The 63,653-nt window shown below is 41.9% G+C and overlaps 1 protein-coding gene across 1 annotated transcript; it reads right to left on the bottom strand.

The window, feature by feature from the left end:
* Positions 1–3,516: 3,516 nt before the first annotated feature.
* PLEK (pleckstrin) lies at positions 3,517–27,423 on the bottom strand. Its single transcript, XM_046663305.1, has 9 exons — positions 27,288–27,423; positions 18,311–18,466; positions 17,880–18,061; positions 17,249–17,340; positions 14,104–14,288; positions 12,675–12,779; positions 7,557–7,640; positions 6,591–6,660; positions 3,517–5,243 (listed from the first exon to the last, which is right to left on the bottom strand). Exons 1-9 carry the CDS (start codon positions 27,327–27,329, stop codon positions 5,107–5,109), a joined length of 1,053 nt encoding a protein of 350 aa, XP_046519261.1. The 5' UTR covers positions 27,330–27,423; the 3' UTR covers positions 3,517–5,106.
* Between the last annotated feature and the right edge of the window lie 36,230 nt (positions 27,424–63,653).

Below are 63,653 nucleotides of genomic sequence, written 5' to 3' on the forward strand. Positions count from 1 at the left end.
GGCAACGAGAGAGATAGCCAGAAGGTGGAAAGAACCAAATACCTCCACGGCGGAGCAGAGCACTTAAGCACATGGATTCAGAAGCCAGGCAGACCTGGGTTTGAATCTCCTTAGATTACCAGCTCAGGGCTCTCGGGCAATTTGATTAACCTCGTTTTCTTCATCTGCAAAATGGGAATGAAGCTGCCTCACATGATTTTGTACAAATTAAGTGACAAATGTGTGTGGTATGTAGCAAAATTCCTGGCACTCGTAGTCAGCGCTAATTAAACTCCATCTCTTCTTATGAAATTTTAAGTGGGGGTCAAGAGCATGAACTCTGATTCCAGCCAGACTGGGCTAGAACCCTGACTCTAACCATTCCTAGGTATGTGGCTTTGGACAAGTCACTTCACCTCTCTGTGCCACAATCTCCTCCTCTGTAAAATGGGGAAAATGTGGTATAAATCTCCTAGGATTGTTCTGAACATTAACTGAGTTCATATCTGCAAAGTGCTTGGACTGGTGGAGCAGACTGGAAGGGTTTGCTATGACAGCTCCGGTGATCCCCTGAGCTCAAGTCAGATGTCAAGGAGCCTCCTGACGTGGCTGGTAGCTACTTCATTCACATTACCCAACCAACAGCTATTTAAAAAGCACCTACTACGCACAAGCACTGAGCTAGATGTTAGGAGGGATTGAAAAAATTGTAAAACACAGACGCTTTTCTGACCCCAAAGCACACAAACCCTGAAACAGGAAGCATAGTTGATAACATCAGCTGACATGGGATGTGAGTTTTGCTAAATGCCTGGTGCAAATAGACGTTAGAGAAATTCAGAGACACAGGGTCTGCCACGGAAGTGGAGGGAAGTACAGAGATGGGGGAACTAAGGCGTTAGGCTGAAACTTGAAGGGGGAATAAGAATGAGAAAGCCAAAGAGACACGGAGCAGAGACAGTTCTAGGCCTTGGGGTGCATGAGCAAGAGGAGGTTACAGAAGCGTGATGGTCTTCATAAGGACCAGTGAGAGGGCAGTGTGGGTGGAGGGGAAGGCGGCAAAGGAGAAATCCGTCAGGAGAGGTGGGGGCTAGTTTGTGAAGGGCCTTCACTGCTAGGCTATTGCTTCAGCATCTAAACCGCAGGCCATGGGGATGCAAGCAGTTTATTGGTAGTTTTTAACTTTAATGTTGATAAAAATTTCCCGAGCCAGCCCTGATGGTGGTGGTTAAAGTCTGGTGCACTCTGCTTTGGTAGCCAGGGTTCAGTTCCTGGGCGTGGAACCACAGCACTCATCTGTCAGTGGCCATGCTGTGGTGATGGCTCACAGAGAAGAACTAGAAGGACCTACACCCAGAATATGCAAATAAGTACTGGGGCTTTGGGGAGGGAAAAAAAGAGAGAGAGAGAGGAAGATTGGCAACAGATGTTAGCTCAGGGTGAATCTTTCCCAGGGGAAAAAAATACCCATCTATTTAAAAAAAAACAGGAATGCAAACTGTGGGCCCCACTGCACACTTGTGAGATCAGAGTCCCTGAAGCTGAGACTCAGGCATATGTTCAGAGAAGAATGCCACAGCCCATTTGCCATGTGTGTCAGAACAAAAGCTGAAACCCACTGCTACAGAACCTTTAAAACATGATTTCCACAGATGGCTTCTACGGCGGAGGGGTCAGAAGAAAGGAAGCTAGGATTTGTTGAGCGTCCACACATGCCAGGTGACTTACAGGCATTATTTCATTACGTCCTAACAAGGACCCTGTGAGGGGACATTGTTATTCTCATTGTAGGGATGAGGAAGCCAATATTCAGACGTGTTACAAATGCAGGAAGTCACAAACTGGGCCTTCAAACCAAGGTCCCAGGCTCCAGGACCTGCATTTCCCACATATCGCATAACCTCCCCATAAACACTCATATGCATTTTTCCCTTGAAACTTAACACAGTTTAAAAAGTCAAGTAGCACGTGTGGTGTCATACACACTCTCCTCCCACCCTCGTTTCTCTCCTCCAACGGTGTCTAAATTTCACCTTCCCTTTGTCCTGAATCTGAGCCAAAATCACTGAGGGCTATCGTTGCAAGCTAAGTTTATTTTTTCAGCAAGCTAAATTAACTTTCTCCTGACTTTCTTTCTCTTTCCCCCATTCTTTCCTCTCCAACATCTCCTAATCCACCCTAGGCAGTTTTGAAACTCCTTATTCAGAGAAGAACACAAAACGGAGCCTGAAGTCTTCAATAATGCCTTCTGGGGTTTTCTTTTGACCTTGAGGCTGACGTGGGGTGGCAGCAGGGAGCGTTTTGTCCATGGTGGGCTTCAGACAAAATCCAAAGGAAATGATGTCGACGCTCTGTTGAGCTTTCTTTAGTGTCTACCAACAAGCCCTGGGAAACTGGTCATTAATTTAACCTAAACAAGGTCCTCACTCTGCTTTTGAAAGCCATCCTCTGCTGGTAGAACTTCAGCCACTGCGTGTGTGTGTCTCTGCGGTCTACAAGAGACACTTCACATCTTTACTTAAATCGATACTGTCTTCTCCACCTGCGGGTAAGATTCTCACCTTACAATGCTCCCTTCTATTTTTTTCTCAAAAAGGTGTTAGATATTTCAGATTGAATGCTTTGTTTTTCTGACCTGCTGTCAGTCACATGATTCAAGACGACATTTTCCTTCATTCTATATACTTTCTTAATTCTTCCACAACTGATGATTCTACCATTTATTTCCCCCCACTCTACATTAGAATCCTGGGTAAATGCGAAGAAGCCTTTCCTTCTGGCCCTGAATGTTCTTCAGACAGGACTGACAATTTGTGCTTTCCTTCACCCACATCACTGAGGGAAATGTCTGTCCCTCTGGGCTCAGGCCCACGTGGATTTGCCTATTACTATGCCTGAAGGGGACTGACCATGATTTCTAAGCCGAAGAGGTTCGCACTTAACATCTGTATCTATACTCTAAATATCCACTTTGGCAAGTGACACCTTCATTACACCAGAAAGAATGGATTGCCCATGTTAGGAAGCCACAATGATGCTTTGCATTCTCTGCAGACCACCGTCTACAAATGTGCACATTGTATAATGCAAATCTTAAGGAGTAACAGTCACCTAGACTACAATGTGAATAGTGCCTCCTGGAGTTGAGCAGTGCACATCCTCCTCAACCATACCTTCCAGTCCTTCAGTAAGAAACTTATTTTCCCCTAATGTAAATAGTTTTCTGTATCCTTAATAGTTAAGGACCATTTACAGACTCTTTTGCTTGCCTGAACATTACAAACAAGACCTCGCAAATTAAAAATTAGAGATATAGACTTAGGGAATAGGGAATATATGCCGCCCATATATCTTTATTATCTTTATTTCCCCCATATTTTTATTATTCCCTGACTCACTTTGCTAAAAAGAAAATCATAAAGTCATGGGCATGATTTCAGAGATGAGAGATGGTATCATCCTCAGGAAGTGCAAGTAGGTTATAGAAAAGGAGAGTCATTAATGTGAGGCAAAACTTCAGAGTCATCACACCAAAAAGACACTAAACTTGGTCATGTTTATTTCAAAACATAAAGTCGACTCCACATTAATAAATACTTTTCACACGGAATGTAGAAAAACTACTGTGTGTGTTCTAAGAGACAGTTGATTAAAGAATCAGAGAAAAGACAGTCTTTTATCATTAGGCCATTGATAAAGCCATCGAGGAGTAGGAATAGTCTCATGGAAATTGTGTGGAATTAGGGGAGGGAAAGAAAGGAGTTGATAAAATCAGGAAGAATTTCCTACTCTTCTTTCCTCACGGGGGCCTTACAATTAAAAATCTGAAGTTGGAAAGTACTCCTTCACACACATGCAAGTTTGGATTAGAATCACTTATTAGTGGACAAGGTCAAAAACTGAAAACAGGTACCCAGTTTGAATCTAGGTCAGACCACCCTGGTTGGTGGGTTCATGAGGCCCCTCAAAGGCCAAGCAGGAGCTGCTACAGCTTGCGCTTAAAGCTCAGGCACAATCACAGTGTCATCAACTGGAGAACTGAAGGTGCTCACAATGTTCAGGGCCACCTCCGCGAGCTCTGAATGGACTGAAGTCCCTTCAGCGCTGTCTTCATATAAACCCATCATTCAATCTGCCAGCCTGTGGTCCAGCCCTGCCCCCTCTGCAGCTGCAGGGGACACACTAGCCAGCCAGGTGCCCAGGCCCACCACCCATGGAGAGAACCCATGGAGGGAAGCCATCTGCCCACTTTTTTCTGCAAACACCCAAATGAAACAGAATCTTGAAGATTTGGAGATCCTCCTAATTATAAGTGGTAGAGAAATGCTCCAGAAAGGGACAAAGATAGACTCTTCTCAGATCAGCCTCAAGTGAGAGTGGAATACCACTAGGCTGAGTGACTGCAAGGCATGGAAAGGACCCTCAGTTACTCTTGGCTTTTCCAGGTCTTTTTCTCAGAAGACAGAACTGTCCAGGGTGGAGTAAGTGATAGAAGGCTTCAACCCAAGTCACCACTGCAGCGCTGGCTCTCAGCAGCTTTCTGGGTGGAGTGAGGAAGGAAGAAGAGAGTTCTCCTTCATTCTGATACGTGATCTCGTGGCCAAGAACAAGGCAAGGTGGCGAAAGAGAACAGAAGAGGTTTCTGCCTAGTACTCTTAGGACAGATTGGGAACAGTTTTAAAGAGAAGAGTTGTCTCAGGTTCTGAGGGCTAAGACTTAGCCAAGGAGGGACATCAGCTGGACAAGTGGAAGCACTTTGACTTCCATGGGTATTAGAATCACAGGGCTTTGGGTCTTTAAGCTAGGGAGGCCCTCAGGGATCTTCTAATTCAATTCTTGTGTTTTCCAGAAAAGGCACCTGAGGCCTGGAGAGATTAAGCGGCACACCAGGCCACACAGCTTGTGTGTGGGGTGCGGAGAGTGGCAGAAAGACTTAAGGGAGCGATGTGGTCTGGGCAGGTGAACATCACGCGGCATGTGGTTAGTTACATTCGGAACCCCTGCAGATGAAAATTCCCCACCCCTGGGCCGGTTCTCGTTGACTTGTCACCAGAAGTGGACAGGCCCTGGACCGAGTTTATCCGTGGAGTTCCCTTGGGAGCGTGATGAGGAGCTGCAGGTGTGCCCTCATTTCCCAGTCCGAGAGGCCACCTGGATGGCTTTGATCCACTCGGTGCGCTCCTTGGGGGTGGCCGCTTGCAAGAAATAATGAACTTCATCCGCCGTGATGATCTCAAAGAGGTTCTCTTCTTCACTCTTCTTGCCTGGTGAAAGAGCAAGAGAATGATAGTGCACACGGGCACCAGAAAGGTTGCCTGGTTCACCCACCTTCTGTAAGGAGTGAAATCCCTGTTTTTTGAGTGTTTTAAGAAAATGAAATATGTGGTTTTCAAACTTGCCATCATTGTATGATCATATATATATTCATTGTATAATTATAAATATTGTATTTATATAGATAGGTGCATAGTATGATTGTGTGTGTGTGTGTGTACATTTAAGAAATAAGTAAAACACTGAACAAGACATTTTCTTTAATAATTTAGAAGCAAATTCCTCACTTTTGCACACCAATAGTGTTTAATGAGTAACCTCTAATAGTGTCTAATGAGCACCTTTCCTCTGCTCATAATATAAACCAAGGGCTGACCCTAATATATTAAAAAAAAAAAAAACCAAACACGAGACCCACTGCCAGTACCCCCGGTATAGCCTGAACTTATTTTCATCACAGCTAAGTTAGAATCTCTGCTGAAAAACGAGAAGGCAGTAAACTGCCTTAAAACATCCACCTCAAATCAAAAAGCAGCACGCTTCCTACCCCACAACTAAAGCATAGCTCTGCGTGCAGACGCGAGTGAGTCAACGCAGGGGCAGTAAAAATCTAGGCTTTCACAGCTGTAGTGTTTTCCTGTCAGCCTCTAAAATATCATAAACCCAAAGTGAGGAGTGAAACCGGGGTTGGATGTCTAAACCACACCTCCCCAATGAGACCACTCATTCCGCACCTGAGGAGCCAGTCTACACCAGCATGGGTATTCCATGCACCAAATCACAGGCTTGTGACCTAGGACCCAGAGGTCCTCTGGTGTGACCCCCTCATTCTCTGAGGATGAGTTAGACCCACATCAGTTAGGCGATCCAGCCAAGGTCCTGCCACTAAGCGACTGCACAGACTTCCCTACAACCCAGGCGCACTTTCCACTCCCCACACCGCCTCGCTGCACCCATGTTCCCTGTGTTGTGGGAGATTCCCTGATGTGCGTATGTAAAAGGCCCCCTTTAAGGAGTGTCGTGGCTCAGTTACAGGTATCAGGAGGTAACAATTCTCTCCATCTAAGCTGGTTCCGGTGTGAAGGATCTTTCTCCACATTGCTCAAGGATTTACTCTGGGCCTCCACAAAGCCACTCCAACTCCCCAGCACCCAGGGGAGAGCCAGGGCAGCAGCTGGGAGAGAACAGTTCTTGGTTTCTCCCAGGTTTTCAGATAGAAATGCTTTCATGCTTCTGCCTGATTGAGTGAACGACTGATTGCTGTTGGCCCTGGATGTCCAGGTGTGAGAAGGGAGCCTGAGTAGACACACCTCCCTCAAACAAAAATTCATTCTTACCATCTGGGTTGCCCTCCACTGAAGTCACCACGCAGCCTCTCAAGTGAATCGCTCCCAGGGGCTCTTCCCCCTAGGAGAGAGATGAATCCTTCGTTATCTTTCCAAAGTACGTACACTGTACCGTGGTGTGTGTACACAGTGTATGTACTTTGGAAACCAACCTTATCTTCTTGGTGCAAAAGCCACACAGAGTCACTCTGGTATAGATCAGGCCCCCAAAATAGATAAGAGCAGAAGGAGATTAAAGGAAACCCTTTCCAGATCCTCCGCCCCCCAGTTTACCCGGGAAAGCTGGATGAGGAGACACAAGTCACTCTGAGCTTCATATTCGGAAGGAAGTGGCAGGGGAGGTGGAGAGGCTGAATCTCCACGTCCCATGAGAGAAGAGCTGCGTGTTTCCAGAGCTTTTCAGCCCCATGCAGCTGACATAGTATTATAACCCTCACGGGAAAAAATCAGAGCCCTACACTGCCAGCAGAGCCTGAGGACCAGAACAGACGGAGTTGTCTTTACACTCAAGAGTGGGCCCATTTTATTGAGGAAAAAGCCCTGTTCTGAATAATCAACAGCCCAAACGGCTGGAGTTAATGCTCTCATCCAGGTCGGCCTGGAAGAGGAATCAACACTTTTTTGCATATTAAACCAAGAGCGAAGTGTTGGACTGGTTGAGCTCCTCTGAAAATATCAGATTGGGGCAAACAAAAAAAGATTATGTTGAGCTGACCAAATAAATGACAATCCAGTGATATTTTTTTTCATGCCTGAGCTTATGCTGACCTCAAAGCCTAAGATCTCAGACCTTTGCCATAAGAGGAGACAGGAAAAGGCAGAGGAGGGCAGGATAAAAAGCAGGAGGGCAAAGAGGAAAAGGGGACATCAACAGAGCAGAAAGGGGAATGGGAAGCCCAGTGAGAAGGTGCAGTGGGGGCTTCTAGTGGAATAGATTTATCAACCACGGAATCTTACCCCAGCAGGGTCGTAGTAGTGCACATATGCAGGGTCTTCTCTCAGAACGAACTTCCTCACCTTCCAATTTTTCCTCCTATGCCCCTGTATCCAGAATCAACATAAGACAAGGAATGATGAGTTCTTAGCATCACTCTGTACACACAGTACCAATGTAATAAATCCGTGCTGAATTGAAAAAAAGAGAAGAAAGATGAAATCCTAACTCTAGGAGAACCAGACCCCAAGCAAATCTTTGTCAGAGTAATAGTACCAGAGCCAGTGGTACAATTTGGATTGTTATTAAGTTATGGATTAAATTATTTCTAAGACTGTCTTCCAGCTTTAGCATTATATGAATAAAACAATACTATATGCAATGTACTACATTAGGTAATATAGGGGCTGTAAAGAGATTTCAGACACAGTCCTGCTCTTCAAAGAGTTTATAACCTATGTAGAAATATAAAATATCAAATGTCCAAATCCAATAATTGATATAGATAATAGGTTTCAAAAGAATTAAATGAAAGATAGGTAATTGTGGGTTGGGGGTGTCAAAGAAAGCTCATAAAGACCTATACTTATCCACCTGGGACATAGAGGAATTAGACGGGTGAGAAGGAGGTGGATGGGAAGACTACTGACAAGAAAAAAGCAGCAGTGGGAATGCACAAGGCATATTCAGACTTTGGTGAATAAGACCTTCCGGCTAGAGGGCAGGGTTCATGAGGAGCAGCAGAGGCAAGGTTGGAAAAGTAGAAAGAGACTTAGTAAAAATAAAAGGTGGGAGTTGTCACTGATGGCTTTTGAGGGAGAAGTGAAAAAATTACAATCACATTTTAGGAAGATTAATATGGTGAAAACATACAGGATGGACCAGCTGGCAAGGTTAAAGATAAGCCAAGGAAAGAAAACAAGGTAAAAAGGAGGTCATTAAGAAATGACTGCAACAACCCAGGCATAAAATTTTTAGGGACTAACATTAGGTAGCAGCAATGAAATGGGAAGGAATAGTTACTGTGACAGACATGATGAAAAGAATAGGACTTGGCCTTTTCCAACAGAATTAAACACTGCCATCATCTGGACTAGGGGTTTTGAGGGCAAGATTTGTGTCTTGTTTATCTTTGTTCCTCCACTGCCCAGCACTGTGCCTTGATATCTGTTTGTAATTACCTTGAATTACTCAGTTATTTCAATTAGCTTATAGCGGTTTCTTTTAATGTCATGGTAAACCTGATTCTATGATTTCCCACAAGAAACTCAAATTACTTAAACTCTAAAAGCCAAAAAAAATTAGATTAGAAGATGTATAGTTTCTATCTTTCCAATACAAAGAATATAATTTGTTAATTATAACAAATTGACACATATTGACAAGCACATACATATGCAAATTTTCCAATATTTTTCATTGTGCTTGTACAGAAAGCAATGAAACATATGTGATCTTAGCAAACAGTGCCTCCTTCATAACACCAAGTCAGAGGAGTTTAAAGAGAGCTTTCAAGCATGGGTCTACAGTTATTTGGCTGAGCATTTGCTCGAGGAACTCATCTCCAAAGAGCCTTTTACTTGCCTGAAGAATGGAGCCAGGAAACCTGGAGAGTCATATAGGAGAACAGAGAATATTTCTGTCTGCAATATCATAGCCAGAATGGCTTTTGCAAAGCATCAATTTCTAAAATACTTTTTATGAATTCCTGCTTTTTGCCTTAGCTAATGCTGCCCGTAAGATGAGAACCTAACGTTTCTGCCCCACATCGCTTCCTCCTGACCTGCAGATACACGTGTCATGTTCTCTTACGCAATCACTGGGTGAATACCAAGTCCTCATGAATCCATGAAAGAGGAAGATAACAGGAGGATGTGAAATCAGTCATCCATGGCCAACTACCGTACTCTCTTTAAGCCCTCACAGGCATCACAATGTGATGCACTGAAGAATTTAATATTAGTAAGTGAGTATCTGGCCATCTTTCATTTAATGACTATTTCCTGAGGGATTTTGAGGAATGCATGCATGCTTGGGGTTCCAAGAATTGTTGCTGATCTGTCCAAGTCATCTACTTACATTCAATTTAACTCACTCTACAAATGTTTATTGCCTATTATAGACCAAGAAGATGCTGAACTCTGCAGCAGATATAAGAAAAACACATATAACACGTTGTCCCTCCCCATAAAAGAATCCACATGTGGTTGAGAAACTAAATATTTTATTCACTGTCATAACAGAATGAATTATATAAAAAAGGATTATATTGAGTATAATCCAATATCATTCATCCTCAAACTGGCTACATCCTCCAGGTAGAATTGTTTCTTCTAGGATGGGAGAAACAGGGAGAGTGGAGGAGGAGAGGGGGGGACTGAGCTCCAGTTGGACATAACTCCTTCTCCACCCTGAGGTGTGGCGCACAGCTGTCCTTTCTCATGCTGCGCCTTCGGTGTGTGTTAACCCTAGCTAACTCCTAGTGGTAGGCACAAGGGTGATTTAGTTTTGTGGCACCTAAAGAGGAAGATTTTTTTAACTCCCTCAGTTGATATGCACCAAGGTTGTAAACAACTAAGCTAAGAGATTGGAAAAATTAAAGGAAACATCAATTCAAGTAGAAGAGATTTTTTGTTCCGTCTCCCCCTCAAAAACATTAGAGGAAAGAATATTGGAAAAGAATAACATTCCTGAAGGCACATAGATTTCTGTTTTCTTCGTGTCAAAAGGAGGCTTATAAGGATGACTGTTTGAATAGCGGGGTTTTGATAATAGGATACAATAGCTTTTGAGAAAGAGGTTAGTTCAGTTGTTCTCAGCCTTAGCTACACAACAGAATCTCTCGGGGAGCTGTAAAATCCAGAGACTGTGATTTAATTGGCCTAGGATGTAGTTTTAACAGATCCCTGGAGGATTAAAATGTGCACCAATTGGGCTAGCTAAGGCTAAACTGTGCCTATCAAAGGCCCGGCAAAGGAAGGCGAAGGAAAACACAAGAGTAAGCCTACTTCCAGTCCCCATTATCTTCAACACGCACGCGGACACCCATAAACCTCAGCCAATTTTTGACCATCCAGGGTCTCCATTACCCAGACATGATTCCAGTCCAGCCCAGATTTTGTCAACCCCTTCCCAACCTTCACGTTCAGTTTTCTCAGGGTTCTATTCTTTTTTTTTTTTCTGCTTTATCTCCCCAAACCCCCCCTGTACACAGTTGCATATCTTAGTAGCAGGTCCTTCTAGTTGTGGGATGTGGGACGCTGCCTCAACGTGGCCTGATGAGCGGTGCCATGTCCCCACCCAGGATCCGAACCCTAGGCCACTGCAGCGGAGCGTGCGAACTTAACCACTCAGCCACAGAACCAGCCCCCAGGGTTCTATTCTTGACTAGGGTTTGTCCGATCCACTAACTCAAGAGAAGCCATTAATGGCTGATGACAACATAGAACTGTGGAAGGAATCAACAAAATAAGGAAATAATGAAATTCCCTCCCAAGTTACTCCTACACCCACCTTCTAGTGCCTGTAGTCAGTGAGCCCAGACATAGGAATGTGTAACAGGACCAACGAGGAGCAGCCAGAGCCTCCCCCAGAGAAGTCAGCCCTGCCCCTGTGCCTTGCCTTGAATCTGGTCAGCGGCCCCCGACGTAAAAAGTTATTAGAACAGTCCAAATTCTTCCTAAGTCCTTCTGTATTATTTCTTAGGACCCTATTCTCCTAAAACCTAACGTTAAAGTTTTCCAACACTAATATTCCACTTCCCCCAGCGAGACTCAAAATCTGTATCTGTTCCTAGTCTCCACTAGCTTTAAATCCTTCTTTTAAAATGAAAATACATGCTCTGCTTTGGTTCTTCCTTCTTCGCCCATTTCATTAGTCACTAAGATGATTAAGAGTCCTATTGTATGGGATAAGTCAAATCTCTCAGTCCCATGGGGTCTATAAACAGTGCACGGAAATCTCCTGTGGCGATCAGGTTCTCTATTATATACTGAGCAGTGCCTTGAAGACAGCTCACAGCACAGCCAGGAAGGCAAGATGTTGGCCCTATAAAGCAGCTTTGGCCTCTATGCCACCACGTGCTAGTATCAGTTTGTTTCACCCTGAATATTCCCATGTCTTCCTGCGACTTCTTCTTCTCCCAGGTGCTGGCCCTCAAACAACCCCAGCATCTTGTGCTGTCTCACCTCTTAGCATCCCATGCCTCGGCACCTGGGAACTAACTAGAACTCTCGGCTCACCCCAGCCCTTGCCTCCCAGACTGACAGTGACCTATACCTGTGGGCACCTGGCAACTGCACTTGATGTCCTCCCAGGATTCAGGCTGTGCCCTCAGACTGAATTTGACCTTTGTCTTCTGCTACTCCTGAAGAATTGGCCTCAGGCATGCCCTGGTTGTGGTCTCAGGCATGTCCTACCTATAGTTTGGAATGGCAGTTCCTTGCTCCCAAAGGTATATGATGTGTCTCTTCTGGATGTGGCCTGTTCTGTTTCCTGGGTACTTTGCAGAGAGGAGGTACTTTTACTATGCAATATCTCTGTCTTTTGGATGGCATCTCTTAGCCGATTGACTTCCTCCAGCTAATGAAAAGGGCAATATTTAAGAAATATTTTTCTTAAAACATTTCTTGTTCCCATGATAGGGGCCATCCAGGTGGCACAGCAGTTAAGTTTGCATGTTCCACTTCAGTGGCCCAGGGTTCACTGGTTCGGATCCCTGGTGTAGATTTGGCACTGCTTGGCAAGCCATGCTGTGGGTAGGCGTCCCACATATAAAGTAGAGGAAGATGGGCACGGATGTTGGCTCAGGGCCAGTCTTCCTCAGCAAAAAAGAGGAGGTTTGGCAGCAGTTAGCTCAGGGCTAATCTTCCTCAAAAAAAACAAACAACAAACATGTCTTGTTCCCATGATATTGATAAAAGAGGAGTTTCCCTATTTCAAGGTGCATCTCTGCCCTGCCTGCATTAGTCATTCTGACCTAATGCCACTTCGATCATCTATTTAGCTATTTGTCTATCTTTTACCCTATGGGTTTCATTTTCTAGTTGACTATTGGCCAAAGGAAATACCATTTGGTCATTTAGAAATAAAAAGGACCTGTAAGGAGCAAAGGCTAGAAGAGAATAGTGGTGGCCACTCACCTGCTTCAGTAAACATCCCTGTTTGATAATGACCCCTCTGAATTCTTCTTTCAGAATCACGTCATCATCGCTGGAATTCTCCTCACAGAAGAACCCGCTGTCTGGCTATTGGGAAACCAAACAGCAAGTTTACTTTACTGATTTTAGGCGTAGGGCTACCTGGACCATCTCTACCTCCCCCACCCCTCCAGCCACAGGGAAGGCAGCTCTTTTTCTTTCCTGCTTCAGTTCATCAACTAACCTGAACTTTAAAGGTTGTCGTTGGTTAGCTCGTTTCCCCTCCTCCCTTTTCTTATTTCTAGATGCTTGTGTCTTGTTGCTAGATGCACTCTTAAGTGAGATCTTGTTGACACCCTCTCATTTTCTTGGGTTTCCCAAGCTATATTCTAAGTCTAGCTCAGCATATTTCTTCCTTCAAAGCCTTCCTTCTCTTGGGAGCTCATGGCCACACCCTTGAAAGCAGAGCTGGCCAATTTATGACACTGGGCGACACGCTCTCCATTAAGGCCTCAGCCCCTTCTCCTTTGAGAAGAGCAAGAGCATGTGTCAAGCCTCATCCTCTGTGGTCAGGAGGGAGCTGGGACTTGCTCAGCTATCGGTGGGCAATGATTCACACAGAGGAAGAGGAGCCACTGTGATGGGTATTTTTAGAATCCCACAACTAAATGGCTATAAATTATCAGATCAAAGGCCTGAAAAAAAAATTTTGACAGCGGAACTTCCCCCAAAGTGAAATGAAACTCCCTCTGAGACATTCACTTTATTTTCGTAAGAAGGATGGTTCTCTTAAGTAGCTTCCTAACTTTTGTGCTCTGACCCCAAATAGAAACAAAGCTGCCAAAATTCCCCTAGAAATCCGCTGTTGCTGCATTTCTCACGTGCCCAAGACTGCATCTGTGTTGTGTAATATAGCATTTCCCAGTCTGTGGTAGGCAGACCGTGGGAGGTACACAAGGTGATTGGGGGAGGGGATGAGGATAATCACATTTGAGTGGAGTCATGTATTTTAATGTATATTTGGAAAAATACAACTAGACATTGTGAATTTACAGATCACCCTCTAGAAAGAAAGTTCCCTGAGGGCCAGTTTTGCCTGTTATTTTTTTTCATGGCCATATCTCCTTGTCTAGGCGAGTGCCTGGCAGGTACTAGGGTGTAATACGTTTTTATAAAAGAATTATTGCTTAGAAGAATAGTTTAAAAAGTTAATTCCAAGAAAACTACTCAAGTAAGTAATATTTTCCTTTAAACTGACTCACTGGAGGTGGTAGGCGTTGTGGAGGGGGAGGACTCAAGCCAGGGATCTCCCAACTCTCTGCAGGGCTGGGCCCTTCCTTTCACACATGTGGATGTGAACTGAAATCAACCTAGAGTCTGCTGAGGGCAGCTCCCATTACAGGAGGAAAAACAGGCAGCTTTTCTGACTTACAAAGTAGTAGAAGGCATCGGGGTTGTCCAGGAAAGGGTTTTCAGCAATGCCGTCTGCTGCATTCTTGGACAGCTCTCCAGCAGGCTGTAGGTACCCTTCACTGAGCAGGGAGGAGGCAACCATGAGGCCTTCCTGGCGATTCCGAACGGACTGGTTGGAAACCAGCCAATCAATGACACAGTTACCTGGATGAGACCATCAGAGGGAAGGTTAACTCTCTTCACTAAAGAACAAGCCCCTGGCAGGCACCCTTGGAGAGCTCCAGGGCACCCAAGTGTCTAACTTCTCTCATCCTCCCTCCTTCAGGAAGGAAAAATGAAATCGATGGGACAGATACCTGGAAACAAAAGGAATCATGTAAAATGTTTTTAAAACATCTACATGCTCCTTAAGGAGCAATGCATGCCTTACAGAAACAGTTTTTGCTAACTCACTCATTCATTGCATTAACGAACAAACATTTATTAAGCATCTAACAAATGCTAAGTACTGTGATGGGTATTGGGGAGGCTCCCTCAGGGAATCTAGAAGGGAGAGACTGGTGACAGTAACTGTTGTAACCAGGGTAACCAGTGCTCCGCTGCGGGTCAGTATGGTGGAGCTACTGGGTCAAATGCTCAGGAAGATGAGAAAGAGGTGGGCAGTGGAAGGAAGGCTGTGTGTGCACTGTCAGAAAAGATTCATAGAGGAAGTGACACTGGGCCCAGGCCTAAAACATGAGTAGATGTTTGCCAGGCACATGAGGCAGAGGCTGAGAGGAACCAGCACAGCACCACAGGCTGGAGGAGCAGCAGCGTGAACAGAGGCACACAGGCATGAAGCAGCCCCTTTGGGAGCAGGAGGAGGAGTTGGTGGAAGGAAGGCAAAAGAAGGCAAGAAGCAGAGGAAGGCACAGAGTGAGTGGAGAGAGCTTTGATGATGCGTTAAGAAATTTGGCCTCGAGGAGCCATTGCCAAGTTTTTAAGGAGTAAATAATATGATCAGTGTGTATGTCCTAAATTGAAATTTGATGACATCTCTTGCACTGAGTGTCACACCTTTGCAGAGTCTAGCAGGGACCTGGAGAAGTCATTTAATCAAACTTCTGCCTCAAGAGAGGACTACAAAGAGAATAAAATGAATTTGACCCATCAATTTGATTATTAGCAGGCTACAACAAAGCTTCCTATGAAAGCAGCATCTTCTTTACAAACGTAGCCAACCCGCGAGCCAACATAACAGGCAGCTAGTCCCGGGTCATCCAAGCAAGGGCAATAGGCATACCATCCTTGAAACACGAGTGAGAGCAGCTGGTTAGTGAGCCTTCCATGCATTTCATATACGAAAGGCTTTTGCCCACTTTGCTTTCTCTGGAAGGACAAACTAACATACTGCGTTTCTGCTTTTAATCCTCACCGAGACCAGTAGAAGATGTAGTGCGGTAATTGCAAACCTCATTTTTAAGGATGAGAAAATTAAGGCTCAGAGAGTTCAGTGACCTAGAGCCTGAGTTACACCTACAATGGGCCTCCACTTAAGTGTTCTAACCCTCGATTCCATACTTGTGCAGCCAGGCATGCTGAAGTTTGAAAGGCACGTTCAGTCTAGCTGCCCTGTCACCTGACATTCAAGGTCTTCCATCACGTGTCAGCAGTGCCTGGGTCCCAGCCTCTGCTGTAGACTTGTCTCTCCCCTGAGACCACCTGACTCTCACATGAAAGCTCAACCCCATCTGCATTTCTAGAACCCAACATGAACTTCAACGGGAAGAACTTAAGAAGTTCTGGTCTGATACTCTGGGACTAATATGTTACACAAGAAACAAGGCTGGCCTGGACCTTGTGCCCTGATCTACGTTGGAACGCCCTCCTTGTTCCCTTTGCCTGAGGCTCTGTCTTATGACCTCAGGCCTGCCAGAGCTGGGGCCCCACCTTGCTCTTGTCAGTTTCCCTTACCACTGCCGGTGGCTTGGTATCTTGACCCCAAATCTTAACCCTGACTTTTCTGATGTTAATGGACTCCTCCTTTAACTCTCTGAGGCTGAATTCCCATGGGAGACTACTCTGTTACCCCAGGTCACACCCTTTACCCCTCCACCTTCCTGACCTTGACCTGACCCAGTTTCATGGATTATCTGTTGAATGGATTCTACATCCGTTGTGTCTTCTCAGAGTTTTCCCCTCTGGACCTCTCCTGTCAGCATAAGGAAGCCATGCCTGGCATCTGACAAACCCAGTCCCAAACTGTATGTCTCATTTTACTCTCTAATAAACCGTCAGCCCTAGCAGGCTGGTCATTTTCTTTTCCTGAATGCATACTCTGCATATCTCTGCCCCATAACTTTGTCCTTAGCATCCTCTGCTCAGCCTCCTCATCAGAACTCCCTCCCACAAATACTTAATGAAATTCTATCCATCTTTTGGGGTGAAATTTAGGCACTACCTCTATTCATCCCAACAACCACCTGAGTTTTTTCTCCCTTCTGAACTTACAGACTTGATTGTCTATGCAGATATGTGACCTCTTAATCATAATAACCACATTGAGAGGTTGCACCGTATGGTGCTGAGTGTGTGCCAGGCACTGTTCTAAACACATTACAGAAAGCCAATAAAGAGGGAGCACAATGATTATCCCATTTTATAGACAAGGGAAGTGAAGCACAGAGAGGGCAAGTTATTGGCTTAAGATTTTCCAGCTAGTAAGTTGCGGGGCCTGGATTTGAACCAAAGCAGTCTTGCTCCAAAGATCATCTTTTTAACCACTGCACCGTCTACCTAAACTCATAACACTTAATGTCTCACCCTGTGAAACCTCAGACATCCCTAACACTGTCACTTAAATCTTACATTGCATAGCTAGATTCCTGTTTATCATCTTATTCAACTCTCTGTCCATTTCAACATAATGCCATTCATTGAAAAAAAAATGTCACTTTGATTGACATAGCTGGAACTTACAAATATTTATCTTGAACAGCAAAGTTCTTTTCTACCCTTCTTTCTGTTTCCATGCTAGGGAAGTTTAATTTTCACGTTCACGCTCTGCATTCTATGACCTCATCCATGTACCATGCTCCACATCCCCCACCCCACACATAAGGCTGAGCTAGAACTCCATATTGCCTTCTCCAGCTGCCCCAATTCAGACTTGCAAGGCCTTTTACCTGTGAAGCAGTGATTAAAAATCTTCTTGTCCTTCTCTAGGTTCAGTTCTTTTACTCCTTTTTCAGCGTCTTTCATGGACAAATACAAGGCACTACATGAAGATGAAAACAGACAGATGAGTAGGAAGCATTTTAGAATGGCAGGTCCTCTCTGGGAATCGCCACCTTGGAGAGGTTGGCCATGAACACAAGCTTCCGCCTTCCCCAGGGCCACCTTGAAACCTTACCTACTTGGACACATAGCCCCTGTCTTTTCCTACCTACCTAGAGATCCTGAAGCTTTCTTTCGAGACTAACTTACCATGGCTACCTCATAAATGCAATAAGTTCTCTCTTTCTCTCTCTCTCTGTCTCTCTTTCTGTCTTTCTCTCTGACAAGGTTACCCAAAATGAGGGAATGTATACTGCATTAGCCTCCTCTCCTCAGCTTTCAGGCATTGGAGAAGCCATGATCACTCCTTCAGACCCAGGTAAACATCTTAGTACTCCAACAGCCGGTGTCGACCCAGAAGAGCGGCTAGAGCCTTCACAGGGGACCAAAGCAAGCCTTGGACCAGGATCTGTTGTGAGATTTCCTCAAAGAGGGGAGGAGGGGAAGAAGGGGTAGAAGGAAGCAAATAAAGAAAATCACCCCAAGTCAATGGTTTCTGGCAGCCGAATGGACCTCCTGGTGGATTTCCTCGCAAACTTCTGGCCTCCTTCAATGCATTTAATGGCCTTCTTGATATCCCGAACCCAGGCATCTCTCTCCTCCAGGAAGGCTGCTTGGAAGAAGTGGTCCTGCTGTTTGGTCGTAGTGATCTTAAACACAAACTGAAAATCAAAAAACATCCCATTAGGAATGACTCTTTTCAAGGGACTGAGGTCCCTTATGAAGCACAGTAGTTGAACCCAACCCCATTCTGGAAGTGCTTGGCCAAGAGAGACCCAAAGGCCCAGAGTGGAGTTTGGGTTGTGGTGAGAAGGACTGGCCCAAGGAGCACCATTCACATTGTAGGCTATGCACAAGCTCAAAGATCAGTACCTGACATGGCATTCATTGTTTTAGTGATGTCAACTCACCATCCTTTTCCCAAAGTCCTGACAAGGGCTGGTCAATGTGCTTCCTTTCAGGGGAATCATTCCTTTGGGGCTGTTGTCACTTTTCTTCTTATAGAATTCAATTCCATCTTCTAACAATACAACCCACATGGGTTTCCAGGTGTTGAACACGCTCCCCTGCAATGACAACAAAAGAGCTGTGTAATAATGTTTTCTGAAACTATTCTATAGCTGGTGCAGGATTTGGTAAACAGCCTAGCTTTGGCCAGTGTGGACGCAGATGACCCACATTTGTGTAACCAGGCTGCTAGGAAAGCAGACTTCAGGGGAGAAGGAGACTGCCATTCTGCTGAAACTTAAAAAAAAAATTTAAAGATAAAATGAATACACGTTTATAATCAGCCCATAAGCCTCTCATAGGCTGTTACCAAGGGAATATGGTATGATTCCTATCTCCTTCGTGTGCATTTCAGGCTGACTTTCTGTGGCTTATTTTCTGTTCCCAACCCTGCCCATTGTGTTCAGTTCAACATGGGAATGACAGATAGATTCTATCTCAAGTGCCAACTCAGACTGAATAATAGCTGATGCCTGAGGCTGGACTCACTGGAAAAGTGTCACGATCCAATAGTTGTGTCAACTATGGGCATGGAGACCATAAATGGTGGCATGCCAGCTGCAGTTGCTTCCATCCCTTGGTTTAATCACATTTTATCCAAATATAAATGTCAAGAAGAAACTCAGAGAGCAGCCTTGTGCATGGGCATGGCTAAGTTGTATGAAAATCACTTGCAAAACGGTCTGTTCTCCCAGAGTGATGTTATCCATGTCAATGTAGCCTTCAGGAAAATCCTTACTTAAAAAGTTTTCACTTTGGGTTAATGCCACCTGCCCCTGCAGCCATAAATTAACCATTCTGAGTAGATCAAGAGAGTCTCTCTTTACTGTCTATATTTTGGGAGAGCTTTGGGAAAGGAAGAGATTAGGGTTCTTTGCCTCTCATCTTTGGACCCATGATGTCAGCTCATCATGACTACCACAAAATAGAATTAACATCCAGTTTCCAGCAGATCCTGCTGCTTATCTGAAAATACAAAGAGCCTCTGTATAAAGGTCCAGTTGCCCAAAAGGAAGACTATTTGTGTAAAGATGATAAATACTTGTGGTAGTATCATGTTGCTTGTCCAACTGTTTCCTTTGTTTTAGTTACTAAAAAAATTTTTTTAATTAAAACACACTGTCTGTTTTCTGCACAGGCAGAATAACTATCCATAATAATACTGGATTTTTTCCCTTTTTCAAAAAACGGGCAAGGTCAGACACTATACCAACACATGAAGTAATTTCAATCAAATGCCTTTCTGTTTTACATCTATCTGAGAGAAACTCATATCCAGAATACAAAGGGCTTCTACAAATCAATAAGAAAAATATAATCTACTTTTAAAATAGGCAAAAGACAGGAAGAGACGTTTCATTAAAGAGAATATCCACAAAACCTCTGAAAATGTGTTCAACATCATTATTCATCAGGAAAATACAGATTAAAACCACACTGAGATACTTCTGCACACCCATTAGAGTATCTAAAATTTTAAAACAATGAGAAAAGCAAGACTTGGCAAGGATAATAACTGGAACTCCCATACATCCTGGCAGGATGCAAAATGGTACATCCAACTTGGAAAACGCTGCAGAATGTCTAATTCCTAGAAGATACGTGTTGAAGTATTTAGGAATGAGGTGGTATGATGTCTACAACTTATTCTCAAATAGCTCAGCATAAAAATATATGTGTATCTTTATATAAAAATATAGAGATAGGGAGAGATAAAGCAAATGCGGTAGTGTTAAAAATTAATAAATCTAGGTAGTCATACTATTTTTCCCATTTCTCTGTGGGTTTGAATTTTTTTCAAAATAATTGGGAAAAATTAATGAATTCATGAAGAACACATGACACTACTATATATTAAAATTTGGGATATACTATTAGGGAAATATATAGACGTCTCTTTAATAAAAAATTAAAATAACTAAAAATAATAAAAGATATATTCAAAAGCTAGGAGTAAGAAGCTGGTCTAGATGACTGCTAAAATGCCTTTCAAGTCTAAAATTTTATGTTCTACCTCAGGCCCATTAAAGGTTAATAACTGCCAGTCACTCAGGGCTTTTGACCTTGCAATTGGGATAAATTGGGAGAGGTCAGCCAGCACCGCATTCCTTCTACTGACAGTTAAAATAAAGCTAGTCTGGAGCCAACTGTTCAAAACGAGCTTGTGCTTTCCTCATTCAAATGTAGCCTCAGGGGTCTGTCAGCTCACTCAGCACTCAGTGGAGGATGTGTCATTTGGGATTTAAGGTCATTATGCACACGAAGGAGGCTGATACTCTGTAAAACAAGAGAACTAGGACCACCTATAAAGTGGAAACTTTCCTCCAGGGTTGGTAGTGGTTAGTTAGGTTAGAATGATGGAATGATGGGTGATCTCTCTCCTCTCAGCCATTGCTGCAGCCGCCAGCTTCTCAGTCCAGCGACCTGACAGCACCTCCCCTCGGCTACCCTTACATTTACCCCTTTCTGTCTCCGATCCTCTTGGTGCTCACCCAGGAGCAACTCTGGAAGTGCGATCATGGAACGCCCATGCTGGAAAGGCATTGAGGATCATCTATGAACACTCTCATCATGTAGGGAAGAAACTTGAGGCCCAGTTAAGGGACCAGGCCCAGCACACCTGACCAGTTGACATACGACTGGGACTACAATCCAGGCCTCCTGATTCCCAATGTGACACTCTTTCCACTTCCCTTCACACACCATCTTCATTTTGGTTCTTACATAACTTTGAGTAATTCTGGAATCTAAATCGATTTTTTTAGGCACTTAGCTAGTTATACGTATAATCTCATATATATATAAAATCATATATATCTCAATCATAAATCACGTCATAATATGATTTTACATATATATAACAGATATGTTTTATGATTTTATGCATATATATATATATAGCATCCATCTATTTTTTCCCATTATAGACCAAAACCTATACGATTACGTGTCTCAAGGGGCAGATGTTAGATGCTGAGTCAGATTTAAAGTTTCCCAGTGAATAATTGCTCATCATCACGGGACTGGTATAGCTTAGTGCAGAGAAGTCTGACATTGTATGACATCAAAAGAAGAAATCTTAAAGGACAACATATTTGACTCTATAAAAAAATTGAACTACTGTACAGTAAAAAAACCAAAAACTGCCACAACTGAAAAGCAAATAAAAATGTGTGGATATTAATAATATCTTACCATATAATTAAAGGTTAATATCCTTAATGTATTCTTTAAAACTCTTTAGAATCAATAAGAAATATACAGGGGGCTGGCCCCGTGGCCGAGTGGCTAAGTTCGTGTGCTCCACTTCAGCAGCCCAGGATTTTGCTGGTTCGGATCCTGGGCACAGACATGGCACCACTCATCAAGCCACGCTGAGGTGGCGTCCCACATGCCACAACCAGAAGGACCCACAACTAACAATACACAACTATGTACTGAGGGGCTTTGGGGAGAAAAAAGGAAAAATAAAATCTTTTAAAAAAAAAGAAATATACAAACACTCTCAATTGTTTTAAATGAGCACAGCATATCAACAGGTAATTCTCGAAAGAAGAAATTTCCGGGTCCAATAAACATAAAAATGCACTCTTCAACAGCATTCAAAGAAATGCAAATTAGAATTAAGTAAGACATATTCTTTTCCTTTAATGAGATTTTTTTTGTAAATATTTATAAAATGTCTTGGTGAAGATTTGGGGAAATGGGCATGTGAGAAAAAGGGGCTCTATAAGTCAGCAGTTTGAGGTGGGCTGTCAGAAACACTAGAGTCGTTATTTTCTATCTAAATAGAAACATAGGCTCTAAAGCGAGGAAAGTGCTGTTCTAACTTTAAATGGAACCTAAACAGTGGGTGACCATGGGCTGTGGAGCTGTATGGCCAGGCTCAAATCCCAGCTCTGCCACCTTCCAGCAATGTGACCTTGAGCAAGTTTTTAAAACTTATTTTTGACATCTGGCAAATGGGGAGATAATACTACTATCTATTTCTTAGGATTATTGAGAGTTTAAAGAAAATAAGCCAGGTAAATTGCTTAGGGCAATACCAGAACATGGCAAGCACCCAATAAATACTACCTATTCCTTGTAATTCTCTGTTTATCAGGTGCACCTCGAGAACGACCTTGAGTTCAGGGAAACTGAAAATGGCAGGTAAACTGGAGCCTGTTCAAAAGAGAGTGACAAGATGGCATCTGTCCTGGGGAATTGTAGAAGGAACTGGCTAGGTGTTAGCCCAAAAACGGACAGGCAGAGCCAGCCCTGATGGCCTAGTGATCAAAGTTCAGTGCTCACCACCTCTTCAATGGCCCGGATTCACTTCCTGGGTCACAGAACCACACCGCCCATCTGCCAGTTGCCATGCTGTGGCAGCAGCTCACATAGAAGAACTGGAACAACTTACAACTAGGACATACAACCATGTACTCAGGGTTTGGGGAGGAAAATGAAAAGAGGAAGATTGGCAACAGATGTTAGCTCAGGGTGACTCTTTCCCTGCCAAAAAAAAAAAGGGACAGGTAGAGCAGAAGCGGACTGTCTTCAAAGGTGTGAAACATTGTCATAGATTGTTTTGAAGTCCCAACAGGCAAAAGTTTCAGGAAAATCCAGTTTGCTGCACAATTTAAGGGAGAAATTTAAATTAGTGAGTTCCCTGATACAAGAGATATTCAAGCATGCTTGTTCAAAACAGATTAGTAAAAGAAATGCAGGCTCCAGACGGGAAGTTCAATTAAATATTTATTGAAACAGTGAACATTCCTTTCACCCCTGAGATTCTACACATCCCTTCCAGAAAGCCTGTGGTGCCTACTATCCCTTTAGTCTTCTATTTCCAGATGCCCCTGCCAACACTTGGGTCTCACCCGCAAGCTAAAAATAAATAAATCTTAAAACAGATTTAACATGATCATCTGAAAATGAATACCCCATTGGAAATTTTTTAGTACATTAAAATTACTATAAATATGGACCCTTGATTCCTTGGCTTGGATGAGTCTATATTACGCAAGTTTCTTTCTTTGATACGTGTTCAATCAACAAATAATGATAGAGCAGCTCCTTGAGTGTTGGGATATAAAAATGAACAAGACGCAGACTCTACTCTCAAACAGTTCACAGTCTAACAGGGGAGAGAGTGACCTTGAGCGATGACTCTAGTTAGTGTGATGAATGCACCAACTGGGGCACGCCTTCCTGTGTACGTGCAGCTTCACTGAAGAAAGCCACGACTCATTGCTGAGGGGTGAGGCAATTTGATTTTGGTGTTTAGAACCCCTCCCAGGCACCTCCCACGGACTGAAGACACCTCCTTTAACTTCTCCTTTCCCACAAACTTCTCTTTTCATACGTTGACACATAGCTGGAATTCAAAGGAAGATGACATTGTCGTCAAAATTACGTATCTAACTAAAGCAGAACTGTGAGTTAGCATCATTATTCTCCCACACTCATGGGACATGTTATTTTAAGTTGATGTTGCATTAAATTAAGTTCTTATCTCTTCTGTATCGTAGATCCTCTCACTTAGTCTTGCAGCCAGATCCATGAATCACTTGTATAGCATGCCAGATAAATGGTCATTTGGTGCCTATTTAAGTTCTTTAAAGGCAAGGAACCTAATCTATTCAGTAGTACACTTTTTACATTAATAGACTCTTTCAGGTTGGACAGTTTCTCAATAAAACCATATTAGGTGAGCAATAGAGAAATGGCACAGAACACTTAACAGCATGATTTCTGGAATCTTAGGGATGTGGGTTCAAATCTTAACTTTGCCTCATCCAGACTGTGTGGCCTTAGGCAAGTTACTTAATTTTTCCCAACATTGGTCTCCTTACCTGTCAAATGAAGATAATATAGTACCTACCTCCCATTGTTGTAAAGATTAAATGAGATAATATACTTAAGGGGCTTAGCTTGTAGGTGCTCAAAAAATGGTAACCACATAGACAGATAAGACTACACAGTTTGTAGGCAATCCTGTGATGTCATTCTGGCATGAGGTTCTCCTGGGTACCACCCACCACAACAACAGTGCTTTGGGAAAGAAAATCACTGCACTCCGAGCCCATGAGGGCCACATGGAACATAGATAGGCACGGCTCTTTGTGTAACAACTGTTGCCAATCTTTTTTTTTTTTTTCCCTGCTTTTCATCCCCAAATCCCTCCAGCAGTCAGTTGTATATTTTAGTTGTGAGTCCTTCCAGTTGGGGCATGTGGGACGCCGCCTCAGCATGGTCTGACGAGCAGTGCCATGTCCGCGCCCAGAATCCGAACCGGTGAAACCCTGGGCCGCCTGAAGTGGAGCACGCCAACTTAACCACTCGGCCTCGGGGCCAGCCCCAAGAATAGCCATTTTGTAGTCAATGCCATTGACTGTTGACCCCAAGATTTCTGACTTGACAAAATCCTTGCACAAGCATTTTCTAATGTTGTATTTTTTCCACCCAAAACACCTTTTTCTCCTAAAATTATTTCATATAACAAGACATAAGGAGAAAGATATTCTTCATCACCACCCAGGCATCTTAAACTGCATGAGAAAAAAACATAAACGGAAGGAGATTCATATGCCATTGCCTGTCATGCTTTGACATCAATACCCACAGTCAAGGCATCTCACACCCTTGTTAGAGAAAGATTGTCATGGTCCTTTCTTCACTATTAAGCTGGCAACCAATCCAGGAACCAGTACAAATCCCCATTAGCTTTGAGAAGAGGACCCTTACTATTGAAGTGAAGTATGTCGATACTGATACTAATAATGATTGCCACCGAAATAGCCTCTACCATGTGCTAGGTTCCTGACACATACAGTTTTAATCCACATAGATAAAGTAACTGAAAGAAACTTAATGTCTAACGAAATTAAGAACTTTAGCACCTTGCTGGGAAATTCTGGCTTCAGGTGTAGTTCTGCAGCTGACAAAGGGAATACTTCTGAACCAAGCATTTTTTAAAGAGGACAAGTTAGAGAATCTTACTATGCTGTAACAGGGAGTTCAAAAGCTCCTGGAGAAAAATGGAAAAACTATGGAAGATGCAAATGATAGACATGAAAATTACGGAAGATGTAAACTGTAAAAATAGGGATATGAAATTTCATTCACTATGGTTCTTTTCTAGCTACATTTCCTAAACTGACTTTTATAAGCCATGTCCTGAGAGAATTAGTCTCATGGATTAAAAAGTATTTATTAATTTAAGTCCATATGCTTGGCAACCCTAACTCTTTCATCCCCATTTTTTAGTGGGGCAGCCTCACTTATCAGAGATTTAGTCTTCTATTTTTCGTGTGTGATTTATAGAGTTTTAAATATGACTATGCAAACAATACATTTTATTGCAATATGTGTTAATTGTTAAAGAAAAAAAAACACCTTTGTAGAAAATGTTCCCATTCACTTGCTCTTCTCAAGATACTAGCCCAAGCAATCAGGAAAGAAATGTCAACATTAATCATCCTTAATTCTCAAAGAGAGTATGGTGCCTATTGCAAAGAATCTACATACGCCTCTGTGTATATACGTGTGTCTTTCCCAAAGGATGTTTCAAACTATGGCTAGCGAGAGAAAATATCAGCTGAGGGCTTATTTATTCCCCAGCATCCATTCATAACCCTCACTACCATACAAAGATTACAAACCCTAACAGATTAAATTTATTCTAAGAAAACCCTGGTGTATTGAAAAGAGCTCAGTGCCATAAGTCAGAAACCCAGGAGTCAGAGAGTCAGTTTCTGGTCCCAACCCTGTCACAGCCATGTGACTTTGGGCAGTCACCCACTTCTGGGTCTCAGTTTCCTCTTCTGGAAATGAGGGGATGACGCCAGAAAACCTAAGGTCCCTTTCAGCTTTAAATCAAAACAGAATCAGGCAGCAAAATGTGCTCCTTAACGTCCCTAGAAGTAGAATATTTTAGGCTAAAATGTTAAACCAATGAATGGCCTAAAACATTCACATTAGGTGCTTGTTCAATTAAAAAGCTGGGCATTTGAAGGAATGTACTGATTTCAGTTCATTTCTGACATTCTAAGCTCACTTAGATCAGCGTGAGTGTACTGGTTTGTAGGGGTGTTGACCACAGGATACCAGTGAGCTCTGTGTGTGAATTCACCACCCTCGGAGTTTCACAGTGACGCGGCACACGCCCACCATCAGAAGAAAAACCAACAGTGTTAACAAAATTCAGTTTCCTGATGCCGTACCAGAAAGACAAAGCATTTTTGAGTACATTTATGTCCCTATTTCCTAATCTTTGAAATGGTGCATCTATCTACCACCCTAAGGGCACGGCATATAAATTCACAAAGAATGTGAATGAAGCGATTTCAGCCCAATAGAAACAATTAAGTTTTCAATGCAACAATTCTAAGAAGATGGCCCAAGAAATAAGCTACAATTACTATACCATTATATCACCTTATCTTTAGTCAGTTTCTTCTTCCTCCTTTCCAAAAAAAAAAAAAAGAGAGGGTGGGCAATTTAAATAACAAATGAATAGTCTCTCCAAAGCAGAAGAGTTTGAGTCTTCTAGCATAACACACATGTGTGTCTCTTGAAAAGGATGCGCTAAATCATGAGGGGTTTCGCTTAGGCTCCCACCTTGCAGACTTTGCAGCCTGCAATTCTCAGTCCCACAAGATCAAGCTGTGTGGATGCCTGAGCTGGATTAGTTCACCTTTGAGAACCAGAATTAGGTAGAACACGTACTGGCCTCCTCCTCTCCAACATTCTACATGCTGCAATGCTCTCCTATTTCAACCCTGTCGGTGCAGCACTAAACATTCCTAAGATGAGCGGTAGAGAGTCCGAAGCTGGACTTCAATCCTCCCCACCCTATCGCCAGTGACAACTCTTGAAGGTGTCACTTCCACTTACCCTCTTCACAAGGTAACCCTCCCTGATCCGCTTCGGTTCCATGTCGGAGGGACAAACAGGTGGCGGGGTCTGCTCTCAGATGAGTCCTCGCAGAAGCTCAGCCTCCTCTGAGAGCCGAGGCAGTTGTGGGCTGCTTTTCTAGAGCGAAATCACTTTCACAATTTCCCGTCTGCTGGCGATCGCATGATCACATCCTCTTCCCCTCACTAGGGTGGAAGATCAGAATAGGGAACTGCAAAGAGAAACAATCCGCTCTTTGCTAACGTTGGAGACATTAAAAGCACAGTGGGGCTGAATATTTACTCTATGTAAATTTTTATTACCATAGAGAAAATCATTGTCCTAAAGAGAAGAAAAAAATGGTGAAAAGAAAGGGAAAACGAACAAGAAAACCTTATTGGTGGAAATTGTCCTGGTTTAGGAATTATTCTTGAGATCCTGGAAAAGCTTAATAAAAATGCCAAGAAATGCAGAACTGTCTGGTTAGCACAACAAAGGTAACCACTGTGACGTGAGTGCCTCTTTCCAGGCCAGGGACTCTGCTAGGTGTTTTTCAGCCTTTCTCATTTAATGTAGTCCTTACAAGAAACTCACTGGGGAAGTGTATTATTGTCTCTATCTTAAACAGATGGAAACTCATGCATAGAGAAGAAAGTAGTTGTCTCAAGGTGACACAGAGGCAAAAGGTAGACCCAGAATCGGAAGGGACATCATCAAGGCACTGCTGCCTCCCCTCGGGCCTGGGAACTGCATGTCACACAGAACACTAACCCTACAGTAGGCCTGTAAGAAGTCCCTACTCAAACATGTTTGAGAAATTGCACGTTATAGTCCCAGTTTGGAGGTTTCCCTTCAGATTAACAAATTGAAGACTCTCCCAAAGCTCAGAATCTTATTGTAGTGGTGTTTAAGCCTGTGTTTCCCAAATTTGTTGGAGCACAGAATTCTTTTTTGAGCCATTTCTATTAACATCCTTGTTATGGGTTGAATAGTGTCCCCCCAAAAGAAGTCTTAACCTCTGGTCGCTGAGAGTGTGACCTTATTTGGAAATAGGGTTGCTGCAGATGTAATTGGTTAAGATGAGCTCATAGTGGAGTAGCTGGGCCTTAATCTAATAAGAGTGGTGTCCTTATAAGAAGAGAAGTGACACAGAGAGAAGACAGCCACGAGGTGACAGAGGCAGAGACTGGAGTGATGCGTCTGCAAGCCAAGGATGCCAAGGATTGCCGGAAGACACCAGAAGCTCCATGAGACAAGCAAAGATTCTCCTCCAGAGCAGTCATGGAGAGCGTGACCCTGTCAACACCTTGATCTCAGACCTCTAGGCTCCAGAACTGTGAGACAATACCTTTCTGCGTTCAGTCACCCAGTTTGTGGTACTTTGTTACAGCAACCCTAGGAAACAAACACCTTTCTGAAAAACTAGCATTTTATAGAACAAACTTTGAGAAGGTTAATCCAGCCAGGTGAAATGGGTAGGTTATTTAATCTCTCTGTGCCTCACAGTTATCTCATCTGTAAAATGGGGATAACATCTAGTCAATGGGGTCCTTCTGAAGATTAAGTAAGGTAATACTTGTAAATGTTTAGAAAAGTGTCTGGCACATGGTAAGTCTCCCTAAATGTTAGTGATTCCTCATTTTCAAGGTGTCTGCATTATCCTAGGGCTGATTTTTTTTCAATGATAAGTTCAACAGAGATTGTAAAAGTAATCCTGAAACCGGCTCAATACAAGGTAGACATGTATTGACAAGCCATACTGTAGAAAAGAGACCATGTCGTAACTTTGAGTGACCTCTGACTAACTAACCCAGCTGCATTTGCACCCTCCAGGAGATCCACCTGCTCTGTAGATTTTATGACCCCTGCTAGTGCATACACCTCCCAGCTGCAATAAGACAATAACTTCATTCAATCTTTTGAGTTCTTTAGGAATGTAATGACCCCCCAAACAGAGAGTCTATGCTGTTAGCCATCATCAATGAAAACTGAAAGGTCTGGTGTAGCAACTCCCAGTCTGTAACACCAGAGGGTCAACATTCCTAACCCCCTCCCCTATAACCCACTGGCCTATATAACAGCTTCAAGCTACTGTGCCCCCTTAAGATGGTTCTTTTGGACATTAGTCAGCCGTCTTCCCTCTTACTAGAAAGCTGTAATAAAATGCCCTTTCTCTGCCACCATCTTGCCTCTTGACCACTGGTTTTTGTCTCACGGCAAGCAGATCATGCCCTTTGTGCAGTAATAGGACTAACCTTTGACTAGTTTCCTTTCCCCCTCACACCAGTCAGCATTCTTTGGCTGCAGTCAATAGAAACCAACTCTGGCCATTATATGCAAATAGGACTTGACTAGAAGAGTGTGGAGTGACTCACAGACTTGAAGGAAATTGCAGACTTAGGTGTTTGGAAGGACAGAAACCAGGGCAACTGTGGGTTCCAGGAAGCAAGAACTAATGGATGGTCTCTTCGAGGTTTTCAAGTTCTACAATAGTTTCCAGGGACAGGGCCTTTGATTGGCCTCTCTTGGCTTAACGATTACTCCTCAGCCATGTGAAAGGGGAGCACGTGAACTGACAACCCCATTAAGACAGTGCCCAGTGAGGGAGGGGCTTTTCTCCCAAAGTAAAATTGGGGCATTATTAAGAGTAGAAGAGTGAAAGTTCCCTAAACAGGCAAAACCAACAGATGTCCACAGACGTCATGGGAGGAACCAGGAAAGTCAGGGCGGGAAGGAGGTCTGTTCTTGGGGCTTTCTAAGGGCCTCCTGATTGGCTCTCCTCCCGCCTTCCTGCTATGTGTCTAACCAGCAGTCATTGCCCTTTTATTTTGCACTTTTTATTTTATGCTAATATAGATTACATAAAATTATAAATGGCTTAGCCATCAGTTTCTTGTTGCACCAAAATTGGTAAGAAAGTATTAGAAAGTTTTAGGGTGGAAGAAGGAACATTTTGATGACACCTGAGCAAAACAGAAACAAATAAAGGGGTGATGTGCCTTGTCTGCATTTAAACAAGTATTTTGCTGTGTCTGTATTTGTATAGACAATGCAAAAGAGCTCATGGATTTACCAAGTCTGATTTCATGGCTGAATTTGTCTTTTTGTTTAATTAATCAAGCGACTTATAATTTATAATGTTTTCTCTCTTTCTCCTACTGTGACCAAAGGTCTTAAAGAAGCCTTACTTCAAAATATCACATTTCTTGGATGCCTACGGTGTAAAAGCACCCGCTATGTTCTGAATAACTCATTTCAAGAAGTATGTATTGAACGCACCATGTGCCAGGCCCTGGACTCGGTAAAAATGTCTTGCCACCACAGAGCTCCCCAAAGATATAAATCAGCTGAACATCCCCATCACTGGATTAGATGCGGCCACTCTTGCTTCTCCTCCTCCTGCCATAGATCATCGTGCCAGCTCAGCAGCACCCAGTGGGCAGTAGAGGGAAGCGTCTGAAACAACGACCTGTTTAGGACGTCCCTCCTCCCCAACAGGAGTTTAAGCAAATACTCTTCTGCTCTGGCAGATCCCATTCCCAGATGAGACAATTAGAATCTCTTCCAACACCTTTACATATGCGTGTCGAGGCTTACTTTAAAACATCTCTTTCTGTCCTCCTTTTCATTCACCACATTGGATCAATACCTTGGAAACACTCGTATAGTACATTTTATCGGTGCATGGAAAATTTAAGACTTAGGATTAAGCAAAAAAGATTAGTGCATGTCTCCAGTGGAAAACTATGCATCCTTGACAGCACACCATTCCAGGTTATCTGATTCTATTGAGTTTGTGCTTTTCCTCATATTTGAATTATTTCACAACTCTGTAAATGTGGATAGCTGATAGCAATGTACACAATTCTTGTCTGTAGACATACAAATAAATTCTCTCTGCTGGAGGGTCAATAGACTCCACTCCACTACGCCACTTTACTCCCCATGGAAAAAGCCAGTTTTTTGCCCATCTGTGAATAGATTTTAACATTCCTTTACTCCATATAAATTTGTCTTTGACTTCTCCTTTGACGTCTGGCTAATTCCCTCTTTAATTCATGAGCTAAATAAAATTTTCATTTTATTATCTGTGAGTTGTGATTTTCTTTCTAACCATTTTTTAAATTTATTTTTTAAATTTAAATTTTAGAAAATGTATTCTTTAGCATTAGTGACTCAAAAAAGACCTTGCACTTGACTGAGAAATATCAGAATACTGCTAGTGTTAACCCTAAGTTAAGGGAAAGGTATAAAACCTATGAAGAGTCTGAGGCTTGTGCTGCTTGCAAGCTAACAAGTTCGTCTGCCAAAGTTTCGTGGAAGTTGACAAAAGACACAGACTTCTAGACGCTATGATGGGACAAAGGACTTTGCTGCTCAGCTCACAGTAGGCAGGATAAGCTTCACGTTTGTGTTGGTTCCTCTTGACCCCAAGTGCTACGAGGCAAGACAGGGGGTAGCCCAGATGAATGCTACACAGGCAGGAGGTTTGCGTCACAGCCGAGGAGCTCAGCTTAGACAACCTGAATGTTTTATAACGGGCTGCCAACTGTCTCCTGAACTTTGCTTCAGAGGGAGATTTTATCCTTATTATACTGGCCAGTGAACAAATCTGCCCTTTGTTCTGGAAAGAGACACTATCTCTAGCTTCCAAGGCTGTTGTTGACTAGACAAACATCCATGAAAAGATAGTGTCTCTGCTTGCAAGTTAGAGAGAAACACAAGAGATTCCTGGAGAAGTATCTCCTAACAAAAGGAAAGCCTTAAGTTGTCTAATTCTTGTAAACCCATTAGAGAATATCTAGTCGGTGTCCAATGAGCCTCCAGTTCAAAAGGGGGAACCAAGCCCACGCATTGAGCAACTCCTGCCCAATAGACACACAGAAACAAAATCCACATGGAAATGATGAAAGAAATACAAAACATGCCTGAACATACATATACCTATTTGCTTCAAAGAAAGCATTTCCACACATATATTTCCTTGCTCTGTCAGCTGAGAGCGTCTAGAAGCAACAACACCCCAGTAGCAACAGGCACAATGCTATGGACTGAATGTTTATGTCCTCCCAAATTCAAATGTGGAAATTCTAATCCCCAGTATGATGGTATTAGGAGGTGGGGGTCTTTGGGAGGTAATTAGGTCATGAGAGTAGAGTCCTCATGAATGGGATTAGTGCCCTTATAAAAAGACAGAGAGAGCTTGCTTTCCTTCTCTCTCTCCTCTTCTGCCCTATGAGGACACAATGAGAAGGTGACAGTCTGCAACCTGGAAGAAAGCTCTCACCAGAACCCAGCTATGCTGGTACCCTGATTTTGGACTTCTAGCCTCCAGAACTGTGAGAAATAAATTTCTGTTGTTTATAAGCCACCCAGTCTGTGGTAGTTTATTATAGCAGCCAAAACTGACTAAGACACATCCAGTGCCCAGATCTTGATAAACTATTCTCCAATAAAAGGCATTAGGGGTCCCTGGAGAAATAGATGATTCTAGGAGTGGAGCAGGAAATATACAAGATCAGCCTGGAGCATCTTGTAGTGCCAGAAAGGAAGGAAGTGCTTAAAAAAGTGTTAAAAAAACAAAAGTAAAAGTACAATGATGGGTTATGTCAAAGGAACACAGGGAGTCAACTGAAAGAGATCCCAATGGCCAATGCTGGAACAATCTGAACAACAAAATAAATAAAGTAGTATTGGATTATAGCCCAAAGTATAAAACAGATAAATAAATAATGGAATAAATAAGTAAATTAGAGAGAATAGACAAATCTATTCCAAGATTCCAAAAACTCCAAATAACTTATGTAGATATTCCATCTCAAAAAGATGGAGCATCAATCCCTGCTCCTTAACTGTGGGCTGCTCATGGTGACTTCCTTTCAAAGAGCACAGTGTGGAAAGAGGAACCTCTTTGAGAAAACTGGCAAACGCTGTCTCAGCCAGGCAATCAAGGTCAACATCAACAGTGATGGCAGGTTGAGTATATACCCTTGATATCTTGAAACCAAGAATGAATGGGTTAAATCTTTCCTGGGCTAGAAGAAGATAGAAAAAATTTGAGATAAGCTTTGCTAACCGCAGCTGTGCACACTCAGCATAATCAACTGATGTTTAAAACTAACCAGGTCTTTCTGTCCCTCTTTGGTATAAAAGTGAGCTGTTTTTCCTGGGAAGTCAAGGTCCAGATGTTGAGAAGAAAGGAAATTTAGCTTTCAAGACCAAACACTGGCTGAAGATGCCAGCCAACAAGGCCACATGCTCCCCCTCCCCTACCGAAAACTCCAGCACATGCTGCCCCTCCCCTACCTAAAATCCCAGATAAAAACCCCGACCTTTTCCCTTCGAGGAGGTTGATTTGAGTTTGAACTCCCATTTCTTCATCTGGCGGCCTTTCAATAATAAACCTCTTTCCTTGCCACAAGTCTGATGTTTCAGTTATTGGCCTTCCTGCGTGTTGGGTAAACCAACCTATGTTTGTGTTTGATAACAATCTAATCATGAGAAAAACATTAGACAAACCTCAATTTTTGTCTAATATTTTTCTTTAGACATTGTATAATGTTTTCAATTTTTGTAGAATTGAAATTCTACAAAATACTTAACCAGGACTCCTCAAAACTGTCAAGGTCATCAAAAACAAGAAAGTCTGAGAAACTATCACAGCCAAGAGGAGCCTCAGGAAACATGACAACTAGATGTAATGTGGGAGGCCGGATGGGAGCTCAGAGCAGAGAAAGGACATTAGGGCAAAACTAAGTAATGAAGAACTTTAGATAATAATAACGTATCAACATTGGTTAATTAATGGTGACAAATATGCATACTAATGTAAATGTTAATAATAAGGGAAACTGGGTGTAGGCTATATGGCAACTCAGTAATATTTAAATTTTCTGTAAATCTAAAACTATTCTAAAATAAAAAGGATATTTTCATGAAAAGAAAGCCTGTCCTATTCATCTTCATCTTCCTAATTTTCATCATGTGCAATGGAGATTCTGATGCAATAATCTCCATGTTAAGTTCACCTTCCATTTGACCAGAAAGGCTTTCAGTTCAGTAAGAACCATTTTTGCAACGGAAACTTCGTTTTGTCAGTTCTTCCTCTCCCTCTGAGGATTACAGAGGCATAGGAGACTGCTTTTTAAAAGTGTGAGACTTGGTTAAGTTCGACACTTTAATGCAGTGTACAACTCTCTGGTTGTCTCAAGATGCAAAGCACTCAAATTTAAGATATTTTATTTAAAGATTGGCCCTGAGCTAACATCTGTTACCAATCTTTCTTTTTTCTTCTTCTTCTCCCCCAAACCCCCCAGTACATAGTTGTATATTCTAGTTGTAAGTCCTTCTAGTTCTGCTGTGTGGGACGCCACCACAGCACGGCCTGATGAGCAGTGCTAGGTCTGCACCCAGGATCCAAACTGGTGAAACTCTGGGCAGTCGAAGTGGAGTGCACAAACTTAACCACTCGGCCATGGGGCCGGCTCCCAAATTTTGGATTTTTAAAGATATTATTAAATAAAGGTATTACAACAACAACCACCAAGAACCAAGATGATGCTCCCCCAAGAATCCTACTAACACGGGAAAGTTGAGAGCACTAGCTGTTGGAGGTGTGGACTGCTAAATGCCGACGGAGAACAAATGCTAGTCCTGCTAGAGCATTCAGACAAGTACGGTAAACCACGTGTGTGGAACAGTGCTGCTGCGCACTTCAACTGCTAGCTCACACCTCGTGCAGAGAGGGGACCACCTAAAGGAGCACAGGGGCGATGCTACTGCCGTCTGCAGATGAGGGCAATTGTTCCCATGAAAAGGCATGCTAGGGGGAGCTGCAGGTTTACAAAACACTGCACAATGGTGGCCAGCCATGGCGGCAATCGGAGGCTGAGAGCCGAGCTGTGTCTGACAAGTCCCCAAGCACCACGCTCCAGTACAAGTTGAGGCTGCCCCGGGGAATGAGTGCCTTTTTTCTTTTGTTCAATAGTACCGTCCTCCAGTGAGGCACTGTGGTCATCAGGGTGCTCTGCTCAGAGGGGCTGCCTTCTGCTAATTTACACAATGGTGCTCTTTAGGCTAGCAGCAGCCCTGGGGAGTTCTCCCAGAAATCTGCCAGCTGCAACAAAAACAGAACCTCAAGAAGCACCCCACTTCCATCTCCTGGCTGCAATTCCAAACAATTAGGCACCAGGTCTTTCCAAACAAAACAATAGTGAATCTAAAATTTTCCCTACCTTCTTTATTTGGGCTCGAATGATATGAACAGGGACACAACTCATCTCAACCTCAACACTGAAATACATAGGACAAGAAGCAAACAGAAAAATCAGCAGATGTGAAAAGATTTGATGGTTCCAGACGTAACAAGTTCATGAGGCAGCTGGACACAGGAAGATGCAATCACAAAGCATCTGTTTTTTTCTCAGAACTCCCACTCTGACGATCAGCTCTCTCTGCCCCTTGGATGAAATCTTGAGCAGTTTACACAGATTTCCCAAGAACTCTTAGCTTCAAAAAAAAAAAAAAAAGATTCACAGCAGCCCAACAATCATATAACTCTGGTCCAGTGTAATATAAAACACTCCAAACATTGTTTCCAATCTACAGTGTTTCCTCATCCCAGTCTGAAACCTGGAGTGAAGGGGGAAGGCTACCACCAGCTTCTTCACCCTGACTGGCTGCCTCAACCCTGTTTGCTGGGTTTCTGATCTCTCTGGGGTGTAAGGGAGAAATAGATTTGGTGAATACATCATCAGGACTATCCTTGGGTGGAAAACATCTAGAACAGCTGCCTTAGCTCCTATGCTTAGGGGCAAGGGAGAGTTTATTAGGCTCTGTGCCTTATTCTTCATTTTTGTACATCACTTAAACTTAATTTGAAAAATTCTGCTCTTCATGAGAACCTAAGGGACCATCGAAGCTGCCCTACAGTGGAGACTCCTTTCATGTGGACTCATGATGAGCAGTCTCACTCATTCAGTTGCCCCAGGCCCATAGACCATTTGGGTGAGCCCTGGACTAGGTCTTGCTCGGCTGGCACAGCCACCGACTGGCATTGGTGCCCCTGCATGGCAGATGCACCATAGCTGGCTCCTTCTCTCCTAGGGTGTTCATCCTGGCTCTGCTGTCGGAGACAGATGACGGTGATTCCCTTGATGTGGACAAGGTCTCCATTCTGAATGTTTCTTTTCACTACCCCCTCAGCCTCTGGAGTGAGTTCTACCAGACAAGCTCTCCATAAGGGGTCCCTTCGTCCGTCCTATTGGTCTCCCAAGATCCTTTTTAAACCAACCTAAGGCAGGCTTCCCTCAGGAGGTCTGTATCTGGCCCCAGAATCCAAGCTCTTAGGCCTCCAAGCAGTGGGATTTTTGTCTCTGCCACTTAGTGGGAGCAACTCTGCCCACAGCCTCCCTTCTTTAAACCTCTCAGATGTGGAGCACTCAGAACGTCCCCTCTGAAGCCTCTCTCACTTGGTCTTGGATGAGGGGAGCATGTCCTCTTCTTCCAAATGGGGAGATCCATGGGAGTATAGCACACTGACCACCCTCCAAAAGAAATTTTGAGTATAGTGGGGAGTATAGCACACTGACCACCCTCCAAAGAAATTCTCTCCCCAGCCTTTCCCATCTCAAGATGCAGGCAGGAGCTGGGTGACTGGCTGATGGAGATAGAAGCTGTGGTACCTTTTGTGAGTGCTGCCCGAATAGTCTAGCACAGGGGTCAGCAAACGACAGCCTGCGGGTCACATCCCCCTCGCCACTTATTTTAGCAAGGCCCATCATCTCAGAATGTTTTTTAAATGGTTCAAAAAACAAAAGAAGAAAAAGATTTTGCAGCACATGAAAATTACATGAAATTCACCTTTCAGTGCCATAAATAAAGTTTTATTGGAACACAGCTGCTCATTTGTCTGTGTATTATCTATGGCCGTTTTCGCACTACAAAGGCAGGGTTGAGCAGTTGTTATAGTGGTCATATGACCCACAAAGCCTAAAATATTTTCCATCTCTCCTCTTACATAAAAAGTGTGTCAACCCCTGGTCTAGCACTTCACTCAGAACGTAAAGGTATATAACACCAGTTAGTTCCTTTCTGGCTAAACTCCCAGATCTGGTTTGATGTGTGGTTACAAGTTCAACGTTCAAAAGAACAGCAGACGGGAACTGCAGGAAACCAAACTGATGAATCAGAAAACTAGCTACAAAAATTGTCCCAGATTCACAGCAAACCTATCATATATGGTCAAAGACTCAATCAGACATTTTCAAGTGTTTAAGGATTTGGAAAGTATACTCTCATATACCCTTTTGAAAAGAAAAAAAAGGACTTGATGTAGTAAAGGAACCAACTAAAAAATTAATCCAAATAACCCTAACTATTTACAGGCAGAGACATCAATAAGAAGCCTATTCCTAAGGCCCAGAGTGTGGACTGTGGTAAAAAATATATTTGAAAGTCTGTTCATGGAAGAGTTGCAGCCCCACTCTCTCCCAGCCAGCACAGCCCAATGACTGGCCCATTCCCGCTCTAGTAGAAGACAGAAGGTTTACTTTGTAGAGAAACAGTTCTCAAACGTCTCGGTCTCTGGACAGCTTTATTCTCTTAAAGATTATTGAAGACCTCAAAGAGCTTCCATTTACGTGGTTGACGTTTACCAATTAAAAATGAAAAAGTGAGAAATTAAAAAATCATTCACTAGTTCATTCAAAAATAATGATAATAACCCCATTGCAAGTTAACATAAATCACATATTGTGATGAAAAATATTGTTTTCTAAAATAAAAAATAATTAGTGATGAGCAATAATATTTTACATTTTTTCAAAGCCATTGAATGTCTTGCTTAACAAAACCCACCTGGAGTCTCATAGCTGCTCTGTCTTTGAACTGTTGGGATATGTTGTCATGGTTGAAGTAAATGAAGAAAGTGTGACATCACACAGATATGTAGTTGGAAAAGGGAGCAGACTTTAATAGCCTTTTTAGGTAATTGTGGATATTCTTCTTCCAAACTACACCAAAACTAGAAAAGTTTCTTAAAGTTTAGTTGCAGTGTAGAATTTGAACCCATAGGAATGAAAATTTGGTATTCTGTTCATATCATTCTTATGTGTCACAAAATATTAATCTTTTTTTGATTCTTCAACTATAAAAAATGTAAAAGACAGGGGTGAGCCCGGTGATGCAGCGGTTAAGTTCACACGTTCCGCTTTGGCGGCCCGGGGTTCATGAGTTCGGATCCTGGGTGCGGACCTATGCACCGCTTGCCAAGCCATGCTGTGGTGGGCATCCCACATATAAAGTAGAGGAATATAGCACAGATGTTAGCTCAAGGCCACTCTTCCTCAGCAAAAAGGGAAGGATTGGTGGCAGACGTTAGCTCAGGGCTAATCGTCCTCAAAAAAAAAAAGTGAAAGATATTCTTAGCTTGCAGGTCATATAAAAACAGGTGGCAAGCTCGATTTAGCCCATGGACCATTTTTCCCACCTCTAATCTGAAGGATGGAACTCCGTCTTTATCCAGATAAATAGGCTATAGCATGATCCTTTGTTCTCAACTCTAGACAGCAACAGAAAACCCCACAACTAAATTTCTAACAGTTTTCTCAGTACTCCCTGACATGCGTACATTACAATAAATGTAACAGATTTCCTTTTTGTGGTTTTGGGGACCAGGTGGCATCCCTTAGAGATTATCTCAATTCTAACATATTTGTAAATATATTTGTGGATTTGGGGGATTATCAAAATAATACGAACTTGTAAACATTTCAAACAGTGCAGTAACGAATGAAACAGATACAGAAATGAAAGAGGGTGAATTAATGTTTTCCATTAAAACCGGTGATGCTATATTTCAACAGGTTATTTTCATCACATCAGAGCAGGTAGATGCCAACGTTTCAGAACGGCCTCCTTCCGTCGGGAGAGAGTCTGGAAGGACGCACACGAACCTGTCCCCAGAGGACCAAGTGTTTCGGGAAGCGAGGAGGGGTCATAAGGAGCAGCACCTTCACCTTACACTTTAATCACTTGTACGTCATTTGAACTTGCTACAACGTGCATTGCAATCTTGAGCAGTAATCTCCTTTAAATCCGATAAGCATAAGATTTTTCCCCCTGAGGAAATAATTATAGTTGTGGGGGGAAAAACAGCCATGAGGATGTTCTTTGCAGCTTGATTTATAATAATGTCAGGGGAGAAAATCTAAATGTGCAAGAATAAAAGGTTGGTTAAATGAATTATGAAGCACATAGAGAATAAAACAAAGGCGCTCAACAGAAATAAGTGGGAAGACACGACATGAACCAACTGGAGACTTAATGTGCTAATTTTTACGCAGCAAACTTGGAAGTGTTCTTAGGCTAAAAAGATGCCAAGTCTGGTGATGATCTAGGTGCTGTGGAATAAACTGTCAAATTTTTAATAAAAGCATGTTTAAAAATGGTCCATAAACATTTCAATAGTAATGGGTAGAGAGTACTGGAGATTTTACGGTATAGCTTTGGTGTTCAGTTAACAAACAAATGGCATTCATGAATGCCAAAGTGTCCTCTGTTTTCGTGTAGCTTCAGGACACCGAAGTTTCCAGAAGACTAAGCAGCTTCTCAGGGGTCTGAGCCATCCGCACTTCCGATGGCAGCAGCACTCTCATCCGCGCTCTGCAAGGGGCGCCGTGCTCTCAGCGCAGACACCAGCACCCTTGGCATCAGGCATCCGCAGCTTGGGATGCAGCAGCCCTCGGCTGGCGTCACGGGCTGCAGGAGAGAATGGAAGGAGGGCCCCCGGGGGACACCCAGGGTAACGGATAGGGCAGTGTCCATGTGCCATCTCCTGCAGAATCTCCAAATCCATGGGGGATCCGGGAAGGGGGCCAGAGCTCCCATCACAGAAGGCGTGCACAGAGCTCAAGAAACACCATGTGCAACTGTTGTGTGAGGCTAGATTTCCCCCGAGACTTGCAGGTTCTATATCTGCATCACGGTCACTGGATACCAAGGGGATCTTCAATCTTCAACTTGTTCAGACAAGTTCTTTCCTAAAATGGGCTTCGGAAGATACAGCTGCTTGGAGGCCCAGTTGTCACCCATCCTTCTTACATTGCCTGCCCATGTCCAGATGAGCTAAGTGGAGCTGAGGTCACTGAAGAGATTTTTAAATAAGCTATTTTAAAAGTTACTGACATCATCAGCTCAGAGCTCTCATTCCTGGGTCAGCACAATGTCTTCGCTGCAGTAGCCACAGTCAGTGCTGATAACTGCCCTAACTGCCCGACTGGGCAGGACACAGTGGGGACCGGAGCAGGGCGGGGTACCGGGAACTCAGGGAGAGAGCACGCCGTCTAGCCCCTGACCTCCCTTGAAAGGTGAGGAAACTGTTTCCCAACAGGATTTAAACCAAAGGAGACATCACATCATGATTTGGTTCTGAAAATATTTTGGCACTTTAAAGTTTAGAAATAATATGTATATGTTTCATTTTGATTTGAGCAGACTTCCCATTTCTTTAGAAGACATCTTAATCTCACTTATAGAGAAAAAGTTAAAATTTGGGTTTATTTAAATATTTGCCAAATAACTCTGGGAAGGGAACCTGGACCAGATAACATCTAAATTCCTTTCCAACATCTAGATTCTGTAATTCTATGAAATGAGTAGGATTCACTGACATTTGGTTGGTTTGCTTTGGGATAGTTTGATCTCTTTCAAGTTGCTAGTTTCTAGGATACTAAGAACATTAACAAAAGAGAAATAATTCACCTTTTCGTGGGAAGGGCAGATGTCAATGCGTCTAAGGCTTGTGTTACTCTTCCAAATGCAGCTCAATGTTTTTTAAATAGCATCCTTCTTAATGCCTTGATCAACATAAATCCATAATAATAATAAGAGCTAAGGTTTATTGAACACTTAGTGTGTGTTGGTGCTGTGCTAAATCCTTCACTTATTTTTGATCTCATCTAATCCTCACAATTTAACAAACCGTCTATTTTTATTATCTGTGTCTTACAGATGAGGCAGCAAGAGAAGCACAGAGAAGTTCAATGACTTGCCCAGAGCAGCTCAGCTCATAAGGACAAAGAGCTGGGATTTGATCCAGATCTGCCTCATTCCAGAACCTGTGAGCTCTGCACAATACTTGGCCGTAGGGTTACCTCCTGGCCGTGGTGCATGGCAGCCAAGAGAAATCAACCATTGAATTCATGGCAACCCCAAAAACAGCCACCATTTCCACAGGAGAAAAGTCTCCTCGACTTTTTTAAAAAAAGTGCTTACTGTATAAGATTTTGTACAGCAATTTCTTAAAATCTCTCAACAAATCTGAGGGAAGGAAATAAACACTCTTCTTCAAAAAGGTGTTAAAACAATAGGAGTTATGTATAAAACTCTCTGTCTTAATCCAGAAATAAAATTTCGGGGAAAAAATACACATGCACACATACAGATACATGTATATACAAAATGTCAGATGAATATCCTTTAGACTATCCTCCATGTAACTCATCTTGCATCACAGTGTTTAAGATAAAAGCTGAGCCACAAAAAGGTTGAGATTATAGTCTTTAGCAAAGACCTAAGGTGTGCATATTCTAGGTGGCCCATTAAAAGTAGATATATGTGCTCTGAAATGTTATTAAATTGTTATTCAATAAATCATGGCTGTTTTATGGATAGCCATCTGGAAAAAACAGACAAATTTAAATTCCACATCTCATACCTGATATCAAAATAAATGCCAGATGGACCAAAAATGTAAATATTGGGGGCTGGCCCCGTGGTGTAGTCGTTAAAGTTCAGCACGCTCCACTTTGGTGGCCCAGGTTTGCAGGTTCAGATCCTGGGTGCAGACATACACCAATCATCAAGTCACACTATGGTGGCAACTCACGTACAATATGAGGAAGAGTGGCACAGATGTTAGCTCAGGGCTAATCTTCCTCAAGCAAAAAGAGGAAGATTGGTAACAGATGTTAACTCAGGGCCAGTCTTCCTCAAGAAAAAAAAGTGTAAATATTAAAAATGGTATCAGGAAAGTTCTATCATGAGATAAAATTATTTTTATAATCCCAGAATGGGGATGCCATAAGAGATAGATTACACAAAAGTAAAAAAATATGTATGAGAAAAACACCACAAAGAAAGAAAAATACGAATGTCAAATTGAAAAAAAATTTTTTTACATTTCCCAGACAGAAGACTTACTTCCTTGATGTACTAAGAATTCATACAAAGAAATGAGATAAAGACAATAGAAAATGGGTAAAGGACATGAACTACAGTTCACAGAAAAGGGAGTTCAAATAATTCTCAAACTTATGAAAAATGTGTGAACTCATTCATAATAAAAAGAATCACAAAGGAACAATGCGGGGCTATCCTCTCCATGTCAGATGGCTCAGATTCAAACTTAGATTGCATCTCATGTTGATGAAAGTGTAGGGAAATAAGCACGAGGCTGGTGGGAGTGTAAAGTAGAGCCAACACTTCAGAAGGAAATTTGCTAACATTCTTCAAAATTACAAAAAGCACATATTCTTTGACCCAGCAAATCTGCTTTGGAGCAAAAACTCCTACAGATATACTTACCTGTGTGCAAATAACACATTTACAAGGACTCCCCTCACTAAGGTAGAAAGCAGCACCTTCCATCATCCTCCATTTCTTTCTCCTTGTTGGTCGTCATTACATGGACCAGGACTGTCCTTGTCATACACTTATGTGTTTTGTCCGTCTCCCCCTCAATAGGGCACATGTAAGTAAAGGTTGAGCAGCAGGGCTTCTTGGGGAGATGATCCTGGGTTTGCCTTCTCACACACCACTTCCTTGCACAAAGGTGGACGATCACATTGGTTCGAGCTGATTAACTATCTTGTTTACTGGGAGAGCAGTGCACTGGCACCCTAGCCTTGGGGCCACGGAACTGGAATCATATAAAAAGACAGACGGGGAACTAGGGCAGTACATTCTCTGCCTCAAGATGAATCACACATCCCTTGACTTCGTTGCTGGAAACTGTGTTTGTGCTCCCTGTGTGGAGTGGCTGGGTCACTGATGAGACCAAAGATGCTTTGCATGGTGTTTCCCCTGGCCTGTTTCCCCCTACAGAGTAAGCTTAGTGCTAGACTCAGTCCCGTTCAGCCCAACTGGCTGGACTACCAGTCTGAACCTGGGACCACTGCTGGTGGCAGGACAAAGCGCCCAAAGACAGGCTGCGTGCCCAGCACCTAGAGCAGGACCTGGCACATGTGGAGAACTCTATAAACAATAAATAATGATAAACTAATGGATGAATGAACACATTAAGTAAAAAAGAGCAAAGTGCACAATGGTAACACTGTATGAAAAGATAATATTGCCTCCATTTGCACAGGCTAACTCTGGTCGAATGCACAAGTAATTCGCACTCAATAGATGAATATACCACTTCCGCATTTGATAGCAAAAGGGTTTTTTTTAAGCTAACACAAAGACTTTTCTTGGAGACTAGTCGTTGGTCTGCTCTATCACCTATGTAAATATGTAAACAATTAAGTAGGTTGTATATCAAGGCAATAATGATTTTGAACTGGAAAATTATGGAAGCAGACATTACTGGGATATCTCCATTATCTCCTTCCAGAAGTGTAGTGTCCTAGGTGCTCTGAGGGACGTGAAGATGCCACACCAAAGGAAAAAACGCCCTGAACAGGAGCAGAAGCTGGGGGTATGCAGTAGATAGGCAGATACTAAGCAACGTAAAATCCTACTGACCCCACCAGGACAGAGTGTTTGGAAAACAGTATAGCTGAAAGTAGTTAATCATATTGATCTTCCCTATGAAGTTGTTGAGTATCAATGAATAGGTTTTGGGGAGAGGGATGTTGATGAAAAATAACTTGGGTTTTGAGGAGTTTGTATTATGCTTTCTGATCATAGTTAGATAACAGCAAACCACTCCCATTTCAGAACAACTAAAAATAAATATATTGAAGCATAGAAAAATATATTTTTTCAATTCCCTACATAGCAAATGGGACAGAGGAGGAGAAGCTTACAGATGATCCAAGAATTGTCAAAGATCGTTAAGAAATAAACTTAAAAGACGGGGTTACAGCATCGCCAATCTTTATACCATTCAGAATTAGCATGTGCTTTAACAGGAAGCTGTCCCGCTAACTGGTTATCATGGTGTGGATTCTGTATCAGGAGGCCTGTACTGGACAATATTTACTCATATGTTTTCTATATACGTTAGCCCATTAACAGCTTATTTCCACAAAGTTCACGTCCAACCAACGAGCTGCCAATATCACAAAGTCTTTCCACTCTGGCTGGTAGAAATGCAAACTATTTCCAGCCGTGTATAAGCTCCAGGAATCATTCAACCTACTGCTTTCTGGTGGGGTTCTTTCCTGTCTCTTGGAATTTCACCCCACACATGCACAGATGAGTAGTCAGCCAAAGATTCTAGGGGCCTGCTCTGCAGATACCCTGTGCATTCTTTCCCTCTCCAATCCCCTCCTCACTGACAAGAATTCTGCCCTGCAAATTCCAGCCAGTCTCAGCTAATTCTGATCTCTGCTTCTCAGTTCGGTGAGTTCACTGGGTTCTGTCTCAGTTCTCCTTCCTGCTCCATGGCCTGGAAATGGCCTCACACAGTAAGCTGGAAAATCATAGGGCACACCTTATTAATATTCTTCTTCTCAGGTTTCACAGTCTTATGTTGCCTCCTGTCCGCTGTCTGAAGATAGTAGTTTACATATATTTTGTTTGATTTTCTGGTTGTTTATTACAGGAGGGAAATTCTTGTTGCAGTTATACTTTCATGGGAATAAGTTCAAGTTAATAATTTTATTTTTCTCCAAGACTGATAAAGAGTAGTTCCAAGGTCAAGTTAAATGAAATTGGGGTCATGTCAAATGCACACACACACACACACACACACAATAATTCTTATCTTTTAGAGATTCTATTGAAATATTTATGGACTAAGTGATATAGTTTCTGGATTTGCTTCAAAAATATGTGTGAGGGTGAAACTGCAATGGGATAAACCCTGACCGTGAGTTGATAATTATTGTTGTTGGGTGATGAGCACTGTCTACTTTTTTATGTTTGAAATTTTCCATAATAAAAAGTTTTCTGAAATCAATTAGAAGAACCTTTAGTTTAATGCCCATAAATGACTTCTGCTATGTCAACTTGGAATGAATGATCTGAAAGCAGGTGTTCAACGATAGAAAGGGGCAGAACCTGAAGGCATGCAGTGTGAAAAATAAACTGTAGGAAAGGGACACTAAAAAGCTAACGGCAGTCTTCTACTGCTGTATCTTATCAGTTCAGGTGACCATCCTCCCTCAGACAGCCAGATATCCAGAACCCAGCCCACCTGAAGCCAGGCTGACAATAGGCTCTCCATTTACTGTGTGACTGAGAGGTGGCAGAAGCTCCACCCAATGCCATGTTGTTACTGCTGCCAGGACTGCCTGGTCCTTTTTTGGAGAGTGAGATTTCACAAATCGCAAAACCAACCTGTCCTGTCACAAACTCTGGCTAAATAGAACCTGGATCACCATGGTAACGGCAAAGGCAGGCAGTGAGGGAAGGATGCATACTTTGTCATAGAGACAAAAAAGCAGGGGGAAAAGCAAAAGTCAGAGAAAGCATCCTATCCATCCTTCGGGATCCAGCCCAGAGTTCTGACTTCTCTCACCCGCCGTGGCCTCTTCTATATAGCTATGTTTGCAAAGACCTAGTCTGTGCATCCAAGGAAGACATCATTATCTCCATTTTGTGGAAGGGAAAACTGAGGCTCAGAGAGACTAAGAAACTTCTAAAGTCTAATAAGTGCCAAAGCTGGAATTGAAACCCAGATCTACCTAGTACCAAGGCCCATGTTCTCCCATCTCTGATCCTGTAGCATTTTGCATTTGAGAGTACTCATCCAGAAATTATCCATGAAAGCCCTGTAGGGGAGGAGGACATTTCCTCTCCCCAAATGGGGGTTCGTCTGGCCGGAGAACGAATTAAATTCACATGAGACAGAATAGCAAGAGAAAATTAAACAAAGCTTTATGAGGAACCATGGCCCAGGGCCTTTCTTCCCGAAGGAAGAAAGGGCACCCAAGAAGTGGGGTACACATAGTGGTTATATACCCCCAAACAGGGTGTTTCACATATGATTGAAATGTCCCTCCCACAATAGTCACAAGATTGCCCTGTCGGCACAGTGCTTGATGGACACAGCAGGTAATGGTCTGCTATCTCGATGGGCGTAGCAGGAGGCAAGTCGATTGTCTGGAGCTGGGCGGTCACAGGTGAGCGCAGCAGCAATCAGTTCCCAGCCTAAGGAAAGATGCTTAATCCTTAAAGAAATGCCAAAGTTGGGAGGGGGAGGGAAGTCAGTTACAGGAGGTTACCAGACAAGCACAATAAACAAATGCAGATTTAAGTCCTTGCCTTTGGTATTGATTAAGAGTTTTTGGAGAGAAGGTCATCTCCTTTCTTCTTCCTGGTACAGAGAGGGAGGCACCTTTTACAGATAGAGATTTACCTTACAAAGGTGTCCTAACAAAGGGCAAGTTCCATTCCTCAGAGCCTCCTTCCCTGTCCCAGTTTATTAAAAGCAATCAGCCTCAAATAATCCTGATGCCAAAGAGACATATCTTGGGGTGGCCAATTCCAGGTCCCCACAGCCCATATGTCATCACTTATAAAATAAACGCTACAGACAATGTCAAAGGCAAAAATGAACATAAAATAGTTTTTAAGCATTTAAAGGTCCAAAGTGTTTTGAGAATTCATATTTCATTCCCTAAATTTCAACCAAATAAGAGCATAATATTAGAATATAATAATAAGGGGGAATCTCTTTCCCTTAAGGAAACCTAGAAGAGACATATACAAAGAGCTGCATTAAGAGATGAGCCAAACAAGCAATATTCTGGGCCACCAATCTGTGTGTCAATCTAAGCATCGTTGGTCTAAATGAAAACTACACTGTCCCATCTGGGTTTCCTCCTATACCTCCTCAAATAAGCAGAACAATGTAAATCAGTCTTAATATTGTTCAGAGCCTGTAATAAATCCTTTATTTAAGCATTTTAAAGTGTGGTAAAGACAAAGATATTTATCATCTCCAACTGGTTTCTAAGGAAGGTGTTTTTGTTGTTGATTTTTTCAGAATATAGTTGTTTGGGGATTTTTTTATGTTTTGTTGAACACAAATACGATTGTTATCTTTAGTCTATTTGCCTTGTCCTATTTTAAGACAGGAATCAAGGGTGCTCTGGAAGGAATACCATGGTCAATAACTGCTAGTTATTGCTAGTTACAGTACTGCTGCTAATACAGAACACCCAGCACTAACCACCACTGCAGTTAATGAATCCGGAGCATATTTCAGTCTTTGCAACATTCATTCAAGATTCAAAGTCCTAAAAAAGACCGATGCCTCACACCTAATACAAAAATTAACTCAAAATAGATATTAGCTCTAAATTTAAAATCTAAAACTAGAAAACTTGCAGAAGAAAAATAAGAAAAAAATCATTGAGACCTTAGGTTAGGCAAAGATTTCCTAGATTTCCTAGACAGCAAATTCAAGATCCATAAGAAAAACAATTTGAGGAACCGGAATTCTTCAAAATTAACAACTTCTGCTCCTCGAAAGGCATCACTAAGAAAATGAAAAGACAAGGCACAGATTGGGAGAAAATATTTCCAGATAGCATTTCTGTGCTATGTCTAAAATATATGAAGAACTCTCCAAACTCAATAATAAAAAACAAACAACCCAATAAAAAATGGGCAAAAATTTAAACAAACACTTTGTGTTAGGCTGAACAGTAGGCTCCCAAAGAGGCCCACATCCTAACCCTGGAATTTGTGAATGTGTTACCTAACATGGCGAAAGAAACTTCACAAATGTGATTAAGTTAAGGATCTTGAGGTGGGGAGATTATCCTGGATTATCCAGTGGGGCCCAATGTAATCACAAGGGTCCTTATAAATGGAGGGAGGAGGGTCAGAATCAGGTAAAGTCAGTGTGATCACAGAAGCAGAGAAAGATTGGATGATGCTACACTGCTGGTTTTGAAGATGGAGGTTGGGGCCAGGAATCAAGAATGCGGGTGGTCCCATGAAGCTAGAAAAGGCAAGAAAGGGATTTTCTCCTACAGCCGGAAGAAGAACGCCATCCTGCTAACACCTTACTTTAGGACTTTTGACCTCCAAACTGTAACGTAATAAATCTGTGTTATTTTAAGCCACTAACCTTGTGGTAATTTGTTACAGCAGCAATAAGAAACTAATATATATACGCATATGTACATATATACACATATTGACTTCATAACTTTTCTGTAAACTGTTTATATGTTTTATGTACTTTTCTCTCTCCCCATTTCCTCCTTCTCTAGATGGATACATATACATACACAGTTTAAAGAAAACATAAAAACAGTTATATATATACATATGCATAAAACATATAAACATTTTAAGGAAAACTATGAAGTGCATATGTGTGTAACCACCACCCAAGTCAAGAATTAGAATATTCCCAACATCCTAGAAACCCTCATGTGCCCTTCTCCATCGCATATTTCTCCCTCTCGCCAGAGGTCACCACTGTCTTGACTGCATGATAATCATTTTCTTGTTTTCCTTTATAACTTATGTGCACATATAAATACACATATAAAAGTGTACCTGTAATCAGTATAGCAATTTTGCTTGTTTTTTTTTTTTAATTTTTGACTGTGGTAAAATACACATAAAATTTTCCACCTTAACCTTTTTTAAATGTACAGTTCAATAGTGTTAAGTGCATTCACATTGTTGTGCAACAGATCTCCGGAACTTTTCATCTGCAAAACTGACACTTTATACCCATTAAACAACGACTCCCATTCCCCCTCCCCCAGCTCATACTTTCTGTTTCTTTAACTATGACTACTTTATACACTTCATATAAGTGAAATCACACAATATTTGTCTTTTTGTGATTAGCTTATTTCACATAGCATATTGTCCTTAAGCTTCATCCATGTCGTAGCATGTGTCAGAATTTCTTTCCTTTTAAGGCTGAATAACACTCCGTTTGGACGTGTATATCACATTTTGTTTATCCATTCATCTGTCGGTGGACACCTGGGTTGCTTCCATCTTTTGGCTATCGTGAATTATGCTGGTACAAACATGGTTGTACAGTTCTCTCTCAAAGACGCTGCTTTCAATTCTTTTGGATATATATCCAGATGTGGTATTGCTGGATCATATGGTAATTCTATTTCTAATTTTTTGAAGAACCACCATATTGTTTTCCAAAACAAATGTACCATTTTACATTCCCATCAACACAGTGCACAAGGGTTCCAATTTCTCCACAACCTTGTCAACACTTTTTATTTTCTGGGGTTTTTTACAGTACCTACCCTAATGGGTGTGAGGTCACATCTCATTGTGGTTTTGATTTGCATTTGATGCAAGTGATGTTGAGCATCTTTTCATATGCTTGTTGGTCATCTGTATACCTTCTTTGAGGACATGTCTGTTCAAGTCTTTTGCCCTTTTTTTCAGTAGTGTTAATTTGTTTTATTGTTGTTGAGTTGTAGAAATCCTTTATATATTCTGGATATTAACCCCTTATCGGATATATGATTTACAAAGATTTTCTCCCATTCCATAGGTTGCCTTTTCACTCTGTTGATTGTGTCTTTTGATACAGAGAAGTTTTTAATTTTGATGTAGTCAAATTTATATATTTTTACTTTTATTGCTTGTGCTGTTGGTATCATTTCCAAAAAAATATTGCCATATCCAATGCCATAAACCTTTTCCCCTATGTTTTTTTCTAAGAGTTTTGTAGTTTTAGGTCTTATGTTTAGGTCTTGGAGGCATTTTTGGTTAATTTCTTATATGGTGTAAGGTAAGGGTTCAACTTCATTCTTTTGTACTTGGATATCTAGTTTACTCAACACCATTTGTTGAAAAGACTGTCCTTTCCCCCATTGATTGGTCTTGGCACTCTTCTTGAAAACCATTTGACCATAAACACAAGGGTTTATTTCTGGGTTCTCTTTTCCATTCCATTGGTCTATATGTCTGTCTTTATGCCAACACCAGACTATTTTGATTACTGTAACTTAATTTTGCTTGTTTTAGAACTACTGGAAATCCTATTATTTGTATTTACGAAGATCTTGGTTTTTTTGTTTTGCATTGAGAGATCCTCTTGTATTTTTGCATACAGCTCTAGTTGGTTCATTTTCATTGAAGTATGGTAGTCTATTGTCCACAACGTATTCATTCTACTGCTGATTGATATTTGAAATTTTTCCTCAAATCTATGATTGTTTTTTGGAAATGGATTGCTGCTACTTGGTCTCATTGGGTTTTAAATTCTTTCTCATAGCCTTTTGAGTATATTTTACAGCCTCTTTTGACCTACCTTATGGGTTTTTTTGTTTTTTTTTTTTGAGGAAGATTAGCCCTGAGCTAACTGCTGCCAATCCTCCTCTACTTGCTGAGGAAGACTGGCCCTGAGCTAACATCCATGCCATATTCCTCTACTTTATACGTGGGATGCCTACCACAGCATGGCGTGCCAAGCGGTGCCATGTCCGCATCTGGGATCCGAACTGGCGAGCCCCGGGCCTCCAAAGCGGAATGTGCACACTTAACCACTGCACCACCGGGCCAGCCCCAACCTACTTCATCTTTGCGATTTCATCTTTTCTTTAACATTTCACCCGTAAGCTACTTTATACTTCCTATCTGATATTCTAATATCTGAAGTTCTTGGTGGTCTAAGTTTTTTTTTTTTTTTTTAAAGATTTTTTTTTTCCTTTTTCTCCCCAAAGCCCCCCGGTACATAGTTGTATATTCTTAGTTGTGGGTTCTCCTAGTTGTGGCATGTGGGATGCCGCCTCAGCGTGGCTCGATGAGCGGTGCCATGTCGCACCCAGGATTCGAACTGACGAAACACTGGGCCGCCTGCAGCAGAGTGCGCAAACTTAACCACTCGGCCACGGGGCCGGCCCTCTTGGTGATCTAAGTTTGTAGTTTATTGTTCGTGTGGAATCTCATTCTTTTATTTATGTGGGTTTGATGATCTTTGTAAGCTGATATTTATTTGTTGAAAAATGTGTGGCCTAAGTGGAGGATGCTTCCTCCAGATACGATTTTCACTCACTTCTTCAAGGAGCCAGGAACTGCTACAAATCTGCGACTACTTTTAATCCATATTTGGAGCATCGGCGTCTCCGGTCCAACCCTCTCTCTCTCCTCCTCCATCTCGCCACTGGCCTAACAGCTTAGTTTCTGGAATGCAGGACTGATACTGCAATTTCATTTGCTTCCTGTTCAATTCTACCTTCTCAGAAGCACTCCAGATTCTTTGGGTTTTTGTTGTCTTGGTTTTTCCCGCCTTTGGAAAGTTCCCTGTTTACTGTGATACACGCAATACAATAAAAATTGTGTTTTGTGTAGGTTCTAGTTGTTTTGTAAGAGGAGAGCTCTTTTAAGACTATCTGTTCCACCATCATGTCAAGAGCAGAAGTCCTTCAGATGTCTTTTTTGGCAGGTTGGTAAGGTATTAAGGGCCTTGCTTCAGATTTTCCTGAATAACTTGCTTTTGTTTTTGTTGCTTTTGTTTTGTTTAATAAAGTAGACGAGAGCTGGATTGTCCTCAGCTGACGACGAGACTAAACCTGGACCACGGGGAGGATCGGTAGTGATCCGGGGAAGAGAAAAAGGTAACTGGGAAGAGGAGCAAAATCTACCAGACAAGTTTGGTTAAGTTTCTGCTGTTCAGTGAGGAATGTGAATCACAAGCTAACCACAAATATGTCCATTGTTAAAAATAATGTGGATTTGGATTTACTTGGACAGAAGCAATGAAATGCTGATTTTGGCTCTAAAGTAGGTGACAGCCAAGGTCTACTACCTAAATCAGGTAATATCTGGAGAAAGAAACTTACCTTGATCTTATTATTTTGGTCTTGTACAGAAATGTCTTCACTATGCTAAGATTTAATGTTCTTAGTTTTTATAGCATACTAATATAAAAAATCTATTTGAAGAACATTCTGTCTTTTGCAAAACCACATTTCAAGATATCTATTAAATTACTCAGTGTACCTTATACAAGAACCCACACACATACAAAATTTCTCCTTAAATTCAGTGCCAGGAAAAACTTTGTCTCTAGAAAAATGTTTCTTTCTTTCTATCAGACTAAATAACCCATGCATTTCCTGTCTCAAGTTTTTTCCTTAAATCCTGGAAAAATCAGATCTAAGCTAAGGGCTCAGTCGCGGTAACCAGTACATCCAAGGTGCTTGGTCCCATCTCTGTCTCTGATCCTATTTGTAAAAATATTTGATTATCCTTTCATTTCATATCATAAAAGTAATACATATTCATTAGTCATTGTGGGAAATGCAGACAAGACATGTTTTCTAAAAGCTTGTTACTTTTAAAACCTTATGTGTACATTCTCTGATTGTCCTGCACCTACCCCAACCCCAACTCTATTATTCGGTTGCCAGAAAGGCAAACTGACTCTGAGTTATGCAAGAGAGGAAATTTTTCTGTTGCTTCTACCCATCTTAGGTTTATTGGCTGGGGCCCTGCAAATGAGACTGACAAAAGACAGATTAACAAGGGAAAAACAAACAAAGGTTTATTAACATGTGCACCATACCTACACATGGGGCTAGCCAGTGATGAGTAACTCAAAGAGGTGATTAGAACTTGGGCTTATATAGCATCTTAGCAAAGAACAATAATTTTGTAAAGAACAAAAAGACAAAGGAAAAGGACTTTGCATTTCTAGGGGCAGCAAATTATGGGAAGGCAAATTTAAGAGGAAACTGAAGGTAGCTAAGGGCTGGTTTCAGCAAGCTTCGTTATGTAGGTTCCTCTGGTGCCATCTGTGGGTTGCCAAGGGTCTAGGGGAGTCTCAGTGATTAACCTCTGACCTCCTGGTAGAAGGGGGGGGGTGGGTACATCTTTACAAATTTATGTCTTGCTTTTAGGCAAATTGTTGGGGGGAGGGGCAGAGAACTTTTTTATATCTGCTCTTCTGCATTGCCTTCAGCTCGAATTACTCATTATGTTAAAGTGGCATATTTGGGGTGGCAAATTCTACTACCCTTCACTTTTTCTTTTGGTGAGGAAGATCCGTCCCGAGCTAACATCCATTCCAGTGTTCCTCTGTTTTGTATGCAGGACGCCTCCACAGCATGGCTGATGTCTGGAGTAGGTCCATGCCCAGGATCCAAACCTTTGAACCTAGGCCACTGAAGCGGAGTTCTCAGAACTTTAACCACTTGGCCATGGGGCCAGTCCCCTACTCTTCACTTTCTTAAACAACAAAAAGTACTTGTTAGAAGGATACTGGAATGCTCCCATAATTCAAGTAGAATGCCCAGGCCTCAGAATGCACAGGAGCCCCCAGCAATAGAAATCACAGACAAACTCCCTAGGACTCAGCCATCAGCTGACTCATCTCCAAACTGCTTTTTTTCCTGAGCGTTGGCCAGCGTGGAGCCCTGTATTTGGAAATCCCACTAAGACTGCATGGATTGGGGCAGGGCCAGATAGCCAGTGCAGATGAGTATGGGGTGGTTCTGTTACCGTAAAAGAAGAGTGAAGAAAAAGGGGTGTTTCAAACCACTGAGCCACTTGTTTTTTTCCTTCTGTGCGGTCATAGCCAAGTGTTCATGAATTTATCTTGCTCCACACTGATTGCCACCGCTGTGAGAAAGAATCCTGGACTGACTCTCATTCTCCTGATGGATTTGCTGAGCAGTCATCAGTTGAGAATTTTGGCTTTCTGCTGCCTTCACGCTCCTCCTGCCCCTTGTCCCACAAAGACGACTGAGTCATCTGGAGGAGACAAAAGAGGGAGTCCACACTGGGCAGGAGGCCATAATCCCCCTAAGTACAGTAATTAGAGCAAAATAAAAGTTAATTCTGTTTAGTCTAAACATTAACAGTAGATGGTATGAGTCTGTTCTATGCCCTCAACTAACGGGACATAACAGGCAGTACCCGCAGATGTGTACCTAATGCAGTATTTCTCAATGCTTATGGGAACACTCGTTTATGGAACACTAGTGTACTCAGTGATATTAACATTAGTTTTGAGGAAAAAGTTTTGGCAGTCAAAATACACTTGGGAAACATTGCATACTGTATTATATTTTTAGATATGCAAAATACACTGTCTCAAACTAAAGGCTCTAGGAAGTTCTGCAATTTCTCTCTCTCTCTCTCTGCGTATATATATATATACTAAACTAACAGTGTAAGGATAAAGACTAAAATATGTAGTGATTATACTCCATGGGGTAAGTGGAACTGTAGATATTTTTTCTTTGTTTTGCTTGTCATTATACTCTGATTTTTCTGTATTATATATCTAAAGAAGAAAGTTAACAATTTGTACAAAATGGACGACAGTTTAAAGCTTAAATATCTGTTAGCTACAACAAAGGAAGAGAATTTGTTCTCATCGAACACTGAAAGTGTTTGATAACGTCTCTCATTATCTATTAAAGTACAGCACATTGTTCATTAAATACCTGAATTGAATATAAGCTGGATGAATGTAGCAATATCAGAATGCCTGTGAGATTCAATATATCACTATTTCATTACGCAAACATTAATCCCTAAGACATACTCCAGTATCAATGAAAAAATTCTTCATATTCTTTCACTAAGTAACAAAGACATTATTCCAAACGTTCTTTTAAGTCAGGGATTGGCAAACCTTTTATGTAAAAAGCCAGATAGTAAACATTTTAGAACTTGTGGGCCATACAGTGTCTGTTACAATTGCTACTCAACTCGGCTGTTTCAGTGTGAGAGCTGCCACGGCCAACACCTAAACAAAAGAGAATGGCTGTGTGCCAGTAAAACTTTATTTATGAACCCTAAAATTTGAATCTCATAGTTTTCACACTCATTAAATATAATTGCTCTTTTTAACTTTTTCCCAACCATTTAAAAATCTGAAGTCATTCTTAGCCCATGGGCCGTACAAAAATAGGCAGAGTCAAATTTGGCCTAAGGGCCATAGTTTGCTGACCTACGTTTTAACTATTTGCAGTGCAGTGATCACACACACAAAAATGTTATTTGTTCAAAAAAACATGCCTATGCTTTTGGGCTTTCTGATAAGGAAGACTTCAGATTTGACCTGACATTTTCTAAGGAGAACGATCTTAATAAAGGCTTTTTACCTGTGGTACCTAGCTCCAAGCTGGCCCCAGTGATCTCCACCTCCTAGTAGACATCCCTTGTGTAGTTGCTTCTCACATCACAATGCCATGTGGTAGAAGTGATGGTATGTCACTTCCAAGATGAGGTTATAAAGACTGAGATTTCGGGGGCCGGCCCTCTGGCACAGCAGTTAAGTGCACACATTCCACTTTGGTGGCCCGGGGTGTGCCGTTTGAATCCCAGCTTCCAACATGGCACCCCTTTTCAAGCCATGCTGTGGTAGGCATCCCACGTAGAAAGTAGAGGAAGATGGGCATGGATGTTAGCTCAGGGCCAGTTTTCCTCAGCAAACAGAGGAGGATTGGCAGCAGATGTTAGCCTAGGGCTAATCTTCCTCAAAACAAAAAAGACTGAGATTTCTATCTTGGGTGCATGCTCTCTCTCTTGGCTCTCTGCCATGTTGTGTGGTGAGGCCCACATGGCAGAGAACTGAAGCCTCCAGCCAACAGTCAGAGAAGAACCCAGTCCTCCTGACAACACCACTGGGAATCAGCTTGGAAGCAGATCCTCCACCCCCAAACGAGCCTTCAGATGACTCCAGCCTCGGCTAACAGCTTGAATGCTCTGTGCCAAAATCACCTAGCTAAACTCTCCTGGACTCCTGACCTCCCAGATAATAAATGCATATTGTTTTCAGCTGCTAACTTTTGGCGTAATTTGTTACATATCCATAGATAAGTAACACAGCACCCCCGTTAGACCAAGATCTGCTGGGTTCCTAACACTAACCCCTCACATATTGCTGCTCTCGAGACCCCTCTGCTCTGATTCAAAACCCAATCCCTTGTCTGGGTGCCCAGTCCATGAACCCTGCTGTACTCAGACCCTCCCTCAAACTGAGGCTTAATTCCAGCCATTGGAACGTCTGTGTGTCACACATGGAACTAGTAAAAGAAGAGGGTGAAATTCCCTGCACGTTATTTTACATAAAACGGTGGTCAGATATGCAGAATCTAGTGGTTTAATAGCATCTTTCCCTCTCAAGAAGAAAAATAAAAGTTTATTTGCTGCTTCCTAACCTACTTATGTAACTCCCTATCTCTCCTCATTGACACTTTTCAGTATCTTTTCCGACAGCATATTGTGCTTTAAGTGACAATTTTATCTCTGAGAACTGTGCTTTGTTTTTCAACCAGTCGCCTGATTTTCCTTTACAATGCACAATCTATTCCACTGTCTGTTGCTCCTTACTCATCAGTATTACAGGTCCTGTGATTATTCAAGATGACATTTTGTAAAGCATAAGGCAGGAGAAGCAAGAAAATCATGGTCATTCTGCCAAGCCAATCACATGATCCTGACAGAAGCTTGAAGCCAGGCCAGTCATTATTAGCAAGAAATTGTCTCATTGTATTTTGTGATTTCAGAGCATTGAAATTTTTTCATGTCCACAGATACCTTCTATACACTTAGAAAAGTATTGGGATTGTGTATTCTGTGAGTGTGAGGGGGTTTCAGGCACTTGAGCATGTGGGCATTTGGGTGAGTGATGGGAAGAGAGGTGGGGGTCAGAAAGTCGGAAATATCCAGATGCTCTAACTTCCTTATTCAGTTTTTTTCTTTCTTTTTTTTTTTTCTGAGGAAGATTAGCCTTGGGCTAACATCTTTTGCCAATCCTCCTCTTTTTTCTGAGGAAGACTGGCCCTGAGCTAACATCCATGCCCATCTTCCTCTACTTTATATGTGGAACACCTGCCACAGCATGGCTTGCCAAGTGGTGCCATGTCCACACCGGGATCCAAACTGGGGAACCCTGGGCCAGCGAAGCAGAACGTGATCACTTAACCACTGAGCCACCGGGCAGGCCCCCAATTTGTTTCTTAATTAATCAGAGAACTCTAAATGTAGAATAAACTTCAAGAGATCATTAAAAATTCCCATCCGGCCTTTGAACTCCATAGCTATGTCTTCCCCAAAATAAGACAGGGGGTCAAGGTTACCATGCTTAGGGGGCTGAGTTTGACCAGCTTGACAAGGCTTATCAGCGATGACAGGCTTGCCAGGCACTGTGCTCAGAGTTCAGGCGCTGGACTTGGACGATCTCAGCTCAAATTCCTCTTCCGTCACTTATTTTAGTTTTTATTTTTCCTTTCGCCTGCCCAACACCTTCACTGGTCCTTCTTTGGAAACAGCATCTCCTCATTTGGGGAAGTGCTTCTCTCTTTCCAACCATTTGGTTCTAAAGGTTCTAGTTTCAGTTATTCCTAAGGTCCAGCTGCTCCCTTCCCTCTCATAAGCACCGCTCCATAGACTCTCCCTTCTATTACATAAGATACGCACAGTCTTTCCCTAAGCTGGTTAGAACTGAGTTCCTATAGTTGTGACTACTGGCAAATGAATCCTGATTAATTCAACTGTGCTAGGGGTTTTGGTGTCAATAAAAGAAGAGGAAATTATGATCTGATTGAAACACAAGATACATGAAAAAGAAAGAAATTAGAGAATTAGGTAAAAGAGTATACACATATAATTACTATAGTATCAACTATCTGGTGGTGTAATAAGTTTTCAGCTAAAGTGCATTTAAATAGTAATATTGCATTTGTGAAAAAATTATTAAAATTGCTACAATACCTGCATGTTAAAAGACATCTATTAGTTATGACCATATGCTCAGCAATAAACCCCTCGCCAACCAGATACAACCCGTAACATTGTGCCACAGCCAGCCATTCTGCCACGGCTCTGTAAAAGTGATACTCTGTGTTGAACGTCTAAAAGTTTAAGTATTATTAAAATGACTTTAGTAATCAAATATCAGCATCTTAACACTGAAGAAAATATTGCAATTTTTGAACAAATAGAAAAATGGGAAGGGGGAAAATACTAAGCAAAGTGCATACTTGTCACTTGCCTTTAAGAGAGTAAAAAAAAAGAGGGTCATTTTTAAAAAGTGCCCCTCTGAGAAGGGAGACGGTGGTGATGGTTGGTTCCATCAAAAGAATGCCTTTGTCTGCTTTGATCCATACTGAGCTAAAAATGTTTGCAGCCTGAGAGCAGAAGAGAGCTTTAACATGTTTTTTTGTTGGATAATCACATGCACACAATACCAGGAGTTTTTCAGAGACTGTATTGAAGAAAGTGGCATTGACCGATGGCTTAAGTGTAATACATGGAAAACTTGTTTGTAAACACTGAGAAATGACAACTTTATGAGGTTGTTCAGTGTGGAGATGGAGAATGATGAGGGAGGGGAGCAGAGAGCAAAAATTAAATTGTGATCAATGTCTCAGACTATAAGTGGAAATACAGAACTCTAAAAAGACAGTTTGTTCAATGAAAAACTCATAGTTCATGGGCTTCATTGTATTGTTTAAAAACAAAGAAGAACTTTGGGCCTTTTTTTTTTTTTTTTTGAGGAAGATTAGCCCTGAGCTAACTACTGCCAATGCTCCTCTTTTTGCTGAAGAAGACTGGCCCTGAGCTAACATCCGTTGGGCCATTTTTAGTCCAGCAATGTGTGTAACATTCTGTGTCACTAAAAGTAGTTGTGTCACCTTTACCTTTTGGAAGGACTCTACAGAGTGGAAAAAATATGTTCTAAAATATTAAGTGTACTCTATTTTATTCATTTTGTGCTAGATTTTTACTAATTCTATTCTAATATTACAAATTTGGGTTATCCCTGTTCATCTTCTCTTCCAGTCTACCATTGCCCGCAGTATTCCAATTAGTTCTCAGTTGACTAGTTGTAAGTTGACCATGAATGCTGTAGGACTTTAAAGGAAGTGAGTATTGGTGAGGGCCAGGCTGGTTAGTAACATCTTTAAGCAGAAGTGGCCTTGATGGATGGGACAATTACAAATAATTTTGAAGAATCAATTCATCCATTGATTCATGTGACAAATATTGAGCACCCACTATTTGCTGGGCTCAGTACTAGGCAGGGGGAATACAATTGTAAATAGAATACAATCTCTGCCCTAAAGGTATTTATACGCTGGTGAGGGGAACAGTGCATAAGCAGGCAAGTAAATGTATATTTTATAATTCCAGGTGGAGATAAGTGCTCTGAAAAAAAATAATAGAGAAGGGTGAAGGCATAGGGTGCTAAAATTAGGCCTCTCTAATGAACTAACATTTGATCAGGAACCTGAATGGAAAGAAAGAACAAGGAATTCAGAGATGCGGAGGGATAGCATTCCAGGGGTTGGGCAAGGGGATAATGGGAAGTTAGTGCTTCATGGGTACAGAGTTTGAGTTGGAAGATGAAAATGTTCTGGAGATGGACGTTGGTGATTGTTGCACAACAAGGAATGCACTTAATGCCACAGAACTGTACATTTTAAAATGGTTAAAACGGTCAATTTTATTGGCATATTTTACCACAATTTTTTTAAAAGGTCTGTATCAATTTCAGAAAGAGTAGAAAGCCATCTCTACAGAACCTAGTTTTAATTGAATATTTATTTACATTTGTGGAGAAAAAGTGAATACTACTGTCCTGGTTGGTCACAGATAACATCCATAGCAGGAAACAGTGAAAGTTTTGTCTGGAATGTAAATTCCTATGTTACATTGGCCCAGAACAAATGCAAGCAAGAACGGATGTAAGGATCACCATCACCTAGCCAGAATCTGCACCACTGACTGTGCGAGGAGGTAACCAGATTCCCCCTAGAGGCCAGCAGACAAACAGGAAGCCTGTTGCTTATCACCATGGCTGCAAAATCCTTTGGGCCTAAGGTAGGGCCTGAATCCTTCAGAACTGGTCCAGAAGGATGGCTTTGTCTTCAAGTTGAGCAAATCAGAATAAGAGAGGAAGTCCTAGTACAAATGTACAATGAACTGGTTGAGATGTCTGATGCTAAGACATCCAGAGGCAGGAGGAGGGAAGGCGTATGGCAAATCATAAACCATGGACACTGATTTAAAAATAAAAATAAGAAATAACTCCTGCAGATGTTAAACTGTACCTGAACATAGATTGAATGAAAAATAAAATGTGTTGGGATTGGATTTTACATATATGTTTACGCATATACACACACCCACACACCCACCACACACCCACAATCCCCCACACACACACAACTATGTCCCAGGTCATAACAGTGATTACTTTTTGAAGTCTATAATACGAATTCAGCACAGAAACTGGGACAGTGGACACAGAATGTTGTTAGCCTGATTCCTCTACCACACCCACCCTTCAAGCTTAATATAACAATTCCAAAAGAATGGTAATAATGGTTGCCTTGTTGACAGACAATGTTTAAGGTCATCAATTTGAGGTAATAATGCTAGACATCTTAAAAAATATAGTAAATATAGTAAATATATTTTTTGGTTTTTTTTTTTTTTTTTGAGGAAGATTAGCCCTGAGCTAACATCTGCTGCCAATTCTCCTCTTCTTTTGCTGAGGAAGACTGGCCCTGAGCTAACATCTGTGCCCATCTTCCTCTACTTTATATGTGGGACGCCTGCCACAGCATGCCTTGATAAGCAACGCATAGGCCCATGCCCAGATTCAAACCAGCGAACCCCAGGCCACCAAAGCACATCATACGAACTTAACTACTGTGCCACTGGGCTGGCCCCTAAATATATTTTCAAATAAACAAAAATAGCTACAATTTATTGACTATCTATATGTGACTGATACTCTTGTGTGCTTTATATAATCTCATTTGGTTCCATGAGCAGCATATATGTTACCATCATCATTGTACAAATGAAAACACTGGGTCTCTGAGGGGCTAAGTAGCTTGGCTTGTTCAAGGTCACCCAGCTTGTACTCAGCAGAACTGGGATACAAACACAGATCCATTAGACTCCATATTCTTTGCACATTGGTGTCAGTGATGAGAAATTTTCCAGTTACTTTTGGATTTATTAATTCCATTTTAAGTTGCATCTTATGATTCTGAAAAAGTTATTCCCAATGAGTGTTGCCCAGCATTAGTAATACCTCATATTTGAAAAGTAATTTATGTTCCAAATGCTTTCCATTTTCTCATTTAATTCTCACAATGTTGGGAAAGAGGTATTTTAATTCCCATTTTACAAATAGTGAAAACTGAAATGCAAAGATTTTAAGTGCACTGCATAAAGAAACTAATTAGAAGCTGAGCCAGGATTCAAACTGAAGTCATCTTACTCCATGTCCAACATTCTCTTCAGTACACGGATGGAAGTTGGCTTGAGACTGTGGGATTGTGGAACAAAAAGTTGAGAAAAAAGCGAAATTTCCAAAAAGAGTTCTAAATAATTCCAGAAGAGGGGGGCCAGCCCTGTGGCAGAGTGGTTAAGCTTGGTGTGCTTCATCTCAGCAGCCCAGCTTCACAGGTTCAGATCTGGGCATGGACCAACAAACACCACCCATCAGCCACGCTGTGGCAGCGACCAACAAACAAAATAGAGGAAGATTGGCACAGATGTTAGCTCAGGGCTAATCTTCCTCAAGCAAAAAAGTAGTACTAATAATAATCATTCCAGAAGAGCATCACCCTCTTTCTAGTCCCCATCTACCAGAGTAACCATTGCATTTGCTGTATACCTCTAAGTGCTAATAGAAACATACACAAATTTATATGATTTTAAAATTTTTTAGTGGTTTAAAATACCATCATACTATAAATATTATTTGCAATTAGATTTTCTTCTCTTTACATTTTTCCAGATAAATCATACGAATCTAACTAGCTACTTTTCAAGATATGGAAGAATTTACATACGAACATGTTTAAAATGAGGACAGAAATTCAATTCAAGAAACATTTATGGAGCATTTACTATATGTCAGGTACTGTCCTGTGCGTTCTGGGGATACAGCAATGAACACATAGACAAAAATGACTGCCCTCACGCTTCCACAGCTTGCCACTGCATAGCCACTTCACTTTTTATCATTAACAGTTTTAGCATATGTTTTTCAATACAACATATAATTTATTATTTTAACAGTGGCATAAATTCTATAGTATGGGTACATGAGAATTTATTTAGCCATTAATTTGTTTGACATTCAGTTTATGCTTTGTTTTGATTTTTACAATCAGTGCTGCAGTAAACACTCATATTACATGTATTCAATGTAATGAGCCTTTATCTCTTCTGAAGGATAGGTTTTTAAATGTAGGATTGCTGATTCAACATATATATGTATACATGGTTAAACTTTTAATAAATTCATCAGATTAATTTTAATAAAAAGCTGTAATAATTATATTTTTCTACCAGCTTATAATAGTTTTGATTTCCCTCCCTCTTTACCCACAATGAGTTTTAAGTCTTTAAAAATTTGCCAAGGGGCCAGCCCAGTGGCGTAGTGGTTAAGTTCATGTCCTCCGCTTCGGTGGCCCGGGGTTCACAGTTTCAGATCCTGGGCACAGACCTAACAGCGCTCTTCAAGCCACACTATGGTGGCATCCCACATAAAGCAGAGGAAGGTTGGCACAAATATTACATCAGTGACAATCTTCCTCAACCAAAAGAAAAGAGGAAGACTGGCAACAGATGTTAGCTCAGGGCCAACCTTCCTCACAAACACACATAAAAATTTGCCAAGCTGATGGGCCAAAAATAGTTTGATGCTACTGATTTAATTTGCATTCCTCTGGCTCTTCTACTAGAGATGGTTGAGCATCCTATACATGTTTATTGACCATTTGCATTTCCACTTGATAATAATTGAATTAGAATCAGCCACTGGAAGGTGCATCATCTCATTTGATCCTCACAACAACCCATTCAGAGAGGTAGTGTCTGCTTCCACTCACAAATTTTACAGATAAGAAAACCAGTTCCAAGAGGTTATGAACTTACCCAAGGTCACACAACTGGCAAAGTGGTAAAGTGGGGATTTTAAGCAGTCTGATTGTGGTGCTTCTGGGCTTAACCACTACACAAAGTGCCTTTGCTGCCAGGAACATTTTCAAGCCACTCCCTCCAGTCTTACTTGCTCCCTTTTAGTGAAGCTTGAACAAGGTGGTTAAATTAGCAAATATTTGAAGGGTCTCCTTGCAGAAGCCTCTGTGGCAGACATTATCGGGTGATCTGAGGAAGCAAAGCTCCTGCCCCCAAAATCTTACTGGGGAACCAAGATACATTATTGATAAGGAATATACATCAGTTTTTTTTAAGAAGGGA

The sequence above is a fragment of the Equus quagga genome, chromosome 5 (genome assembly GCF_021613505.1).
Source record: "Equus quagga isolate Etosha38 chromosome 5, UCLA_HA_Equagga_1.0, whole genome shotgun sequence".
NCBI lineage: Eukaryota > Metazoa > Chordata > Mammalia > Perissodactyla > Equidae > Equus > Equus quagga.

Excerpts from the sequence above, each read along its gene's own strand:
- PLEK (XM_046663305.1), bottom strand. The coding sequence starts at position 27,329 with ATGGAACCGAAGCGGATCAGGGAGGGTTACCTTGTGAAGAGG. Across the intron at positions 7,641-12,674 it reads AGGGATGTTTACTGAAGCAG|GGGCATAGGAGGAAAAATTG; the intron begins GTGAGTGGCCAC and ends TTCTGGATACAG. Across the intron at positions 6,661-7,556 it reads ACTACTACGACCCTGCTGGG|GGGGAAGAGCCCCTGGGAGC; the intron begins GTAAGATTCCGT and ends TCTCTCTCCTAG.